This window comes from Saccopteryx leptura, chromosome 7 (genome assembly GCF_036850995.1).
Source record: "Saccopteryx leptura isolate mSacLep1 chromosome 7, mSacLep1_pri_phased_curated, whole genome shotgun sequence".
NCBI lineage: Eukaryota > Metazoa > Chordata > Mammalia > Chiroptera > Emballonuridae > Saccopteryx > Saccopteryx leptura.
In genome coordinates, this window is record NC_089509.1 from 11,715,405 (window position 1) to 11,787,493 (window position 72,089).

General features: G+C 36.4%; 1 long non-coding RNA gene across 1 annotated transcript; it reads left to right on the forward strand.

Annotated features, from left to right (window-relative positions):
* The first annotated feature begins 17,019 nt into the window (after window positions 1-17,019).
* LOC136378968 (uncharacterized) lies at window positions 17,020-45,653 on the forward strand. The gene is made up of 3 exons (XR_010746661.1): window positions 17,020-17,125; window positions 19,145-19,221; window positions 45,460-45,653. It is a non-coding gene; the product is annotated as an uncharacterized lncRNA (long non-coding RNA).
* The last annotated feature ends 26,436 nt before the right edge of the window (window positions 45,654-72,089 follow it).

Sequence of the window (72,089 nt, forward strand, 5' to 3'; positions counted from 1 at the left end):
GCACACAGGAGAAGCGCCCATTTGCTTCTCCACCCCTCCGCCGCGCTTTCCTCTCTGTCTCTCTCTTCCCCTCCCACAGCCAAGGCTCCATTGGAGCAAAGATGGCCCGGGCGCTGGGGATGGCTCTGTGGCCTCTGCCTCAGGCGCTAGAGTGGCTCTGGTCACAACATGGCGATGCCCAGGATGGGCAGAGCTTTGCCCCCTGGTGGGCAGAGCGTCGCCCCTGGTGGGCGTGCCGGGTGGATCCCGGTTGGGCGCATGCAGGAGTCTGTCTAACTGTCTCTCCCTGTTTCCAGCTTCAGAAAAATGAAAAAAAAAAAAAAAAAAAAAAAGAATAGCATAAAAATATTTGTTAGGCAAATCTATTTTTCATTGACTTTTATGGCAAAATCAAGAGTTGCTGAGAGTAGGAGAATTAACATAATTATATAGAGTATACTCTAAACATGGGACTTATTATTAAAATTATAGTTGAGAGGAACATCACATACAAAGAAAATGGTTACTGGAATACCAAGATGATATAGCATGGCACTCTTTCAGATATGGCAAAATTTTGACCCAGAGTGGGTTAATTAAGTACACTTAGAGTGAAAAACTCTGTCTCTCTGACTGCACCTTGTTCAAGCCTGCATTGTTTTCCATGGTCCTCAAGCTAACAGCTCCTGCTATAGACATAATAATCATTAGAGGAATTCTGATAGGAGCTTGAGTTTTATAAAAAACAGCCCCACCCATTCTTCCTTTCTTTGACATAAAAACCCCTGAAATCTGTACTCTCTTAAGATGGATTTGGTGACATCTCAATTGCCACATTTTGATCAGTAAACATTTTCTTACTCCAAGCTCTGATGTTTTAAGTTTTGACCTTTCAAAGTGTTGGGCAAATGGACTTTGGACCAATAACACAATCTGCAACTAAAGCTGAGACTTTATTGGAAGAATCAGCTCTTTGGAGTAAGGGATGAATGTAAGACAACTTCCGAGTTAGGGATGGCAGAGCTCAGCACTGTCAGGCTTTGGTTGACCTATTTCTACTCTTACATACCATGCTTTGAAACCAAACCTATGTATAAGGCCAAGGAGGCCATATATATGGTAAGAAAACTATAAACTGTAAAAACCCTACAAGGGGTTAGATCTTGTATCTGGAGTCATTAACACTATGTTCTTGTCAACTAATTTAGATAAACAATTATCCAGTTGCATATTTTTGTTTAATTTTTGCTATAATTTAATATATCAAAAATACATTTTAGGTCTTTGAAATTTCAATTATTTTCCATAAGTTTGTTGTAACTCAGTATGAAATAAATATGAAACAAATGCTCTGGAAGAAAAAATGCTCCTAAAATTGCTGCTGTGAATGAAAACTTTAAAAATAATACCCTTCAAAAAGGTTTTTATTTTATGTGTTTTTATGTATGCATATGAATATGAATATCTATATGCATACCTGCAAACTGCCTTTTTTAGCCTGAAAACCCCTCCCTGCTCTTTCTGCATTGTTTAAGCTTAATACAACTGTAATGACCTTGCATGACAGTGTTTCAGCCATGACCCTGAGGAGTTTTCATTTTGTGTATTATTTACAGCTAGCCCAAGTGATCCCATATATTCTGGACCTATTGTCTTTCATCACAGAAAGTTAAGTACAAAAATATATTTATCTATTGAAAAATCCAGACCAAACATGCATTGCTTCTTCTACTTAGCCCCATCCAATTGTTAGCTAACTGAAGAAGAAAGCTTAACCCTCTCCCCCAAGTTACAAAACAAATTTAAGGTTTCAGTACTGCCACTTGTTTATATGAAGGAATTTATCTCTCCTGCATTCTTATTTGCTGCCTCAATACTACCACTGAGAGAAAAAAAATTGGGGAGAGAAATATCAGACCATTTTCCAGTCAAACACTTCTGTGTCCACAGTCCCAGAGTCTAAGATAAATTCTTTTCTAAGGTCAACAACCTGGGACCATCATGACTGAAAGGTCTACCTTTTCTTGTATGACTGAGGAGCATTTAGTCTAAAAACTGGCTTGGGAATGGTGCGAAGTTGATACTCATTAGCAATTAGAAACTTGGAGCTCTTGATTCTCTAAGACAGATTAGTCACCCAAATGTGTACAATGGGTATTTATGTGTACAATGAAAAATGAAAACATTTGGCTTTTGACATGATATGGATGATTTAGTTAAGAAAAGGCACCATATTGCTATAGGCTGTTCCCAGGTTAGAAAACCTGGTAGAGTTCATTGAATATGGCAAAATTTATGAAACTTTTTCTCCATCTTCTTGCAGTCAATGACCACAAACTTATGCTTTTGATACAATATCTGAATGTACCTTAAAATATTTGCCTCAACTCCAACACTGAAAATCATTGTTTCTTCTGGGAATACCCCCCAACTGAGAAGATTTTGTTAAGTTATTTTACTATAGTTCATATTGTGAAATGTGTTTTTATCTCTTTTTTATATTTTCTATACTTTTATATTTTATACATAAATAATAATAATAGTTGACATTTATATAAAACTCACCATTAGCAGGTACTATTGTATATCACATATGTTGATTTATTTAATCCTCAGAAAACTGTCTGAGATTGGTACTCATAGAAACTCCATTAATCAAAAAGAAGACTGAAACTCAAAAAGATTATGTGATTGGCTCATATTCAATGACTTAAAAGTAGCAAAGACAGGATTTGAACTCAGGGAGTTTATCCCTAGAGGTTGTGTTTCCAGGTGTTATATAATGCTACTTATTGTAAAATTACATATATATTCTTACAATAGAGTCTGGTGATTATAGTTCCCATTCCTGAACATCTTCTACCCCCCTACACACACACACACACACACACACACATACACACCACACACACACTTTTATAGCATCTCTTATAATGATCAAACCCACAAGATTCTTTCTTTTCATGCTATGATTAGATTACTCCTCCTACTGTTTCTGTTAATGATCATATTGGAATTTATTGCTTATATGCTTTACCTTTTTTACCCAAAACTGTGAGATCTCTTAGGTCAAAGAAAATATTTTATTTATAATATATTATCAGTATATAGCAGACAGACTCAAATTAAGTAGGTCTTCAATTACTGTTTGAACCATGGAGTGGATAAAGTCCATTTTCCACATTTGACATTAAATATATTTCTTACATATAGTCACATACTAAGAGAAGAAATTACTATGAATCAAATCCTGACTTTGAGCAGTCATCAAAAAATTGCAAAGGAAAAACCTCTGAAAACTGTTTTCTCCATAAGAAAACTGGAAAATAGTGCCAAAATCAAGTTTTCAGAACTTTGGAAATTAACCAAAGGTTTCAAGAGAATGTTTCAAGAAAAAACAAGAAAATCAGTATTTCCTTAAGAAAACTGGCTGAATCATGTTTTAAAAAAGTGTTATTTGTAGCTTTTAAATTCTTTTTGTCTCTTCTGTGCCCACCTTTCAGCTCCATGATAGCCCTGAAAAACAACAGCTCACCATCACAGTAAAAACCAGGAACCTGGAAGTCATTGAGGAGGGTAGGGGAGAACAGGCTTGAAGTTATTTCAAAGCCTCATTCCCAGAGAATTGCTATTATCAATTATCTGCTGCTTCCTTTGAAGTTGCTACTTGCAAAGCTTTTTTTATTTGACTTGTGTTTGAGCTCACTAAGTATGGAAATCTTTACTCTAGGAGTAATCTTAAAAAACATTTACAGTAATTGTTTAATTTTTCAATAGTCTGAGACAGTGAATAACAGAGTGAACAATAAGCTTGCCAAAAAATTTTTTTAAAAAACAGCTAAACAGCCCTGGACGGTTGGCTCAGTGGTAGAGCGTCGGCCTGGCGTGCAGAAGTCCTGGGTTCAATTCCCGGCCAGGGCACACAGGAGAGGCACCCATCTGCTTCTCCACCCCTCCCCCTCTCCTTCCTCTCTGTCTCTCTCTTCCCCTCCCTCAGCGAGGCTTCATTGGAGCAAAGATGGCCCGGGCGCTGGGGATGGCTCCTTGGCCTCTGCCCCAGGCACTAGAGTGGCTCTGGTCGCGACAGAGCGATGCCCTGGAGGGGCAGAGCATCACCCCCTGGTGGGCAGAGCGTCGCCCCCTGGTGGGCGTGCCGGGTGGATCCCGGTTGGGCACATGCAGGAGTCTGTCTGACTGTCTATCCCCGTTTCCAGCTTCAGAAAAATACAAAAAAAAACCCAACAGCTAAACAATGAGATATTCATAAATATCTTAAAAACTCCAAGATATTCCTAAAAACCTGGAATACCACAAGTGTGTGTAAAGCTGTGTGCATACCAGGACTAGCACACAATCACAAAGGACCCGTGAAAGTCCTAAATTCTCAACTTTGCCTGTCCTTGAGGATCTGTGCAAGCTGAAAATTAAGACTAAGCAGAGATGTGACCTCCTGGTTTGAGTGTTGAAGATGTGTCCCCCAAATACAGAAAAAGTCCTTCAAAAAAGATTAGGAAATATATTGATTCCAGGAAATAAAAAAAATCTCTGCAACCAATTGACACTTGGGCCTGAAGAAATCCAGATGTTAGACTTACTAGACAAATATCTTCAATCAGTTATTTTAAATATATTCAAAGAACTAAAGAATCGATGTCTAAATCAGTAAAATAAAGATCAGTAAAATACCTTAACAAATGATGGTATCAATAAATTGAAAGAAGCCTGACTAGGCAGTGGTACAGTGGATAGAGTATGGGACTGGGATGCAGAGAACCCACGTTCAAAACCCCATGGTTGCCAGCTTGAGTGCAGGGTCGCCAGTTTGAGCATGGAATCATAGACATGAACCCATGTTCGCTGGCTTGAGCCCAAAGTCGCTGGCTTGAAGCCCAGGGCTGCTGATGTGAGCCCAAAGTTGCCGGCTTGAGCAAGGGGTCACTCGCTCTGCTATATTCCCCCAGTCAAAGCACATATGAGAAAGCAATCAATGAACAACTAAGGAGCTGCAACAAAGAGCCGCAGTGGAGAAGATTGATGTTTCTTATCTCTCCCTTCCTTTCTGTCTGTCCTTATCTGTACCTCTCTCTGTTTCTGTCACAACAAAAATAAATAAAATAAAGAATAAAATGAAAGAAAACAAATAATAACAAAAGAGAAATTTGAAATATTTGAAATAAAAAATATACTGGATTAATAAAGAACAGGTTTTTGCTGGCAGAAAAAAGCATCACTGAACTTGAAAATAGATCAGTTATAACTTTTCAGAATGAGAAACAAAAAGAAAAAAAGATGAAGAAAAATGAAGAGTGCCTCAGACACAAGTGGAACAATATCAAATGTATGAACCTACTCATAATGGAAATCTTAGGAGGGGAATGAGAGAATGTGGCACAAAAAATATTTTAAAAATAATAGCTGATGAGGCTCCATTGGAGCAAAAGATGGCCCAGGTGCTGGGGATGGCTCTATGGCCTCTGCCCCAGGCGCTAGAGTGGCTCTGGTCGCAGCAGAGCGACGCCCCGGATGGGCAGAGCATCGCCCCCTGGTGGGCATGCCGGGTGGATCCCGGTTGGGCGCATGCGGGAGTCTGTCTGACTGCCTCCCCGTTTCCAGCTTCAGAAAAATACAAAAAAAAAAAAAAAAAAAGGCTGAACCTTTACTATGTTGATAAAACTTTAATCTATCTAAACATGCAAGAATATCAATAAAATCTTGAGTAAGTAAACTCAGAGAGATCCACACCTAAAAACAACAATCAATCTGTTAAAATCTAAAGACCAGATTTTTTTTAAAACAGCAAGAATCATGTATAAGAGATACTTAATAAGGTAAACAGCTGATTTTTCATCAGAAATTTGGGAACACAAGAAGCAGTGTAATGGCATATTCAATGTTCAGAAAAAAATAAAATTGTCAACCAGTAATCCTATATCTAGTAAAACAACATTTTAAATAATTTATAGTTGTAAACACCTGTATTACAAAAGATTTATCTCAATCAATAACTTACCTTCTATCTTAAGAAACTAGAAAAACAAGATCACACTGAATTCAGAGCAGAGGGAAAAAAGGACATAATAAAGAAAGAGAAAAAAATCAAACAGAATACAGAAAAATAATAGAGAAAAACAATAAAAGTTGCTTTCTTTAAGAGATCAACAAAATTGACTAATTTTAAGCCGAACAGACCAAGAGAAAAAAGAGGGAGCACTCTACTAAATTTAGGAATGAAAGAGATGTCATCACTCCGTTTTTCCTTTCCTCTTTCCTTCCTTCCTTCCTTCCTTCCTTCCTTCCTTCCTTCCTTCCCTCCCTCCCTCCCCCTTTCCTTCCTTCCTTCCTTCCCTCCCTCCCTCCCCCTTTCCTTCCTTCCTTCCTTCCTTCCTTCCCTCCCTCCCTCCCCCTTTCCTTCCTTCCTTCCTTCCTTCCCTCCCTCCCTCCCTCCCCCTTTCCTTCCTTCCTTCCTTCCCTCCCTCCCTCCCCCTTTCCTTCCTTCCTTCCTTCCTTCCTTCCCTCCCTCCCTCCCCCTTTCCTTCCTTCCTTCCTTCCTTCCTTCCCTCCCTCCCTCCCCCTTTCCTTCCTTCCTTCCTTCCTTCCTTCCTTCCTTCCTTCCTTCCTTCCTTCCTTCCTTCCTTCCTTCCTTCCCTCCCTCCCTCCCCCTTTCCTTCCTTCCTTCCTTCCTTCCTTCCTTCCTTCCTTCCTTCCTTCCTTCCTTCCTTCCTTCCACCTAATTTAAAAAATCTCTCAGTAATTCATGGGTAGAGAATAAAAGGCAGCACTTATAGGCATTTAGCATTTCAGAAAAACCAGCCTCTCTTAGGCACCAAGCACTTTCCTCAGCTTCTGATCAAGCCAGCCAAAAAACAAAGATAAAGAAAATGGAATACTTTTGAAGGTCAGCAAGCCCTATCAGGAGGCACTAAGCCATCAGGAACCTCTTGAATTCATTCCTGAAAGCCAGGAGCTCCTTCCCTCATAGACAGCCGTAAAGCTTTTTGAATTCAATGGGGAAAAAAATCTCCTAAAAATAAACTTTTAAGTTGTTTGAAGATGAAAAAGGACTCTTACCTCTGACCTTTTGCCTAAGCAGTGGGGAGGGACTACCAGTATTTTAAAATATGGGGAGAACCTTATTAGAATTTAAAAGGACTGTGCAAACATCCCTAATGGCTCTGTCCCACTGGAATTATGTGATAGCGTTTTCAGAGCATATCCAAGGCTAGTAAGGCTGATTCTGACTACTATCAAAGTCTTGTTATTTGATTATACAAACTGATTTCTCATTCAACTAACAAGATTAAAATCAATTATTTCAGAAATTTATCTGTGATTTTTACTCAAATCTGACTAAATATTGAAGGATAAGAAGGACCCTACATTGCATCTAGCATAACCATGGGGCACCTGACACATTACAGTTTTTCCTTGGATAGTCCCTTGCTTTGACAGTTGGTATCAAATGGAACCAACGTATCTTATACAGTGAGAAATAGAAAATTATGCTTTTTATGACTAATGGCTTTCAGAATCATTTAGGAAAACCCTTCATAGAAACTCCCATTAATTGAGCACTTACTATATATTTATATATATGTGTGTGTGTATATAGATCAGCATAGACCAATATTCATACTATAATTTAGGCAAACACACACACACACATACACATATAATTATTCCCTCCTCATTTCAATCTTGAAAGGTGGCTGTTATTAACCCTCTTCCACAGATAAAAATTGAGACTCAACGAGATTAAACAATGCCCTCCAGGAAGGTCAGTGGTAAGAGTGGACCTGGGATTTTAATCCAGAATATAAAGTGCATGTAATTCCCATTCACTTTACAATAATGCTATAATGCTAGCAGATTAAAGATTAAAAACTGTCACTATACACCTTTATCCTTTATCAATGTGAGGAACTGTCAAAATGCTAAACCAGTCCAAGTATTAAGGGTTATCACATACAGAACTAAAATTTCAGCATTTTCCATCACTTCAGACACCATGACACCAATATGACTAACAAGAGCTCTCAGGCAGAAAATGGAGATTTGTGTGGTCTGTGCACTGGAATAAGAGATTAGGATCAACTGGGTATTTGGCATATTGTTAGCAAACATTTGAGTGAATAATTTTATTCCTTTTGCTTTGAACAAAACATAGAAACAACCTTACAATGAACAGTTTTAGAAGGAGTTTAATGATATTTAAGTTTATCTGTATAATGTGCCCCAAATTTTCAAAGTATTTTTCAACATATATTCTCTTCTCTGTAATTTGGACGTTAGCCCTGCAGTTTTGGGGCTGATATGAGGTCAGAATAGACAGACAGATGTGTTCCACAAGCTTTGTGCTCACATGGTACAGAAACTAACCACAGGCTGCTGACCAACAGGTAGAAGTGAAATGCCTTGAAGGAAGTACGGAGGGGCAGGCCCACAGGGAGCTTCTCAACTGCAACCCAGAATCCAGCCCAGACCATAGAGTTCTTGGACTCTGAGCATCAATCTTAGCTTAGAGCATCATTTTGCTGTTAAAGACCTTTGATGAGAAATGAAGGCATCAGGGGACATGGACCTGAGGGCTATAGGATGTGGCAGAGAACATTGACATCGGAGTTGTACGCAGCATCATTTGCAAATTCAGCAGAAGTCTCAAGATACACTACTTAGGGGATATCGCCCAGATTACACAGTGATCAAGTAATCAGATTTTAGAAGGTTCTTTATCCTCACACATGTTGGGAAGCAGAGTTTTAGAAAAAAGATGAACCAATTTCCTTAATAACCCCAACAACCTATTGGAAGAAAAGGATCTGGACTCTAAAATCTTCTTCAGAAGTTTCAAATTTAGGGAAACTAGGCAAAGTGGACTAGGAAAGCCCTCGATCAACACTGATCAGGAATGATGAAATCACTATGAGTAAAGAAAAAGGTTGCTATATTGGCAATATTAGCTACCACTTATTAGAAAATTCTGTGTGCCAGATATGCTTCTAAAGGGTTAAAAATATGTACTAACTTTAAACTTCATAAAGTCTTCTGCTATGCATTCTATTTGTATCTATTTCATAGATGAGAATATTGAGGCAGACAGAAAGTTAGATGACTCTTTCAAAGACACACAGCTGATAAGGAGGAACATATCCTAGGAGATGAGCAAGGATGGAAAGAACATCATGTAGATCAAAAGTATATGAGAACTGCTCCTCTTTGATATCAGAACTGATTATATTAATCTTCCTCCTACTTCCTACCCTACATTTTACTTATAATGTATTCATTCAATTTTTATTACATACATATATTTCCATACATATGAGCAGTGGAAGTGAAGGAATGTTAACATTTATGTAATAATATGCCATTTGTAAAATGATGTTATATCTGTAAATTAATTGAGGGACTTTAATTTTTTGTGTTGGGACTAATAGCCTCATTCCAGTAGTTAGTCAAACCCCCAAGCTTGCGCCCTCACATATCTCGATTGCCAAAGGTTAACCTTACCTTCTTCAATTATTTTGCTCCCATTCAAAATGCTTACGAATCTCTGTGTACCAATCAATGTCCCAGATGTCCATGGGCTACTCCTGCTCACTCCTACTTCATCGATTTATAAATGAGCTCAGGGTCTGCTTCATGAACTGAAGGACTGGCTTTCACACAGGAAAGCACTCTTATAAATAACATGGTACCTAGAACCCATGCCATTTTTCCTGTATTAGCGTATTATCTATAATTCATCCTTTTGTAGAACAAGGCTCACTTCATATTCTTTATCTGTCACTCTCTGGTATGATGTACCAGAGACAGATCTTCGGCATCATACCAGAGAGTAAGCTTTTGATAGTCTTTGGATTCAATTTATCTGGGTTCAAATGTTGTCTGTGCCAGTTATCAGCTGTGTGTCTTTGAAAGAGTCATCTAACTTTCTGTCTGCCTCAATATTCTCATCCATGAAATAGATACAAATAGAATGCATAGCAGAAGACTTTATGAAGTTTAAAGTTAGTACATATTTTCAACCCTTTAGAAGCATATCTGGCACACAGTATTTTCTAATAAGTGGTAGCTAATATTGCCAATATAGCAACCTTTTTCTTTACTCATAGTGATTTCATCATTCCTGATCAGTGTTGATCGAGGGCTTTCCTAGTCCACTTTGCCTAGTTTCCCTAAATTTGAAACTTCTGAAGAAGATTTTAGAGTCCAGATCCTTTTCTTCCAATAGGTTGTTGGGGTTATTAAGGAAATTGGTTCATCTTTTTTCTAAAACTCTGCTTCCCAACATGTGTGAGGATAAAGAACCTTCTAAAATCTCATCCACATAAATACCTAAACCCTCAGAACAGAAAGTTATTATTTATACACTTACTCTTTAGGAAAATGTGTGCCTGTTTTTCTTGCATGAACATTGCTGAGAAGTCACTCATATGATAAATGTTTCATAATGGAAAACATCATTTTGTTGCTATTTTTATAAAAGGAACAGCTGGAACAATTTTTTGTGTTTGTCACTACAAGGAACATGATTCTGCATATCCCATCACACTTGCACAGTTCTGTGAGTTGTGTTTTAATGTTTCCACTTCATAGATGAGAAATTAAAGTCCAGATGTATAAAGGGGAAGCTAACATTATTAAGTACAAGTAGTATGCTGGACACTTAACACATATAATTGCACTGAAATTCGAAAGGCAGATATCATTGTCACCATTTTTAATATATGAAAACAGATTAATAACTCAGAGTCACGTAAGATTTTAGAGAGCAAAGATGTAAGCCCAGGTCTTTCAGACATGAGAAATGCCATTCTTTGGTACCTCTCTAATGTAGTAGCCACAATGGTTTCCTTATTACAGTTTTTCATACTCAAGTATTGAATGGATATTTAAGTAATAATTATTATAGATAAACCATTTAGATTTAAATGACTTAATTATAGTGTTATTTAAATATGTATAAAAATGAACTATAAACTACTGATGCTTATGTCTTACCAAATTGTTAAAAACAAATTAATAATATAGTAAATATAAACAAGTAAAAACAATAAAGTTCAATTAACTACTTTAATTTAATTTAGTATCACTGTTGATGTTGTATATAATAAACCAAAGGTAGACTTGGAATATAAATATGGGCCCTGGCTAGTTGGCTCGCTGGTAGGCATGTGGATGTCCTGGGTTTGATTCCCAGCCAAGGCACATAGGAAAAATGCCCACCTGCTTCTCCATCCCTCCCCTTCTCACTCCTCTCTCTCTCTTTCTCTCTTTTCTCCTCCTGCAGCCATGGTTCAATTGGAGTGAGTTGGCCCTGGGTGTTGAAGATGGCTCCATGGCACTTCAGGTGCTAAGAAGGGCTCAGTTGCTGAGCAAGAGAATAACACCACAGATGAGCAGAGCATTGCCCCCTAATGAGTGGGCTTGCTGGGTGCATCCCAGTTGGGGCACATGCAGGAGTCTGTCTCTCACTGGAGTTAATTTAAAAAAATAAAGAATGTGAAACATAAATATGAAACTTGGCACTATGAGACAAGATCTTGCAATCCACCATGCCTCCTCTGGCCATCTGATGACTTCACTCCCCACCATGGTCTCCAGACCAACTACAGAGTTGCCTGTATTCTGGCTAGCCATCAGAATTAGTCATTATTGCCATTCTTTGTCCTTTGCCTGTGCAACAAATGATCTTGTCAGGTATCATTCAGCTTCTAGTTTTGTTTTGTCATGAGACTGCAGCAATTAAAGGATAGTATTCTAAAACATGTATTTTCAATATGCCAAATTAAAAAAATATCAACTTCTTAAATTTAGAAACTGAAGTCTTTTAAAAAATGTATTTATTTATTTGAGAGAGACAGAGAAAGAGAGTGAAACATCAATTTGTTGTTCCATTCATTTATGCATTCATAGGTTGACTCTTGTCTTTCCCATTAGGATATATTAAAGTGATAATAGTTAAATATCCTGACAATATATTAAATGTGGCCACTTCATGGTAAATTATTTCTATCTTGACTGCAAGTAACACTCTTATGCTCCCAAAGTGTAATGTCTTTACATGGTAGTACTTATATTGACCTCATACAGATGATTTAACATTTGCATGTGTACACATATATGATCATGAATTGTGTATGAAAAAAAGTAAAAATGTTCATATTGTTTTCTAAATTATTGTTAAAATATAAATACACATAATATGACAACATCTTAAACTGTTGTCTATGTAAAAGTTTAAGCTTCTTAGAATGATACATGAAGACTCTAAATTGGACTATATAAGATTTTCCACCATCTGGAATTCTTCAACTAGCTTTTTATTCTTTACTAACACCAAAGTGCTTGCATTTCTCCATACTTGTGAGTTATTGTTATCTTTGCTCGTGCTGCTTCTTCATCTGCAATGTTCTGTCTTTCTTCACATGCTTTGCTAACTCCATCAAGACCAACTAAAATGTGTGATTTATGAAAATCTTTTCTCACTCTCACCCAAACCAGAGAATATTTGAGAGCTTCCTGCTTTGTCACATTCAAATCCTTTGTACTTACCTACTTCGACAATCTCTCTCATCAGACAATTTAGTCTTTGAAAATAAAGATTATCTTATTCATGTTAGCTTATGTGGCTCTTAGTACAATATATTGCATACAATAGGTGCTCATTAAATACTCATGGAATAAATAGATGCATTTGATTTTGAACAGACAAATAAAAAAAGACACAGATTTTACCAATAAGAAACTCAAATCTAAATTATTTAATGATTGTGTCCTCCCTATTAACAGAAGGTAAATGCTTCAACTGAAACAAAGCAAAATTGCTATGAGAGATTTGGAGAAAAAAGTTAAGAATCATGAAATGCTCTATGTTGGAGAGATACTATAAAACAAAACAGAGTTCAGAGAAAATAATATTTTTCTATATTCACAGTCTCTATCACACTGTGGGCCAAAAAATATAATATAAAATGCAAAATAGAAAGAGGTTATGACAATGAATAAGAGACAAAAGAAGAAAAAAGACAAAGAATTGTGTGTGTGCATGTATTTGAATAATATGCAGAACTTTTAAGAGGTCTGCAGTGCATAAAATATCTATTATGATTCAACAATTCTCTCATTTAGCATGAAAAACACAATCTTTCTATGTTATGCTGCCAATATGGTGGCACTCAAGTGGGAATACACAGATTGTCAACACTGTTAGTTATTCATGTCTGCAAACCAACCAAAGATAAAACATGTGCAGAGCGGGTAAAGAATTGAGTTTGGGGACTCTAGAAAACTAATTTTGCTCACTCACTGAACAAAATTGTTGTGTGAAAACACATAAGCCACATAAGTCATGTCAGGAAAGCAACTCAGAGCAGATTTACAGACATTAAACAAGGGACCTTTGGAGGGAGAATATTTCAAAGCAATTTGCTTAGTGGATTTTACAGCCTGGGGGCCTGACATCTGCAGCCAGCCAAATGCCTGTAGAAAACTAATGCATAGAACATACAAACTATCAGTATGCAATTTAAATCTATAGAATTTCTTGAGAAGGAAAAACATTATCAAAAGGAAAACAGGGAATAAAGTAGATGAAAATTGTCTTAGCGTTTTTGATAGTCTTAGCATTTATTATACCTGGATACAAGTACTTTTTTTTAGAGAAGGTGACACTTTTTTTTCCTTCTGTAATAAAGATAATATAATAGAGAAAAGGCTCTGTAATTAGATAGACCTGGTATTAATCCCTTGGTCCTACCCACTTCAAATAGAGTGTCTTCATTGAGTTACTGACTGACATCTTCAAAACAAACAAAGCGACCCCTACTTTTCAGAACTGTTGTAAAGATTAGAAACAAAATTTTCACCATTTCAAACATAATTAATGGAACTTAGCACTCAAAAAAAGTAGCTAATAATATAACTATCTTCGTTACTCTAAGAGTTTAATACTCTTTCTTAACATTGTACCAAGAATTGCAAGTCCTTATTCTAATACATCTATTTTATCTACCTAAACTGGAAAGGACAATGCAATATTTTATTCTTTTTCAAACTTACTTATCTCACACCATCTACTTTTGAACTGATCAGGGAACATTTGATTTATCCTTCAATTGTATTCTTATTTTCTTTTTTTCTCCTAGCCAACATCTAAATCTTTTCTCTTTATTGTACTGTGTTGGTAGTCTTTCTTCAAGAACCCTATTCTATAATCTTTTATAATAAATAGCCACTAGACAACAGCAATTCAAAGCAATTTACTGGTATAGCAATTATGAATGGTTATTACTATTAATTAAAATTAAGTTAAATAGCCTTTAAAGAATAAGAAGAGATTTAATTATCATATAAAAACTGTCAGTCTTTCATCTTTAACAGCTGGTAGACTTGCGCGCCAGTAGCAATGGTCTGGAGTGTTTACTAGACACCTTGTCAACAAGCCCTATGAATCATCTGAGAACTGAGGTAATATGATTTCAAATAGTATCTTTTCCAAATCTGATGACTTCATCCAGATTATATACATTTAAGGACTTTCTGATTCTATTTTATTTTCCATTTTAAGTGAGGGAAAAAGTGTTTCCAGGTTGTTGTTTTTCTGTTCATTAGGCTGCACTTCATCTGGCATGTCACATCTGTGCTACAGCACAGAGCAGAATTCTGCAAAGAAGAGAAGCTTGTTTCCCTGAAAGGTGCCAACCGTGAAGTGTTTTGTTCCTCTGTGTGATGGTATTTTTAACTGGATATTTTAAAGTCAAAATCATTGGAACTCTTAGCTCTGGAAAATGTCTTTGTCCTAAACAGTTTTGGATCCATACTAACTGATTAGCATACAGGGAGGAGGAGCCCAGGCAGTAGCTGGTGATGTATTTCTGGTAAGTAGATGCTTCTTTCAGTTGATTCTCCTTTCAATTATTTCTTTAGTCATCTATATATGTATCAGTGTACTGGAATATGACTTTGTAAAAATAACAGCTTCCCTGAGCCTCTGTTTCTTCATATATAAAAAGAGGGTTTGGAGAAGAAAAGCATTCCTATCTTTAAAATGCAGTAATCTAGAAGAGTCTTTATCTCAAGATGGTAGAGTTTATAATGTCTTATTTTCTTCTTTTTAATTTTTTTCTTAACTTAAGGTCTCTTTTCTTCCTTTATTACTTTCTTTTTTACAAATCAATTTGAGTTGCTTTAAAAATAACCAATAGTACTATTCATTTCTTTTTTGTAAAAAATAAAAAAACAGTAGTTTTAATTTCTGAGTTTTATCTCTATCTACTTTGTTGTCAGATATACCTAAAAGACATCTGAGGTCCTATTCATCTGTGACTTTGTGCTGCACTCTATTCTATTTCCTGGCAGGTACTTATGCTGTAGAAGTAACTCGTGCCTTCTTGTGCCTCAAGACATCTATCTCTGTGTCATCATGGCAGTCACGGGAGCACAGCTTCAATCCTCTTCATCACTGGTGCACTTGAATCTTACCTCCTAGTTTTGCTCTCAAGACTTCTGGACTTAAAATAAAAAGTATTCCGGCTATTTGCTCCCTATTTTATTTAATAAGTATGTACTGAGCATCTTCTGTGTGCTAGACATTGTTCTAAAGCCTGTGTATAGAGCATGGTCTGCATCCTCATAGATATTATTCTAATTATGAAGTCACTTCGTGACTCCACAGTCATATCTTGTGTGCTCCCCTTTGATAAAAGCTGAGATAAACTAGAAGTTATGAGCTTCTATACATTTTTGCAAAAAGAACCAGCAATACTTATTTGTGAAATGATAATGGAGTCTGTCATTTATGGAGTTATTTGATTATGTGGAAATAAGACATAATTTTTTTTAATCCTCAAAAAACACAGTCAGATTTGTATCATTATTTTACAATTTATCACATTTTCACAGGCGAGGAAACTGAAACGAATAAAACTGTACCACTTGCCCAAATTTGCACAGCTTAGAAAGTCACTCTAACTTCAAAGCTTTGTTCTTAACTTTATACCATATTGCATTTGAACTAAAACAACTGGCTGCATCATGTAAATTGGAGAAAGTCAGAAATTTCTGCCATAAAATATTTTTCTCATTCATTTGATTAATCCTTCAGTTACCCATGGATTGTTTATTATTTGGATTAAGGTATTTTCCCTTATTAAAAACTACAAAGCCTGAAAGGGATAATGAGTTAAACTATTACCATTTATTAACACTGCTGACAATTTGTCATAACCTTTCCTACTAGATGTAACAAAAGTGAATACTAAATTTCGGGTTCAGTGATCTGTGTTGTCTCTTCCCCCTTTCCTTAATAATGGATGCCACATAAACACACTTCCCAAGACAAACAACTTTATTTTGGTATTTGTTGAAAATATGTTTGGAAGACCTCATTTTTAAAACTGTGAAAGGTTTGAAGTTTTTGCCTTCTTGCATGCTAACAAGCTACGCTACTGCAGTTTCATAGATCCTTATAGATGACATAAGACTCCTGGGTCAGAGACAAATGACTTTATTACTCACAGGACAGCAGGCACGCAAGCACCAAAATGTTTGGCACTGGTTCCCCTATCCTCAGTTCCTTAAGAGCCCTGTCAAGAGGAGCTGATGATTTCAGAAACAGAACTCAGATGATGTTACAGAAACAGAAACCTGAGTTTAAAGAAACTGAATATTTTTACTCCCTGTAAGCATGCCTTCCTTTGCTCCTCCAAAAGAATATTGCCTCTTTATTACGAAGCTCTTCACTATATTAACATTTTGGAAAATAGAACCCAGAATAAAGACAGTGCCCCTTTTTGTAGAACATGCAGAAATGTGAGAGCCCCATTGCAAATGGTTTTACAACCTTCATGAGGGGACAGTGTGCCTTCTTCATGGAATGACATCCCTCAGGTCTCTCTGATTTATCTGTTTAAATCATATGCCTACCTATGAGTTTATATTTTTCTCTACCTATACAAATCCTTTTAAAAAATAAATACCTCTACTGTGTTACTCGTGTTGATATGCTAAATTATTTTCTTTGCACTTTTCTAGGCCACCTGAAGTGTTCTTATCTTTGAAAATCAATTAACTACTATAGAACACACTATCCCAAAATGTAGTGACTTAAAAGAACAATGCTCTACCAACTCCCAAAATTCCAAAGGTGAGCTGATTGTTATTTTGGTTTTTCACCTGCATTCCTTTCATGCTGTTTTTTTCTAGACAATTAAATATAACGGGGTGATATTGGTCAACAATCAGAGTACACAGATTTAGAGAAAACATCTCCCCATCATCTGGGCAGTTGATTATGCTGTATACCCATTACCCGACGGCAAATCATCCTTCGTCACCTTATATTTGTTTCTCTTTATGCCCCTCCCTCCCCTCCCAGCCTCCTCCCTCTCCTCCCTTCCCCTCCCCCAGGTAACCACCACACTCTTGTCTATGCTCATGAGTCTCAATTTTATGTCCCACCTATGTATGGAATCATACAGCTCTTAGTTTTTTCTGTTTTACTTATTTCATTCAGTATAATGTTGTCAAGGTCCATCCATGTTGTTGTAAATGATCCTATGTCATCATTTCTTATGGCTGAGTAGTATTCCATTGTATATATGTACCACATTTTCTTTATCCAATCCTCTATTGAAGAACATTTTGGTTGTTTTCATGTCTTGGCCACTGTGAACAATGCTGTGATGAACATGGTAGTCCATGTGTCTTTACGTACTCATGTTTTTAAGTTTTGGAAGAATATACCAAGTAGAGGGATTGGTAGGTCTATTCTCAATTTCTGGAGGAACCACCATACTTTCTTCCATAATGGTTGTTCTAATTTACATATCCACCAACAGTGGATGAATGGTTTTTTTTTTCTCTGCAGCCTCTCCAGCACTTCTTACTATCTGTCTTATTGATAAAAGCTAATCTAACAGATGTGAGGTGGTACCTTTCATGCTGTTTTATTCAGCTTGAGGGTAAGCTGGTCTGTAGTGTCTCACATGATTCCACAGGTATGTCGGGTTGTTGGTGCTGGTCTGATTCTGCTTGATGTGGTCTCACATCCTCCAGTAGACTACACTGCCCTTCTTATCTGGTGTGCTCAGGACAACATTATATGAGGGAAAAGGCAGAAGCTGAAAAGCCTGGGAAGTCTAGTCTTTAGAACTTATGCAACACAAACTATCATATTCTACTGGTCAGATCAAATCACAAGACCTGTCCAGATTCAAGAGAATAAAGAAACAGAGCTCTTTTTTTTTTATATGAAAGGAGCTATAAAAAAATTATGACCATAAATATATTCTATCTAAAATGAAATTCTAATGAATAAACCTACTTCCCTGTGACTTTCAATAAATCACTTCACTTCTTTAGAATTTAGTTTCACTACCAATAAAATCCAATATAAATTTAAATGATATGCAAAGTTCATGTCAGACCTCAGTCTGTATATTTCTAAGATACCTTCTAATATGCAATCTTCTGAGACTAATTAGACTGAGGAGAAAGTAGAGTCTATGAACATTGAGCTGAGGGGTGTGTTTAAGCTTGCAAGGAGATGAAAGCATGTCCCGGCATTATAGAAAAGCGAGATGGCCACTGAGAGGGGATTTCCGGATAGAGATTAGGCACACTGTATGCAATAATTGTGTTCATAATGACTTCTTTCAGTTAAAGCATGACTAGATGGTTCAAAATGCAACTGAAAAATTAGAGAACTTAGATTCTATATTTTCTTAGCTCTTCTATCCCTAAAGGAAAGAATTACATTTAAAATAATTAGACATAAAAATTATTTGAGAAGAGGTCTTTAAAAATGGCTGAAAGTTCATATTAAGACCTCAACGGTGAAACTTACTATTATTCATAGTCTCTGTGTTTTAAGATCTTTAGGTACAAAGCACATAAAGACAATAAGAATAAATTCAATTAAAGCCAATTTACTGAAAAATCAATTTTCCTGTTCATTAAAATTGTAAATGAATAAAATGCCAAATTGATTAGGATTTCTTTTCAGAGTTTAATTATTCATTGCCATTCAGCATTTTAGCTACATTGTTCCTAGTATGGTTTGATTCAATGTCAGGACCATGCATGTTGCATATTCCAGGCAGCACATTGTATATTCAAATGGATTTCCCATATGTCAAGTGCCTGTCTTTTTTATATTTTTCAGCTTTATTTCCCTGACCCTGCATTTGCCTGCCTCTAAAAGCACATTGGCTGCAGAAATTGTCTGAGTTACTCTTTAAGGTATTTGATATGTTTTGTAAGTAAAGTCACTTGGGAGTTGATCATATGGCACCTTTTTGCAACTTAGCTTCTGGAAAATAGGCTTTTAACAAATTTGTCATCTTGTGAATTGGTTATTTAACATATTTATTACTTGATGAGTTGGTCATTTGCTGAGTTTGTTTTTTATTGAATTGGTCATTCCAATAATTGGCTACCATTTAATTGCCCCAAAACCAATGTGAGCCAGTTCTTGACACACTACTGTGCATATCTTGCACATTTCTGATTCAGTGGCATGAAATTGACCATGATGGGAGTGTATAGACCACAGAAATATGACAAAACTACAAATAAGTGCTCTTTTTTTTCTGGAGTAACAATTCAATAACCCACCATTACCTAGACTCCATCAATACTTAATAGCAAACCAGCTAAAAATTTAACTTCCTGCAAAACTTTCTAAAAATAATCAAAAATATTCATGCCATGGAGGGAATTTAAAAAGAAAAAGTTAATTTGGTATATTTCTACCAGAAGTGGTAATGATTATAATTTAATGATCAAAATACTGGCTACCAATATCACGTTTTTTCTGTATCAACTAGAGGGGTTACTTTACATGTCATCTTCCATTCCAATCATAGAATGCAAGTAAGTAATTGGTATTATTATTCCCATTTTATAGATGAGTAAATTGCAGTTCAAAAAGAACCAAGATCTAATTTCAAAACTATTTTCTATTGTGTTTCATAAGATTCTGTGGCTGAAATTTAGAATTTTCACCTCAAAAAACAAAGAAAACCCCCAAAACTATCTCATTTTTAAGGTAAGGAAATTAGGAAACTGGGAGAAGGTTAAATGCCATTATGAATGTATTGATTATAACTTACAACATTACGGATACAACCTGTATAAATTTACATACAGACTGAGAGTTGCTGTGCTTCACAAAAAAATGTACAGAGAAACTGACTTTTGGAGTATTTGCTGTAGTCTACCAGGATGCATCTTGATTTCGGTCATTATTTACATTATTTGCAATTTTCTAAACACGTCACAAAACTCTCCATCTCTCCTGTGATATTTCAGTATCAGAGAGGAAATTTTGAAAACGAATTCTGCTCAAGAAAGCACATTTGAGAGTTAAAAAGGTACTCTTGTATTTTGAGATATGTTTGGTAATGAGATAAATGCTAATTCCTCTCCATTGATTTATAAAAGTATATTTCCAATCACTTCAGTAAATTACTGGCCATTTTCTACAGGGAAAGATTACTTAAAGTTACCGGTATCTCAGGACAAAGGATATTTGTAGTGAACTTTGGAATATGACCGCCAATTATTTAACAATTATATAGCATGCCTGAAAGTAAGGAAGTTCTTGTAACCACCGTCACAGAATGCCACTTCACACACAGGCGTGTTAAACCAGAATATTTGCTAGTAGCCTATATGCTTTGCGTTAGTTTCTAAGGAATGGGTTAAGAGTTGGGCACAATAGAGCAGACTAATTGGAATAATTAAGATTCTAAAAGGCAAACTGTTTCAGTCTTCCCTTTCATTCTCAATAGTCGATCTTTAAAATTTGTGATAAACTTGTTTGATATCACTGTTTTTGTTTGATTCTGTTATTTCTTATACAGATTTAAATATTCAGAGAAAACCAGGACTTCACTCTTTACAACTTAAAACTTCATGATCACTTTCTAAAACAATTAACAAGCAAATTTAAGCAACTGATGCAGACTTTTATTTTTTTGTCCATATCTAAGATTAACAGTGAATTGTTGAGTAAAGTATATAAAACTAGCTTGGGGTATAGTAAAAGAGAGCTACTATAGAAAATATAACCTTATATTATTTTCATCTTTTTGTTTTGTTTCTTAGAAGATAAAAAAATTCAGAAAAAGGTTACCTAAAGAAATTAGCATGTTACTAAAAATGAACATTAGTTGCCAATTTTAGGGAAATCTGAATATTAATAATCTGGCATTATGCTTGATATTTGAAGAAAACCTTACATTTTAATAGAAAATGTACTTTTTAAGTAAATAGTGTCATATCTTGTTTATTCAATTTGCTAATTAAGAAAGCATAGCTTAATATTCAAAGACAACACATATTTGGTAGCATATAATGGCATCGCTGATGTAACGCTTATGAAAAACTGACATAGAATAGGCTCGCAATCTATAGTCAATAAAAATCTAAGATAGCTACTGAAATTCTTAAAAAATTGATTTGGTTTATATGGAATTTCCTATTAATTAACATGCATATGCATTTTTATTTCCAGTAAAGAGAAATAGGATATGATCCTAAATAATTTTATAAATATCATGAGTACTGAGGATATTTTTTTTTTTATATTTTCAAAGGTCTAATATAATGCCTTGAATTTAGCAGGAGATTAGTATACCTTTATTGGAAATTTTCTTAATTTTTTTCCTCACATTTCTATATTGCATTTGCTTATTTTAATATTTATATTAGCAATTTCTAGATTTTCACATGTAAATTTAATGAGTTGTATAAGTGGAAATGGAATTGTCTCAAAACATAGAAGTAATGGGGGGAAATGTTGAAAAAGAATGAAGATTAATAGATTTGGTAGCCTGGCCTGTGGTTATGAGTGCATAGAGTGTTGGCCTGAAATGCTGAGGTCACCAGTTTGAACCCACAGGCTTGCCCAGTTAAGGCACATACAAGAAGCAACGACTATGAGTTGATGTTTCCTGCTCCTCCCCACTTCCCTTTCTCTCTCTTTCCTCTTTCTAAAACCAATAAATAGTTTTGGTAATAAACACACAAATAAAACTTCTGTGCATCAAAATAAAATCTCTATATGCATATGATGCACATTTTTTATAAAACAACTAAAATACTTTAACAAATATAAAATGCAATGTTTAATAATTGAGGAATAGCTAATCATATGTACTGTATTCATCAAATGCAAAGGTTCTGAAGTCTAGATAAGTAAGAAATTTATATGACAAGTGTTATGAATTCACATACATAAATTCTGATAAAGAATAGCAAAAATAATTTTGTGAGGAATTTTGTGAAAATTTTTTATTTTTAACATTTTTATTTTTCTTGAATTTCCAGTTTAATGCATTATTTAATGAATAAGAATAATGTATTCTAAAAATTAATATGCCAATCTAGGGTGGGAGACAGAGAGTAGAGATATAACAAAATTGGCTATTATTTGATTATTTTAAAAACTAGGTGTTGTATACATGGGGATATATTTTACTCTTCTCTGAGCTTTAGTTATGTATAATATTTTCTAAAAGAAATATGTAAATAAATAAATAAGTGAATAAATAAAATTGGATGACTTAAGTTGTAGCTTTTATAATTAAACACAACTGGAGGAGTTATGCTTCTTAAGTTAAACATCTTTTTGTCTTTTTTTTTTAAAGATTTTATTTATTGATTTTACAGAGAGGAGAGAGAGAGAGAGAGAGATGGAGAGAAGGTATAGAGAAGGAGCAGGAAGCATCAACTCATAGTAGTTGTTTCTCATACATGCCTTGACTTAAGAAGCCCAGGGTTTTGAACCGGATACCTCAGCATTCTAGGTCAACACTCTGTCCACTGTGTTACCATAGGTCAGGCCACACCGTTTTATCATAATTTTCCAGTTACTAGCTTAGCTATATGGCCTAGCTATATGATATTTGTCAAGCTATTTCCTGTCATAATTTTTATTTCAAAATGGAGCTAATATATGACAAAGACAATAATACATACAAACACATGCACACACACATATGTACAAAATGTACTTAACACCAATCATAAGACATATTAGATGTCAACTAATGTTAACTCGTTTCTTTTTCCTGTTTAGCTCTTTCTCTTTTATATATTTCCTTTTCTTCTTCATGGCAGCTGTCTTAAATCAGTCAAAATAATTGAAATACAATTCATCATGGCCCTGATCAGGTAGCTCAGTTAGTTAGATTTTAGTATACGCCAAGGTTGGGGGTTTGATCCTAGGTCATGGCACATACAAGAATCAACCAATGAATGTCTCTATTCTCTCTCTAAAATAAATAAATAAAAATTTAAAAAATATACAATTCATCAATTATTTTCAAATGTCCAGACAAGCTTGTATCATTTCATTTGAAGTCAGTTATAATGGAATTTTTATCATAAATTACTAATAAAGACAGCTGAATGAAGTACACAGATATAAATTACTGTGTAACTTTAGCAATAATAACAGGTAGCATTTATTGAACATTTGCTATATGGAAGGTAATATTTAGTACTTCGGAGGTATTAACATCTTGAATCCTCAAAACAACACAAGAGCTAGCTAGGGTCAATAAAACAATTGCTAGTCTTTTATAGATGAGGGAAATTGAAAGGTTATGCAGCTTGACTAAGGTTACAGAAGTGGCAGGTGATGGGATAGAAGTTACCAGTGAGACAGAAAGAGCCATACCTGTCAGCCACATCTGGTCTTCCAGGTGTTTTTGTATGAGCTATGAGTTACGAATTGTTTATACATTTTTAAGTGAGTGAGAAAGATCAACAGAAGAATAATAGTTTGCAAGGTGAAAAAATTATGTGAAATGTAATTTTTAGGGTCCATAAATAAAGATTTATTGGAACACAGCCACACCTTTTCATTTACATTATATCTGTGACCCAAAGTCAGAGTTGAGTAATTACAACAGAGTTTTTAAGGCCTGAATAGTCTAAAATATTTACAATCTGAAAAAGTGTGCCAGTCGTGTTTTAGGCAGTCTAACTCCAGAGCCAATTAACTAAATCCTTTATGCCAAACTGACCCAGTAATTCCTAACACAAATTATTTTTTTTAATTTATGGGTCCTGACTGGTTGGCTGTCGACCTGGTGTGTGGAAGTCCCGGGTTCCATTCCCCGCCAGGGCACACAAGAGTAGTGACCATCTGCTTCTCCACCCCTCCCCCCTCCCCTTTCTCTCTCTAAAATTAATTGATTTAAGGGTGTTGGCCTAGGGCACTGAGTATGGCTCTGTAGAGTATCAGGCCTTAGGCATTAAAAATAGCTTAATTGCGAGCATGGCCCCAGATGGGCAAATCATAGCCCAGTAGGGGACTGACCTGCTGGATTCTGGTTGGGACACATGTGGGAGTCTATTTCCCTTCCTCTCACTTAAAAAAAATAGATAAATAAATAAATTAAAATTTGAAAAGAAATTTATGCACCAAATGAACAAAGAGGAGGAAGAGGAGCCTAAACAACTCAAGTGACTTAAGCCTTCAATTAAAATTGTATGGTTACTCCACTTACATTGCTAGTATTTGTGACCAGCATTCTGTAAGGCTTGTATCTTACTATATAGGGTGGAGCAAATGTAGTTATACAGTTATTTGTATGAAAAATGATCTAATAATTAATATATATTACCTGAATAAACTATTTCATGTTCTTACAACTATAAACCTACATTTGCTCCAAACTGGATATTCTCTTTCCCAGGGGAGTAAAGACTCTGAACTAATAGCCTAACTACCATCTCTATTATTAGATTACACTATTTTTTACTGGGAAAGTTACAATGCTTTTATTTCAAAAAAATGTCTTTCTTGTTTGTATTTGATTTTTAATTCAGAAACTTTAAATATGTTTATTAAATTATATATCAATATGTATGTATCTATATGTATATATATGTGTACATATATAATTTGTGTGTGTGTGTGTTTATGTGTATGTATGTGTTTCCAAGTGGTGATTGAGAAATTTACATAATTAGTTAGATTTACCTTGAGGACAAGAACATTATATGTAGAAAGATTGCTTCATGTGCAAATTGTCACATCTTTTCCTTCTTTCTTTCTTTCTTTCTTTCTTTCTTTCTTTCTTTCTTTCTTTCTTTCTTTCTTTCTTTCTTTCTTCTTTCTTTCTTTCTTTCTTCTTTCTTTCCTTCCTCCCTCCCTCCCTCCCTCCCTCCCTCCCTCCCTCCCTTCCTTCCTTCCTTCCTTCTTCCCTTCCTCCCTTCCTTTCTTTTGTATGTGTTGCAAATGCAATTACTCTAGTGAAATGTGATTTTCATTTGCCTGTCCTGAGGCAAAGCTTATAAAAATATTCTCCTTCTGTTCAATCACATAAGCCTTATGGTATGGATGTTACCCTTGGGTAAATCCAAGATCCCTTGAGTTAGTTTCTGTTGATTAGCCAGCTCTGGAATATTAAACAGCCTTTGATCTCATGACAACTTCATTCTTAGGAAATTAGGGAAAAAACAACAAACAACAGCAACAAAAAATTTTAGTTGCTTTCAAATTAAGTATATTGGTCGTTATATTCTTCCCTATGGCTCATATATTACTGTTAGGGACTCTGTTTCCTCTCAGTGACTTTCACTGATTTCAGCTGAGAGGCTTAAGGTTCTGATTCATGTTTTTGAGATGTTAATGCTTGTTTTATTTACATTTCTATTTTGACTTAGTCATTTTGCAAATTACCTGGAAACTATTCTCTCCACTCTGAAGTAAGTCTGGTAAGTAAGGCTGGGTAATTACCACGTTCTTTAAAGTCTAATGAACGCACCTTTCCACTTCCAGATCCTGCTTCAGTATCCAAGTGTAAAAACAGTCTTCTGATAGACTGTCCTTAAAAATGAGAGGCAAAAGCTGTCTGGTACTTAAGTAAAAAGGCTTTTGTTCATATTGTCTTAATTTGCTAGTATATTTCTGCTTGGGTGATTTATTTTGCACAGTCCACAGGCTGACCTGGCTGGAGTTTTTTATTTCACTCATACCTGGAATCTTCAAGGGATTTTTACAATGTACTGCTTATTCTTAGATCAGAGATGGGAAAGTCGTTTCATTGAGAATGTCTGCTTTGATCAGTTGATAATGACTTCTTAGTTTATTATATTGTGGAATCTTTTGCTATCACAACTGTATTCTGTAGAACATGATTAATTTTTAATGTCTGCCATCAAGCAAGTCTTTTGAAATAGCAGAAGTTTGTTTAGGTATTTGTCAGTCTTTCCCAGTTAAACATTTTTAATTTTTAAGTTCTGGTTTTATTCATTCTTTTGTTTTCAGCTGGAAAAAAGAAAACTCTCATACCTTTTAAGTTTAAAACTTTTAGGGTGAATTTTTCTATTTCTTTCATGTCTTTCTCTCACCTGTTCTAATTCTTAGCATTGAGGACATACATGGCTCTGCATGGAGCAGAAACTTAATGAAAACTGAGTGAATCAGGACACTCTGTTCAGAGGCAATGAGTGTGCAGCTCAAAAAAGAAATACTAATAACTTAAGGATTTCTAGGGACGTTTATTCACCACTTTTCATGTTTCCATATGAAATGTATTATTCATCGATCCATGAGGCAACAGAAAGCAAACTCACAAGTGGGGTTTGAGACATAACAACTAAATCCAATACATTATTCTGCCATAGAACCAGTACTCAAATAAAGAACTACTATAAAGACATTAGTGGAACAAGTGAAAAATAAAATTAATATAACTATAGATCATTGTTGCAAAGCTAAATTTCCTTAGGGTGGTTATGTAAGAGACTATATTTATTACAAAAAAGACATATTAAAGGTTGGCCCCTTAGGATGGAGGCCTGTGCTTCCAGGACTTCTTGTGTCAAGGTGAATAGACTTGCTTAATCTTGGAGCCAAGTAGCAACCCCTCACTTACCTGCAGATGCAAACCACATTCTGTATTTGATTTTGGTCAATCTTATTCTGATTCTTTTCTTTTTTTCTTTTCTTTCATCTTTTTTTTTTTCTTTTTTATTAGCAAGAGAGAGAGAGGAAAGATAGGGACAGAGAGACAGGAAGGAAGAGAGATGAAAAGCATTAATTCTTCATTGATGTACCTTAGTTGTTCATCGATTGCTTTCTAATATGTGCCTTGACCTGGGGGGGGGGGAGACTCCAGCTGAACTGTGACCCCTTGCTCAAGCCAGCAACATTGGGCTCAAGCCTGTGAACTTGGGCTTCAAGCCAGTGACCTTGGGCACAAGTCAGCTACCATGGGGTCATGTCTATGATCCCACCCTTAAGTCAATACCTTGCGCTAGAGTTGGTGAGCACACACTCAAGCCAGATGAACCCAAGCTCAAGCTGGAGACCTTAGGGTTTCAAACCTGGGTTCTCTGTGTCTTTGGTTGATGCTCTATCCACTGCAACACTGCCTTGTCTGGCTTCTTTTTTGTTGTTGTTCTCTTAACTGCTTCAGAATTCAGGTATAGAGAAGTTCTTAATTATTATCAACTAAATTTGTTGTTACTAAATCCTTTATAGCAGTGTTTGTCAATAGATGTAATTTTGCTCCCTCAGACACATTTAGCAACACCTGGAGAGATTTTTGGTGGTCACCAGTGGAGAGTGAATGTACTAGCATCTGGTGGGAAGAGGCCAGGGTGCTGCCAGACATTCTGCCAGTCCAGAACTGCCTTTCACAATGCAGAAACCTCCAGCCCCAAATGTTGATAGTGCTGAAATTGAGAAACCTGCAGCATTTAAGAATGAAGAGTTGTTTCAAAAGACATTTTCAAAGTTCAGCTTTTTGTACATTTGGGCTGTGAAAATAAAGGTGGGAATCAGTAAAATCCAAATCTAGAAAAGGCTACACATTTTAGTAAAAGCAGCTAGAAAGCCAAAATAAACCAAGAGATATAAGATAAAAAATTAAAAGTGCTATGGAATTTATATGTATATGTATATATGGAGTGTGGTAGGTAAGAGAGTGGCAGGGAGAAATGAGGTGCAATATTTTATGCAGTGTGGTTAAGACAGCCTCACTGAAAAGGTGAGATTTTACTTTTCTATTTTTACTAGGTCTGATTGTTTTCAAGTTAGTAATTCCATATGCAAGTGCCTTCTGTTCTACTGAGACAAATAAAGGCGCCTTAGATACACGTGAAGGAGGAGCAATGAGTTCGCCTCAGTTTACTTCATAATTCTCAAGCTTTTGGTGTTCTTTCATTGATTATGTATTGTATTCATGGGTTTGTTTGTTTCACTTTTTAGATTTTGTTGGATATTGATTGTTTTTCTTTTGTCTTGATTTTAAACATTAGAATCTCTAAAATTCTATCTTTATATCTTTTGACATTCTTTCCTATAAATTTCTAAAGATTACACAGATCCTCAAAGTTAAACTAATTTTATGTCTGGTTTGTATTTTTTCAACTAGGTTTCAGATATCCAGTTTTCTTAAAATGAGATTGAGTATAAACTAGACTGTTACCAAATATGGAATAGTCATCCTGTTGGACAATTTATAATATAAAGTGCTATTATATCAGAAATGTTAATACATGTAACTTTTTTCTGAAGAACTAATGATATTTTATATGGTTACTTACTGGCACTGTAATATGAAAGAGGTGAAAGTTTTTATCATCAGAGTGAGAGCATAAAAACAGAAGGAATAAAAAAATTATAACAGAAAGCTTTGTAAAAACTTAATTTATGAAGTGAATATTCTAGATTTGACTACAAATATTGCTTACATAAATAGAAAATTTTTAACATCTTATGTTAAAGTTTTAAAAGATTCAATAAGTGTATATATGTGTAAATAAGGCAGGACCTGTACCAAGTTGAAATTCTTATAAATATAAAGAGTGGTTGAAGTTGTATTTCAATTTTTAAATTTAGCAGCTGAAAATGTTTCACTTTTTAGAATGCATTTATCCTCTATTCTATTGCTTGAAGTTCTTTTTTACTGATTTCCTTAAAGATTCATATAACTAACTATGCACTCTTTTCCAGGATATCTAAAGAGTAGCTATAAATCAATAAGAGAAAACAAAACAACACACTGGTCAAATACCTTGAACAAGCATTTTATAAAAATGGATATTCAACTGGACAATAAGAATTTGAAAAAATGGCAGTTTCAAAAAATTTAAATTATAACTACAATGATGTATTACAACATATCCACCAAATTCAATACAATTAATAAGATTGACAACATCAAGTGTTAACAAATTTATGGAACAACTGGAATATTTATAAATAGTTGGTGAGGGTGTAAATTGATCAACCATTTTTAAAAACTGTTTAATAATATTTACCAAAGTTCATGTTTGTTTGATAACTAATTTATGAAAACAAGAACATACATTTGCCTTTATTTTAATGTTGCCTTAAACATTTTTAAAATAAAAGCTTTTGTATGATTGTACTCTGGATGGTCATGAGGTATAAGGATGTGTACATGAACATTCATAGTACTCAAAGGGTTAGCAAATATGTTCATAACAACTTTTAGTAAGAATAATAAGAATAACCTAAATGTGATAAAAACAACTCAAGTATTCACAATGGAGCATAGCTACATTAATTGTGGCTTATTTTTATAATAGGACAACACTATAAGCAACAAAAAATAATATATTACTTATACTTGCATTTACATGGATGGGTTCACAGTAATCGTATTAGTCAAATGTCAAAAGAATAAATATTATAAGATTTCATGATACAAAGTTTAAGAATAAACAAAGCTATCATATTTTTCCATGTATAAGATGCACATTTTGGCCCTGGCCGTTTGGCTCCTGGCGTGCAGGAGGCCCAGGTTCGATTCCCGGCCAGGGCACACAGGAGAATTGCCCATCTGCTTCTCCACCCCTACCCCTCTCCTTCCTCTCTGTCTCTCTCTTCCCCTCCTGCAGCCAAGGCTCCATTGGAGCAAAGTTGGCCCCGGGCACTGGGGATGGCTCTATGGCCTCTGTCTCAGGCGCTAGAATGGCTCTGGTTGCAACAGAGCAACACCCCAGATGGGCAGAGCATCACCCCCTGGTGGTCATGCCGGTGGATCCCGGTCGGGCGGATGCGGGAGTCTGTCTGACTGCCTCCCCATTTCCAACTTCAGAAAAATACCAAAAAAAAAGAAAGAAAGAAAAGAAAAGATGTACATTTTTCCAAAAACCTGGGGTTTAAAAATGGGGTGCGTCTTATACAGTGGTTGTAGAAGTGTGGCATTTCAAATGCCATGGATGGAACTGAAGACGAGGCAATATATGAAGATAGTGATTTGTCATCTAACACAGATGAAGACAAGCTAATGGATGGGAGTTTTGACAGTGATGAGGAGTTGTATAAATTTTATGATGAATAAAACTTGAGTTCAATAACTTTATGTAATATATTTTTTTTTCAAATTGCAGGCCCCAAAATTAAGGTGCATTTTTTACATTAGATCATCTTATACTTGGAAAAATACAGTAATTAATGATGCCAAAAGAAAGAAGAATGGTTACCTCTCAAGTATTTATGAACTGGTACGATATTTTAGAGAGATTTTTGATATAATGCATATGCTATATATCTGGATCTTGGACATGGTTAAGTAAATATATACTTGTAAAAAAATTTATTGAGCTATTCATCTAAGATTTGCTGACATGATGCATTGTGTTAAATGTATTTTAAAACATAATTTTAAACAATAAAAAATTCAATACACAAATTAGAGTAAACACAGACATTACAAATGAATTTCTAATAATTACATTTAAAGTACCAGAACAAAAAAAGGCTTCAGAAATCATCTATTTTAGTGTCTCACAATTACTATTCTGATTTAGCTTTGAATTTGGCACCAGTGCCTCAAAACCTGGCTGATTTGTGTCCTGGAACATCAAACATAAAGACCTCTTCCTTATTTTCTGTCTTTCATTATTTCATTTTACCTACTTTAAATGTTGAGATTCTTTATAAGATTTGATTTGACAAATTGTTAAAAAGAAGACTAAAAATCACAAACATTTAAATATCCTGGAGGTCTTTGGATATAAATTTAAATATGTTAAAACATTTTCAACAAAACATGTTTCTATAACTTTTGTTTGGTCCACTACCTCCTCTTGCAAGAAATCCACATGGGAGGTACCCAAAGCAACCAAATAATGTGAGGTTGGGATGGAATGAGGATTCTTTAACGAATTAGAAATACATGTGGAAGGAGCTTAATTATCAAAATTGTCTCTGAAAGAAAATTTTTTATTCATCCAAGAAAGGGAAGTAGAGGAAACAGCAGAATCAGAAACTTGACATACGTATAAATATTTAACAGGTACATTTCTTATAAAAACCAGGAGATTGGTGTTATTAAAGTAAGGTGTTTATGTGACTTTAATCAACCTTTTGTATTAATGGAACTTATGTCTTCATCTCCAAGTGAATAATTATAAAATTTTATTAGATGGATAAATTATTTTGTTGAGGTAGTGATTGAATTATGTAAAACTAATACCTAAGAAAAAATTACTTAGCCCTTGAATAAATCAAGCTCAAGCTACCTTCTACCAACACCAACTATATGTAAGATTTCCATTTTTCACTTAATGTATAATCTTATTTAAACTTATGGAGAACTATTTTATTGACTCAGATCATTTAAAAATTGTACACCATTGTGCTTGTTTTAAATATTCTTGAAGGTCTGAAAACATATTTCTTAGAAATTTTGAAGAGATCTTGTAATGGAAACAACATGCTTATGCCAAAGATTTGAACTATTATGAATTATAAAGTGTGTTTTTGTGCATATATTTAGGTGATGGGGATTGAATCAAGCATAAGATAAATATTTGATGACTGAGCCATTCAGCTTGCTATTTTATAGTGATGGCAACCAGGAATAGATACAACTCACAGACAATTCTAAAACTGTTAGCTGTAACTATTTGGAGATTATTTTCTTTAGCTATAAATCTAAATAATCATAGATTAGATCACCATCTCTATGTGTTCTTACAAGTGGTTACCCTTACCAATCAATAACCATGCATTTCTGAAGTAGATATGACAAATCAAAATATATATATTTTAATGATATGGTAGCATAACAGAGTTAATTAAGTTGATGTAAATAGGACAAAATATCATACATAACTTTGTCAAATCTTGTAATCACAATAATGCATTATTGGAGAATTATGAAAAGAACTTCATGGTTTTATATCCTGCTCTTCATAGACAAATAATAATAATTCCTCTAATCAACTAAAAAAACTTCAAGTAAAATATTTAATATGCATGTGACCAGTATTAAGTTGAAAGATTTTTGTTACTTATGTGTTTTGTCCACAAGTTGCATACTCATTTCTACTGATAGTCTCTGGTTCAGACACAACGCTTAAAAGCATCTTTTTGTGTTGCTTGTCCTTCAGTATGCTGATTCAGCATGTCTGGAAATATTGCTTTGGGGATGCATAGTTCTGGAAATACAGTTGGTATGGTCCAGAAAGCTGATTCAGCAAACTGATGATAAGCTGTGTGTGGAAATGTGAGAATTTATTGCAGCTTTTAACATGAGGGCAAAATCTTTGGGATGAAGTAAGTAAGGGTGGTAGTTGGCTTGCTTTTAGTCCCTCTGTGCAGTGCACTGAAGATGTAGGGATTGATAGTCTAGACAAATGTGCTTACAGGTTCTAACGGAAACTACCTGGGAAACAGATTTCTTATTTTAACTATTAAATACATTTTATGGGTTAGCTCTTTATGTTTTGCAGCTCCATTTTTAAGTAAATCAGAAATCATATTATATTTTTTGGAAATGAGCATTTTTTTACATCTGACAACCATTTATATTATTAAGTAACCAAAACATACATTTTATGTTTCTGATAAAAGCACATAATGTTAATTTTATCAAAGCCAGACTTCCTTAGCATAAGTGTAGCTATAATTTTGAACCATAAAACATAAAAAGTATTTTAGAAAATATGATTTTATGTGAAGAACAGCCTGTGGGAATTAAGAGAAGAAAAAAGTCAGTGTGTTCACAGAGATTGGGAAAGTCATGAAGGATTTAGGTGGGATTTTATGCTGTGTCTTCTACACAATATGAAATTAATAAAGTTTTTTAAATTTAATTTCAAAAATGAAAATAAAAAACATGTTGCTGCAAAAGTACAATTTAGATTTTTGATCATTATTTAAAGCAAGTCAAAGTAAATTGATATTAACACTACAAAGAAATAAACATTCAAAAGACAGATGATATAGCTTAAGATATTGTAACTTAGATACCACCAATTTTAAAACAGGTTTAAGAGTCAAATTTAGAGACTAGTTTTCCTTTATAAAAACTGAGACTAGCCTGAGCAGGTGGTGATGCAGTGGATAGAATGTTGGACTGGGACGCGAGGGACCCAGGTTCAAAACCCCGAGGTTGCCAGCTTGAGCGCGGGCTCTTCTGGCTTGAGCATGGGCTCACCAGCTTGAGTGTGGGGTGGCTGGCTTGAGCATTGGATCATATACATGACCCTATAGTCACTGGCTTGAGCCTAAAGATCACTGGCTTAAAGCCCTAGGTCGCTGGCTTGAGCCCAAGGTTGCTGGTTTGAGCCCAAAGTTACTGGCTTGAGCAAGGGATCACTCACTCTGCTGTAGCCCCATGGTCAAGGCACATATGAGAAAGCAATCAATGAACAACTAAGGAGACTAAGGAGCTGCAACGAAGAACTGATGCTTCTCATCTCTCTCCCTTCCTGTCTGTCTGTCCCTATCTGTCCCTCTCTCTGACTTTCTCTCTGCCTCTGTCAAAAAAAAAAAAAAAAAAAAAAAAAAAAAAGAACAAAAAACTGAGACTAATGAAGAGTTGCTAAAAGACCACAGACACCCAAAACTCACTGGATAGTTCTGCTTGAAAATTAGAAAATCTGTTAGAGATCTTAGCTCTGTAAAGTGACATGGGTTACAGAAAACAACCCAAGATATATTTTCAAAAACTATCTTGTAGAAAATTGTAAATTAACCCTAATAAGAAGAGCCTAGAGACCTCTTTTAATTTTTTGAGTTAAAAAGCTAAATGGTAAGTGGAGAGTTAGGAAGCCAATTTGAAGACAAGATATAAATATTAATGCTGAAGAAAAGAGAATTTAAAACAGTAGGCAGGAAGATTATTTAGAATCTAATTTAGAGATGACCATCAGTGTTTTTGAGAAATGGGAAGGGTAGTAGAATATGTCACCCCAGAATATGCCTCTAATTTAGTGTAAGGATTATTTTTAGAAATTGCAGATATAAGAGAAACTTGTTGGCCATTTGTATTTCTTCCTGGAAGAAGTGTCTGTTCATGTCCTCTTCCCATTTTTTTATTGGATTGTTTGTTTGTTTGTTGTTGAGTTTTATGAGTTCTTTGTATATTTTGGATATTAGGCCCTTATCTGAGCTGTTGTTTGAAAATATCATTTCCTATTTAGTTGGCTGTCTGTTTATTTTGTTATCAGTTTCTCTTGCTGAGCAAAAACTTCTTAGTCTGATGTAGTCCCATTCATTTATCTTTGCCTTCACTTCTCTTGCCATTGGAGTCAAGTTCATAAAATGTTCTTTAAAACCCAGGTCCATGAGTTTAGTACCTATGTCTTCTTCTATGTACTTAATTGTTTCAGGTCTTATGTTTAGATCTTTGATCCATTTTGAGTTAATTTTAGTTCAGGGGGACAAACTGTAGTCCAGTTTCATTCTTTTGCATGTGGCTTTCCAGTTTTCCCAGCACCATTTATTGAAGAGGCTTTCTTTTCTCCATTGTGTGTTGTTGGCCCCTTTATCAAAAATTATTTGACTATATATATGTGGTTTTATTTTTGGGTTTTCTATTCTGTTCCATTGGTCTGAGTGTCTATTTTTCTGCCAATACCATGCTGTTTTGATTGTCGTGGCCCTATAATATAGTTTGAAGTCAGGGATTGTAATGCCCCCAGCTTCTTTCTTTTTCTTTAGGATTGCTTTGGCTATTCGGGGTTTTTTATAGTTCCATATAAATCTGATGATTTTTTGCTCCATTTCTTTAAAAAATGTCATTGGAATTTTGATGGGAATTGCATTAAATTTGTATATTGCTTTGGGTAATATGGCCATCTTGATTATATTTATTCTTCCTAACCAAGAACAAGGAATATTCTTCCATCTCGTTATATGTTTTTCGATTTCCCTTAACAATGGTTTATAGTTTTCATTATATAAGTCCTTTACATTCTTTGTTATGTTTATTCCTAGGTATTTTATTTTATTGATAAGAGTGTGGTGGTTACGGGGGGAGGGGGTAGAAGAAGAGGGAAAGGGGGAGGGGGAGGGGCACAAAGAAAACTAGATAGAAGGTGACAGAGGACAATCTGACTTTGGGTGATGGGTATACAACATAACTGAACGACAAGATAACCTGGACTTGTTATCTTTGAATATATGTATCCTGATTTATTGATGTCGCCCCATTAAAAAAATAAAATTATAAAAAAAAGAGAAACTTGTAAAGCAATAGAGGTTACCCTTTGTAAGAAACTTTATATTGATAAAAAAAAATTCTATTTGTAAGGGTCTCTCCTTCTGAACCAAAAAGGAAAAGATAACTAAATCTAAGAAAGTCTTATCAATAGAGAGAGCACTGATTTAAATCTGCATAACAAACTTTATCCCTGTTTACCAGTCTTTTTCTAATAACCTCTCATGCCCAAACATCTTTCCATTGTCTTAACTAAAGATGATATTTGGCTCTGGTTGGTTGGCTCAGTGGTAGAGTGTAGGCCTGGCACGTGGAAGTCCAGGTTCAAGTCTGAGGTGCGATTCCCAGTCAGGGCACACAGGAGAAGCAACTATCTGCTTCTCCACCCCTCCCTCCTTCTCTTCTCCTCCCACAGCCATGGCTCAAATGATCAAGGTCGCCGCGGGCACTAAGGATGGCTCCATGGCCTCACCTCAGGTGCTAAATTAGTTCCATTGCTAAGTGCTGGAGCAGTGTCCCCAGATGGGCAGAATATCAGCCACAGAGGGGGTTTTCCAGGTGGATCCCAGTTGGGGCACAATCGGAAGTCTGTCTCTCCACCTCCCTGCTTTTCCCTTGATTTAAAAAAAAAGACGATATTTAAGGTGGTAGTGTGGGCATTGAGGGAGTTACTCAGTTTCCTTGGGTATCTCCCATGTTCACCTAAGGTATACATGTTAATAAACTTCTGTTTGCTTTTCTCTTGTTAACCTGTGTTTTATTAGAGAAGTTCTCTGCTAAAAACTCAAAAAAGTAGAAGGAAAGTTAATTTTTCTTCCCTCTAAAAAGAAACAATATATATAAAATACAGACAATGTGATTCATTGAACTATGCTTCAGGGAAGGACAATTGCTATAGTAGCTTTTTTTAGCTAAAGCACAGGATCAATAACTTTATATTCCCTCTGTTATCATAAAATTAACAAAGGAAGAAACATTTTCAATGCTTTTGAGGGAAATGCAGATATAAAAGCCACTATTTCTTTCTGATGTTCAACTACTTAAAATCATCTAATACAAGTTTTTTGTTTTCTTTTGTTTTTCTGTAATTGTTGCCCAATCCAGCACTGAACCTATAATCAAGTTGATACAGTCACATCAGTTTCTTTTTAAGGACAAGCTCAAATTCTGAAATTTCTAGATGATTTCAGGACATCCACCTTGCATTTCAATTCCCAAATTGTTTACACTGTGTCTAAACTCTTTTTGTTCTTACGCTAATTTTTACTCCTATCTTTGAAATCTCTAGGATTTTGTGCTTTTCTGAATCTTGCACCTTATAACTCAGTGGAAAGAGTCCCCAGGCTTTGGAGTTAATAAAACATGCATAAAATCCTGTAATTATGTGTGTTTGTGTGTGTGTGTGTGTGTCATTGGAAGACTGACCTAACTTCTCTCTCAAATTGTGATTAAACAGACAAATGAGATAACCTCAGTTTTATTCAGAGAAGTGCAGTGTTCATGGTAATTGTTATTTTTTAATGCAATGTACATTTTGAATTCAGTAACAGTTTTTATTGTTCCCCTTTTCTTATGTATGTGGTTCTTTCATGAACAATGCCCATGTTAGTCCTCAGTCAGATGAAATCTTTCCTAAGCTTCCCTGAGTCACTGTTATTGGAGACAGTAAAATCAAGCTCTGTATCATGGTGAAGATAATTCCTTAAAAATATTTAACTTTTATCACCTGTCATCTATCTGTCTATCTATCTATCTATCTATCTATCTATCTATCTATCTATCTATCTATCTATCAATCTATCTCTCTATTATCTATCATTTTTCTTATCTAACTACCTACTGTCTTTAATACTGTACTTTTAAACCGTATAAAAAATCCGTTGTCAGAATCCAAATAAAAAGTGTAAATTGAGAAGGATTAGCTGATGTTAGAAGTTCAGTGATGGATTTTTTTCCTTGAGGTTGCCATTTATCATCAGGCAAAAAGCTATCTTATTCAAGGCACCAGATAAGATCAATTTGACCCACCACTTAGCTGAATAAGGTGTAAAGCAGTCATTATTTTGAGTTATGGATATCAAATTCTTCGCCTTTTAAAATTTTATGGTTGTCAAATGAGAAGTAATTTTAAGTGGACATAAATAAGTGTAGTTATGTGTTTACTGAGTAAGAAAGCACTTTGTCAATTTCAATGTGTTTGTTTAACCTGTGTTTGTAAAGAAAGGTTTTTTTAAACTGACAATCTTGAAATATTTATACATTTTTAATGTCTTTAAAACATATTATGTATGTTTCCTATAGATAACAATAAAATGCTTCATTCTAGTCAAAGGGGTAGAAATATTTACACAAATTTTAATTTCAAAATAACCATCTTCTGTGCCCTAGGCTGAAAAATTAACCTTAACAGAGAACAAAAGTAATTATGATTATTGTCTCCTTTAGTCACAATAGCTTCTTTGTCAAGTTTCTGGTCAGAAATTATTCTTCTAAAATGTTTATATTTTGGGCATTCTTTGAATATTAAATCAAGCTTTATTTTGGTTTAAATATTTGAACAAATGCTAACATTTGACAGGTAAATGTGGTAGATGGAATTCTGCTATACAAGAAAACAGAATTAGGGGAGGTTCCAGTTCCTCCAGAATAGGAAATGCTGAGGAAGACAAAACTGGTGAATTCACTCAGCCTCTCCACTCCCCCACAAAGATTGAATATCTACCCTCAAATAAAAGCAGCTCTCGGAAACATCCAGAATCTACACAGGAAATTTTAGAAACACATTAGAACAACAAAATATCTGAGAATGATTGCACAAGGAAAGTAGAATAAAAAGATGGCAACATTTTTGCCTGCATCAACCCATCCTCCAAGCTGGCATCAGTCAACACCAAAGGAACTTCTCAGTTAGAGTGTGTCCTTCACAGGAAAGGAAGGGCAGGGTGAATTACTAGCTTCACCAGCCATTTTGGGGCTCTGGATGACAGTCTATTTTTAAATTCACTCCACCCAGGCTAATAAAGGTGAAATGTATAAGATAAGGAACAAGAAAGAAAAGCAGAAACTATTATTAGCACACATGCAGCGGGAGTGATTGTGTTCATAGAGGCTTGCTCTGCAGACAACCTCAGCAGATTTCAGACAATCTCAGCAGATTTCACCCATGATTGAGCCAACAGTCCATGCAGTCACAGCCAATGTGGCTACTGTGAACCCCTTGCAGATTTCGCCAGCTTTTACCCCACAGGTATTTGCAGCCACAGAAGCTAGATGCTTGAGTTTCTGTCCAATCCCTCCTCTTCACCTTGCGGCTCCAGGAGCCCAGAAACCACACCAGCAGCCATTCTACACCTCTGAGGCTATCTTCGTGTAAGAATTTGCCACTTTAGTCCCTCCCTATTTCTACAAGAATGTAGCAGAATTTGCCCAGGCTTCTGTGGCTATGCACATGTAAGACTCCAACAGAGACACTGGTGGCTGATCCTGACTGCCGTGCCAGTACTCTGGGTTAGCCCCTCCAGTTGTGCAGCTGTATCCCACCAGCATAATGCTCATCAACAATCTCCACTAGAGTGCACATGCTCAGAGAGAAAGTGCAGGGAAGGGAGAGGGGAGAGCACATCAATGACCAGGGCCCCTGCAGTTGCTGGGAGCTCAGATCAGTCCCTGCTTTCTGATATTGGCCAGTGCCACCATGCCCACTGTGCCAAGCTCCTCTTACTATGTGCCTAAACACCCTCAGCAAACACCCACAAATACTCTATGGAGAAAAGATAGTCTCTTTAATAAATGGTGCTGCGAAAATTGGATATTAACATGTAAAATAATGAAACTAGACTCCTGTCTTTCACCACTCACAAAAATTAACTCAAAATGAAGTAAAGATTTAAATAAATGTGATACCTGAGACCATGAAACTCCTAGAACCAAACAAGAAAAACTGTTTTTTACATTGGTCTTTGCAATAATTTTCTGGACATGACACCAAAACCATAAGCAACAAAAACAAAAATAATAAGTGGAAAAATGGGCAGAAACTCTGAATAACCTTTTTTTTCCCCCAAAAGAGACACACAAATGGCCAACAGGTATTTGAAAACATGTCAGACAATCCTAATCATCAGGGCAATGCAAATCAAAATCACAATGAGATATCACTTCACACTTGTTAGAGCAGTTATATAAGTATATAGATACAAATATAAATATAAAAAACATTACTGTTGGTAAAGATGTAGATAAAAGGGACCCTTTTGTGCTGTGGTGTGGGAATATAAATTGGTGCAGCCACTATAGAAAATAGTATGTATTTTTTTCAAAAATTAAAAATAAAATTTCTATATAATTCATTAACTTCATTTATAAGTAAAAGCAGCAAAAGGAATAAAATGTCATTAAAGAGATATATGCACCCCCATGTTTATTAGAGTTTTGTTCACAATAGCCAAGATATAGAAACAACTTAGCGTTCGTCTATGGATGCATGGATAAAGAATCTGATACACACACAAACACAAACATACACCCAGTGAAACTTCATTCAGCCATGAGAAAAAAATCCTGCCATTTGCTACAACTTGCATGAAAATTAAAGACATTATGCTAAGTGATAAGTCAGAGAAAGACAAATTCTGTATAATATTACTTATATGTGGAACTAAACAAGTCAAACTCAGAAACAAATGGTCGAATAGTAGTTATCGGGACTGGGGCATGTGGAATGAGAAGATAGTAGTCAAAGTGTGCAAATTTTATTATAACTTGAATATGTTCTGGGCAACTAATGCAGACCATGATGACTATAGTTAATAATACCATATTATATAGTCTCAAGTTACTAAAAGAGTAGATTTTAAATGCCTTAACATTAAATAAAATAGGTAGTTATGTGATGTGTTGGAGATGTTAGCTAACATTATGATGGTAACCATTTTGTAATATATAATGATACCAAATCAAGACATATTCCTTAAATTTAAACAGTGTGGTGTGTCAATTATATCTCAATAAAACTGTAAAAATAAAATTTAAATATAGAGATTGAAAAAAGAAGTGTTGAACTTGAGCAAAAGAATGTCGTCACCTAGGGAAGTAAGCTGATTACTTGGGTTTCAGAAGGAAAACTATAAGTTTAGTGAATTAGTGAATTATATATTCTAGTGTTAAATCTTTTATTCTAGACCTTTCTAATAATTATATCAGAGTTTGGTTCGGGGTGGATGTTCCTACACTAGCAAAGCTAACTTAATACCTGTGCAAAGCATATTTGCATGAGGGACTCTTTAACAGTATGAATTACGTGATGCTAAATTACTTGTTTGTTTGTTGTGTTTCCCCCCTCCTACTTCTCCCAGTCTGGCATCAAAGGCAGAATAAATCCATCAGTGTGCACCAGTTGTGGATAGGAAGATGTCTAAGAAAAGCTCTCTTCCTAAATCCAATGAATTGGCAGGTTAGTCTCTACTGGGCAATCTCATTCCTGATACAGCAATTTGGTGCCAGCAGCAACCATACATGCACCCAAAATACTGTGATACAGGAATCCTTCTCTCTGACCAGAGGAACTGCGGCCTACAATGTTTTGTAGGGGTATCTATCTCTGTTTGGTTTTTTTTCCCTCTCTCTATCCTCCGGCCAGTTGGACACAGCCCAATCTAATCTGAAGAGCTATACAACAACAGAACTGTGAGCATAAATCTTTGGTTTACTAGCCAGAGAACCTTGGAACCTGGAGGATGAAGAACTGATCAAAGAAAGAAGGGAGTTCAAGAATAAAATTCATTTTTGGGCTCAGGGGGGAATATCCAGAACAGAAATAAGATCCAACAAAGCAGCAAAGAAATCTTGCCATATAATTCACCAAAAAATCAGGAAAATTGGCTTAAAGTGAGTTTTTCAAAGGTTTGGGCTACAAGATGCATTCTAAAATATAAATACTCTAAAGCAGAAATTAAATTTTTTTACCAGCCTTCCACTAAATATAAAACCCATCCTTTTATACAAGGCAGTGTGGAGTAGGGAAAAGACATAAAATTGTGAAGTACAGATTCTGAATTTTAACCCAATTATTATTGCCAACTAATTATATGGCTTAAGATAGTCAACTATCCCCACTGTTTTCTCTTTTTAAAATTATTTATTACTTTTCAATCAAAGGTGGCACACAATATTATATTAGTCTCAAGTGTACACCCAGTGCTAAAACATTATATAACTTATTAAGTGATCATCCTAATAAATCTTATATCCATCTGACACTATGCATAGTTATTACAATATTATTGACTATATTCCTTATGCTGGAATTTACATCCTTATGACCACTCTGTAACAACAAATTTGTACTTCCTAATTCCTTCACCTTTTTCACTCAGTCCTCTCAAACCCTCCCCTATCTGGCAACTGTCAAAATATTCTCTGAATCTATGAATCTGTTTATGTTCTGCTTCTTCATTTACTTTGTTTTTGATTCAATTTTTGATAAATGTATATTTATCAACATTTTTTTGTTCATACTTATTACCTTTTTTCTTCTTCTTTTTCTTCTTCTTCAAAAAGATCCTTTAATATTTCTTGAAATACTGGTTTGGCGGTGATGAACTCTTAGCTTTTTCTTGTCTGGGAAGCTCTTTATATGTCCTTCGATTTTAAATAGTAACTTTGTCTTGTAGAGTAATCTTGGTTGTAGGTCTTTGCTTTTCATCACTTCAAACATTTCTTGCCAATCTTGTTTGAGACTCTCTGTTCTGCCTGGACTTCTTTGTCTATTTTTTTCACCAGGTTAGGGACATTTTTTGTCACATATGTTTTACCACATAGGTTTTCAATTTCTTTCTCTCTTACTCTTTCAGCACCTTCATGATGCGAATGTTGGTACACTTGAAGTTATCCCACAGGCTCCTTATGTTATCTTCAATTTTATTTCATTCTTTTTTCTTTTTGTTGTTCTGATTGGGTATTTTTTGCTTCTTTATATTGAAAATCACCAATTTGATTCTCAGATTCATCTAGCCTACTGTTAATTCTTTATAAATTATTTTTCATCGGTTAGTATATCTTTCATTTCTTAATGGTCCTTTTTATAGTTTCTATGTCCTTCTTGATGCGTTGAAGTTTTTACTAAGTTCCTTAAAGATTTTACAAAGTTCCTTGAGCATCTTTATAATCATTATTTTGAACCTTGTATCTGATAGCTTTATTTAATTCTTTTTCTGGAGATTTCTTCTGTTGTTTCATTTAGCACCTGTTTTATGTCTCCACATTTTGTCTGCTTCCTTATGTCTATATGTATCAGGTAGAGCTATTACCTCCCAGATGTGGTAGAGTGTCCTTTGGTAGTAGTTGTCCTGTAGGGTTCATTAGCATGCCCTCCCCAGTTATATGATCTGGGTGTTTCATATATGCCCCTGTATGGGCTGTGTGCACTGTCTTCTTATAGTTGAATCTTCATTATTGCTAGTATCACAGGAAGAGGTTTACCACCTAAGATGGTTGGCTGCAAGGGCAAGCTGCAATTAGCAGAGGAGCTGCTGTGCAAGAGTCAACCCAATAGAGTAGGATGTGCTTCAGAGAGGCATTGGTGCCTGCTTGAGGAGGTGATTGGGTGGTGGTGTTTTAATGTGGTCTGGAGCTGTCCACAGACTGTGCCGATTCTGAAGCCTTTTAAAGTGCCATATGTGGATGTGGGACTAGGTTTTTCTGCATCGATGCCCCTCCCACCAGTCTCTATGTCTCTTCTTCAAATCCTTACTTATAGGATTTCATTTAGCCAGATTTCAGGCAATTATGAGTATTGGTAGTTCTATAATTTACCATAGTTATATATTTTTTTAATTTTTTTAATTATTTATTCATTTTAGAGAGGAAGATGGAGAGAGAGAGAGAAGGGGGGAGGAGCAGGAAGCATCAACTCCCATATGTGCCTTGACCAGGCAAGCCCAGGGTTTCGAACCGGCAACCTCAGCATTTCCAGGTCGACACTTTATCCACTGCACCACCACAGGTCAGGCCGTAGTTATATTTTTGATGTAATTGTGGGAGAATATGAGCACTGCATTTACCTATGCCATCATCTTTACCCAGAAACCCCCTCATTGTTATTCTTATGTTAAAAATACAGGGTTTGGCCTGGCCTGTGGTGGCACAGTGGATAAAGTGTCGACCTGGAACACTGAGGTTGCCAGTTCAAAATCCTGGACTTGCCCAGTCAAGGCAAATATGGAAGTTGATGCTTCCTGCTCCTCCCTTCCTTCTCTCTCTTCTCTCTCTCTCTCTTCTCTCTAAAGTGAATACAGTCTTAAAATTTTTTTAACATATAGGGTTTATTATAAATATATATATATTTTTTAATTCTTGGTTCATTTAATAATGAGAACAGAAAGCACAATCAGCTCTCTGCAGGTATTCAGACACCCACGTATCTCACAGGGGTGGTCAGACTCATCCTTAATGAGTCTTGATTTTTCATTATAATTGGATATCATTTTCATATGTATTAACTCATTTTATTCAAATGTAGCTCCAGGGAGATAGGCAAAAATAATGTCACATTTGCATATTATCTTTGAATTTATGTAGTGCCAATTCATGATTTCATTACAGTCTTATTACTGCTCAGTGAGAGACATGGGAAATATTGTTCCCATATTTTACAATTGATGATACTGAGGGTCAAATAGTTTAATTAGATGATATGTCTTTGGCTGCATTTTATAACACGGGGCAGAATTACAGACAAGGAACCCTATGTCAGTGTCAAGTGCTCTGTCTTCACCTCAGACTGCTATGTATTAAAAGATACGTAGACCACTGAAGGTTTTACCAAGTCTCAGTTTTGAGTAGAATTTACTTGCCCTGACCCTACCCAAGCACCCCTTTTATTTTCTAAAATCTGTTATTTTTTTTTTACCACTTTTAATCACAGGACCTTGGGAAAATTATAGTATCTTTCAGAACCTTACATTATAGTTTTATAAACTAGGAATACTAACATCAGTCTGGCAGGGTTTTTATAAAAATTAAAGTTAGTATGAGGAAGGCACCTTTTACAGTGCCTGCCATAGAAGCACAGATCTATAATAAGTATATTACTTAATTATTATTACAGTGCTTAGCTATTTTGTATTGCTTTTATGATGTTGACACAGACTAAGAGTCACTGGCACTCTGCTTCTTGGGCTTATTCTGTCAATACCAATTTTTGATTTCTCTACTCAGATATCCATGGTCATTCATACACATGCTTCTAAAAACAGAGACCCTGACATTCATGAGAAGTTTCCAAGGATTTCCTGTTGTGGAAGACAGTTTCTACTGGAGAACCATAGACATACTGATGCTCCCAAATGTTATCTATTTGCAAATGGGAGTAAATATGTTATATAACTAAATTACTGATCTTAGTCTGACTAGCCATAAAATAGAACTAAATAAGGATGTATTAACAAAGTAAGATAATAAAAGAATTCCTATAAAATAACAAACCAGCTTATTGCTCTTATAACCATGATTCAGTATCACTAGTTTAGTAATCACTTATATATTCTGTAACAAATCAATAGTATATAATTAATCCTGTACTATTAACTCTGGCTAAGCTCTCATTACAGTTAAAAGATCTATTTTCCTCTGGCTGGTGCACATCAAAGGTTAACACTCAAGCAAGGAGAATAAGCATAAGTAGGAGCTACTTCTCAGCCCTGCCCCTTTCCCTCATTCCCACCACTCTGAGGTTTGCAGTTCTGATTCTTGCTCAAGGTCAAGAGGACACTTAGACTATGGAAATCTGTGAAACTTGTTGCATGAAACAAAAACCCTAGTTTATTAGTTACTTGCTAGCTTCACTTCTTGTAACAACCAAGGAAACAAATGTTAACTTTCAGATATGTCAGCTCCAGATGATGTATTGGCCTTTAATCTGTTATGTGAGCACTCTGAGCTAGCTTGCATATAGTCCTCTCCACCTTAGCAAAGAATTCTCAAACCCCTCTTTTTGATTAATTTGTTGTATTTTTTTGTTTATTCCCAGCTCCTTCTCCCTCCTTATAGAAATTCCAGCTTGCACCAGAAGAACAAGATGAGTTTTTGAGGACAGGAGTCCTCCCATCCTTTCAGGTGGCTGGCACTTGAACAAACCTCTTACCTTCTCATCAACACTTGTGTTGTGTAATTGGTTTTCATGGCAATAGGCAGCTGGAAATGTGGGTCATTTCTTTGATAACATAGTCTCTGAGATGATTCAATATGCTTTGCTCTTTACCTTGAGTATATATTACTTGTGACTTCCTACTTTGAGCATGCCTTATATTTAATGTTGGCTTGTGTGAAAAGACTTTAAATCAGACAGACACAGGATCAAATTCTAATTCTACAACTCAATAGAGTGTAGTCCTGGGTATATTATTTAATGTATCTGTTTCTCAGTGTATTTTTTTCTTTTTGGTTAAAAATAGGTTATATAAAAATATTTTTCTTTAAAAGCTTTGTTAAAATTCAATTCAATGAGACAATGTGTGTTACCTTTATTTCTCCTTTTGATAATTAAATGGCTTCATTTCTTTTTGTTTTGTTTTGTTTTTCTGGGTTTCTGCACACACTTGTGTTTTCCCAGATCTGATCTTTGTTGTCCTTAGGTCACGGAGCCTGCCAAAATACTTCTAATCTTGACTGTGGTAAACAACAATTTATACTTATTAAAGGATTACTAAATATCAGTTGTAAAACTTTCATTACATGCCTTAATTTTTTAAATACTCATTATAACCACTTAAGGTATGGACTGACATTATTTAATTATATAATTGAGGAAACTAAAGCTTAGAAAGTAAATAAATAATATTTATATAGTAAATAAATGTCAGAGGCAGGACAAAAACCTATTTGCGCCTGAATAAAATTGTGTTTTAAACTACCAAACTAAATTACTTCCTCTAGCAAATATGAACATTCTTGCTCACTCCTCAAATTTTGGAGCCTGCTCAGAGGTCCGTAGGACACTTAAGGTCATATCTTCATCACAGGACTTCACTTTAAGATAACAACTAGATAATACAATGTTAAAAATGCAGCAGAAGAACTTCCTACTTTTGAAAAGAGAATCACAGGTGAGCTTGGCATCTCCAATTCCATATGAAAATAATCAATGAGGAAAGATGCCTAATGGTTCTTACCTGGCGCTCATCATACTATGTATTTTGAGAAGTCATTTCTTAGCCATTTAGAAACATCAATAGAATAGCATTAGCTAAAAAGACAGAGATGATTTTACAGCAAATGTGTCATGATGGTTTTGTGAGTTGAAACTCCTAAATTGCCTGATTTCCCACATTTGTTATAGGCACTAGAGATGTTTCCTCTTCTGATGTGCAAACATCTAATTGTTCTCTAACAACCAAAACAATGATAATTCGCTGTCTTTCTGTCATTGTGCGGTTTAATTCCAGAATAAGCCAAACAATGAAACATCATTCCAATTCCTATCATTTGAACAAGCAAAAACAGTTGCATATTAAAATAAAAGCAAGATCAGAAAAAAGCTTTGTACTGTATACTGAAAGTTAATAGAAAAAAAGTACACATGGGGGAGGTTATGTGAAAGGCTGAGGGTGGAGTTTGTACGAATCATGTACAACAGTCCCCCCTTATCCACAGGAGATATGTCTTAAGACCCCTACTGGATGTCTGAAAACACAGATAGTGCCGAACCCTATCTATACTGTGTTTTGTTTCTATACGTGCATGCAATAAGGTTTATAAATTTGGCATGGTAAGAAATTAACAGCAATAGCTAATAATAAAATAAAGCAATTTTAATAATATAAAGCACTAAAAGTTATGTGAATGTTGTCTCTCTCCCTAAAATATTATAAAAATATTTACCCCCAAATAAAAAAAAAACATGTACAGGTGGATACTCTGGATGAAGGGATGATTTGTTTCTCTGGCAGGCAGAGAAAGTTGTTGCAAGATTTCATCACGCTACTACTCAGCAGAGCAAGCAATTTATGAATTGTTTATTTCTAAAATTTTCTATTTAATAGTTTTGGATCACAAGCGACTACAAATAAAGTAAACTGTGGAAAGAGAAATCACAGGTGAAGAGGACTACTGTACCTGATTCTCCTTTTGGTCACATTTGATCTGTTCAATATGTTTGTTTTATATTAAGATTATTTTGAAACTCTGGAGTTAAATATCAGGAATAAACTATATATTAGTCAGGGATTTATTAATTAAGCTACATAGTATGTATATTGTTTTGAATTTTACAAACTTCTGTTTTATTTTATTATCTGTATATCCTTAGTAAACTGGTGCATAGCCTAGTCTCAGTAAATGCTTTTGAATACATACAAGAATATTTACAAACATTATTCTACTCATTTTTTACAATACTGTGTAATGTGTATTTTTACCATTTCCTAGCTTTTTGGATGAGTTAAGTAGTCTGGTTAAGATAACAGGAGTTCAGGTCACACACCGGCAGGTAAGAGCTTGAACACAGTAAGTTCCCAACTTCAAAACAAAAACCAGGTTCAAAGAAAGACAAACACCATATGTGATTTCATTCATATGTGAAGTCTGATGAACAGAATGAACTAACAAAATAGAAACAGACTCAAATAGAAAACAGACTGACAGTTGTCAGAGGGGATGGGGGTTAGGGGGCTGAGTGAAAAAAGTGAAGGGATTAAGAAAAGAAAACAAACCCAAAACCTCACAAACACAGAAAACGGTATGGTAATTATCACAGGGAAAGGGTAAGTGGAGGCAGAAGAAGGTAAAGGGGGAGAGATGGTGATGAAAGGAGACTGACTTGGGGTGGTGAGCACATGATACAGTGACATATTATATAATTGCCCACTTGAAATATAAATAATTTTATTAACCCCAATAAATTCAATTAAAAAAATAGGTTGTTTCCATCACACTTTACAGCTTCTCTCTGGAGAAAATATGACCTGATCTGTAAAATACTAAACTGCATAACCAAAATTCATGCAAACATAGCCTTACTTTTTCATTCTAGAATTTTAATGTAAAATACAATTTTCAGATACCTTTCATTATCTTGTTTCCAAGTTTTAAGAACTTTGCAAAGGAACGGGTATGCTATAAAACAAGATAAAAAATTCTTTCAATTATAACTTGGATAAGAAAATTTTTCTCTGGAAACTCACTTAAGAAGAAAGGATTAAGTTAAGTATTTACATATAATTGTTTGCTGTGATGTGTGACCAAAAGAAAATGTAAAAGTTGGTATATATTGTTTTAGGGTATGCCAAAATCCTTGAAATGATATTTAATTGGATGCTTATTAAAATTCAGGTGCAACAAATTCACTGTTTCATGAAGTCATATTTTCTGATCCAAGAAATTATTGCAGGGTTTAAACACTAGTAAGTTTTTAAATAAACACAAGGTATTTGTTCAAAGATACAAGTACCATAAAATAATCAAATTGTGAAGCTTAGAAAATCACCAACGTAGAAGACCAGGGTCCCTAGTTGTGCTAATGTAAGATGCTTAAGCAATTTGAGTAGAAAACTAATTTCTGTGATGATATTTGTAATTATAATAAAATTTTGATCACAGTAAAAAGTAGTTGGTAAAAATAATCATTGTGCCTTTATACTAACTTGAATTTCTACTTATTCAAAATTTCTTCAGTCAAGGCTTTCTGTGCCATGTTTTCTTATTTAGTAAGGAAGAATCAAATGCCCAACCAGCTCCCTTTGTTTGTTTAGGTTTATCTTGTCTAAGGTGTTTTATCATAACACAAGATACTTTAAAATAACACAGATACCACTTTTTAAACTCCCAACACATTCTGAAATTCACTTCACAGGACCCTAGAGAGCAGATGCACAGCCTTTGCTGAATATATCCTGGTGGAAAATATCATTAGAATAAGAAGTGATTTATACTGAGCTTTGCTTTTATTGAATCTATTGAATATACTGTCTCTAAAATTTCTTACCCATTTATCCTGAAAAAGTTCAGGACATGCCACCCTAAACTACGCCACTTTGGCCTATTGATTATTTTGCACTGAGGGAATTTGAAAAGCAACTAATGCACATGGAGGTTTTCTCTGAATGCTACTTATCTCCCTAAAGTTGGAACCTCAGAAAACAATAACAACAACAAAAACCCCTCAATTGTTATCAATACCCTTCTCAAGAATTTCATCAACCAGGAAAGACTGATTTTTATCACAGAAGAGGAGACTAGCAGGTAGCACAGCACTGAGACAAACTTTGTCACAAATTATCACATCTCCCATTCATTCTTCTGATGGCTCATGTATCTTTCCTAAAATTTATTTCTTTTTCCTTAAGTTACCTACATTCCTCCTCTTCTTCACCTATTAAGATGACTAATAAGTTCCCAAATCTCGCTGCTGTTTTGGGAATTCACTTTTTTTTTCTATAATGTTCTTGTATAACATTAAAAAATAATAAATTTATATACCTTTACTTCTATTAACTGCCTGTTGTCAATTTATTTCACAGACTCAGCTATTAATCCTAGAGAGATAAAGGAAAAGATTTTTTCTTCCCTACAGTCTTAATTCCATTCTTTTAAGAACACAGAAGCATTTGTTTTTGCTTTATTTTTTTCTTTTTCCCTTCATGAGATGATAAGAAACAAACAAAACAAAGGACACAAAATGACCAGTAGTTGTAAAAGCACATGGAATACTTCCTGGCACCTACTAAGCTTCTGAGAAATGTTAACTATTATTATTACTAGTTGCCTAATTTGAGGCAAGTTACCAAGTGTTCCCAAGCCCCAGGTTCTTCTATTGTAAAATAAAGATTCATTCATCTTTTATTCTAGAAATATTTAGAAGTTTAATAAGGATCAACCCTTATGTAGGGCATTGGGTGGTATTAATAGTTACTTCACATTAATTTTAGAAAGAGTAAGTGAGGTAATAAATATCAGTTGCTTAACCGCATGCCTATTAGTTGGAAAGTAGTTAGTAAATGTTAGCTGGTGATGAAGAATGGTGGTAGTGGTCATGGGAAAATTATGTATTGCTTAGATATAAATGCAAGGGAAAGAATTACCAGAAAACCAAGGTCAGGCAGAGATCCAGGAAAGGGCAAAGAACAACTATGGAACTACTGAAGAAGAAGACTTGTCGTTTGTGGAGGATTAAATATCATAACCCAACTTCCCAAATTTTGGTAGCAATTTGGAGCAGAAATCCAGAGTAAAATTGAAGGGGGTGATGAATGTGACAGAAATGAGACATTCTTAAAGGAAAGAGCAAAACTGGAGATAGAATGTAGTTGTATACATACAAGTACACAAGCAAAATGAAGAAACAAACAAATCAAAATTCCACATAAATGATGTGAAAATACTGATTAAAACCATGTAGTGGGTGTTGATGGGCACTGAGATCCCATATTCAAATAGGGCAGAAGAAAGAAAATGTTAATTCAGCATCACCTATGAGATACTCGGGCTTTATTCACCTGCCTTGTCCTGGTATCTGCTTTTGATGTGGTCACTGTACCCGTAAATCCTGGACCGTGTTAAGGCTTCTGTCTCCTCCATAATGCTTAAGAAAAAAGCTCATTTGAACAACAGACCAATGGGTATATGACATGAGATGAAAAGGGTTAGAAAGGTTTAGCTTCCTGTCAAATAAATTATGTTAAATGAATACATCTGTTGAATGAATGACTGAACCAAGTAGAAAAAGTGGAAAAATACTGAGATACCCTTGTCTAATGGCAAGAGCCCAGGATTAGGAAACAACCACCATATGCTTATTTGAATTGCAGTAGCAGTAGTTATTAAACATTTTTTTCATTAGAGGGTTATATTGAATTAAATGTTAATTGCCAAATAAACATATGTCATATATATGTGGTTTTAAAATCTCTCATTCATACAAAGAGTGTCTTCATAAGTAATACCTCAGATGATTTGAATTGCTTAATTAAAAAGATAAAAGCAAATAGGAGAGAACATAAATGACTTTCCGATCATAGGAGAACTACTATAATCTCTTTTTTATAATGCTAGCTAGCATCCAGGGACAGATGTAACATCTGTGATGTAGATTAATTGTGTGATATACTTTAGCCTCCAAAAGATGGTGATAGATATTCACAGACACACTTAGAAAATGTGAGATCCTATCTACCTTATAAATCTTTTATTAAAATGTCTATTATTACTTCTAAATATTAACTATTCAACAAATCTATCGGAAGAAAGTTCTCTCTCTCTTCCTCCCCAACCCTTCATTTTCTAGCAACACTACCAACCTTATAAACATGCAGTGGTGCCTGAGGCTTTGGCCATCATTGTCTCTCACATGCTAGAAATATATGTGTGCATCTTTTTGGAACCCTTCAATGGTACTAACCTGGGCCACTGTGTTAGGGAATTATTATAATTTTTTTTGAGGGAGAAATAGAAATGAATCAGAAATATTAGCAAATACTGCTGTATGCCTTGATTTTTTTATTACTGTTCTCCCTCCAGTTCTGAACATTTTGAGGCCCTGTGAGTCACGACCAAAGCAGAAGAGAATGTTTTGTCCTACATGTGCTCAACCTGGCATCAAAACTGTTGACCTTATACAAATAGATAGCCATAGATTTCTCCAGCTAAATCAGTATATTCAAGAAACACAGGGAGTCTAGCGGTGAACATTTGCATGTCCAGAGAAGCAAAAGAGAGGAACACTCCTTTATGGAGTTGCAGAAGCTGTTGTAAATGAAGAGTCCTTAGGAGGAAACTACAATTTTAAAGTGATTTTCACTGGCTGAGTTGTTACTGGGCAAAGAGGAATCTTTCCTTCTTCTGCAGAGATGGAAAAGCAGTGTCACTTCCTGTCAGAGAGGCAACATGTCTTCCTGTTGGGATCAGGAGTGTGCTGACGTGTACATGAGAGTTCTCTATTCTGATTTGCTACACCATTTTAAGTGAGGTTTCTGTTTATTAATTTTTACAAATCATAAAATTTTAAGTGTTCAGGACCAAATATCAGATAAACTCTATTGTGATATGCTATGAGAAATATGTATTTCTATGAAAATTGTGTCAGAGAATTTAGGGATGCAGAAAGAATTGTCAATATTTTGTACTCCTATTTTTAAATATTTTTGTTTGTTTGTTTGAGACTCAACATAAAAGTCACTCCTGGCTAACCTTGACCCTGCAGTCATTGCTTGAGACAACTTTTTACAAAGGGTACCTAACTGTCAGGACATTACTCTGTCCAGAAGTTTCATCGCACAATGTAATGGTTCAATAGGTTTCAGGGGTCGAGAGAAAATCAGACACATATAGAAATTCCTTTTAAAATACAATTTTAACTTCATTTGATCATAAAGGAGAATATTACTGCCACTAGAGTAAGAAATAAAGCAATAGTATGAAAACTCTTATATTTGTTTATATTCAAGTAAAAGAATCAGGACAGGAGAACACTCCTCTGGCAGTGGCACTGTGATCTGGCTTCACACAGACTCACTTCATGCTGAGTTTCTGACAGTTTGACAGATTTTGTGTCTGGCTTAAAACTCTGAGCCTGTAGAGAACCTTTTGATGACATGGTTAGATTCCTCCTCTGAGAACATCATTTCTTTCAAGGCAGTTCCTGCGGGTGACCTAACATAGGTTTTTGTTTCTGTAGGGTGACCTATCAAAACTAGTGGCACATAGATGAACATTATAGAGGGCTCCCAAGGGCAGTAGAATACCCTGCATTCTGGAAACATGAGGTGAGTTACCTGACATTCAAAAGCAAGGGACAAAATACCCAGGAAGGCAGTTCACAGTAGAGGGCATAGCCCCATTATTTCAACCAGTAACATAACAAGCATTGTGTGCTCCACTGCCTGGTGGTCTGATACATACCCATTTTCTGAAATAATCTAAACAACAGAATGTGTGAAAATCATTTTAACATGTAACCCCAAAAGTGATTCCTTTACCAGTCTATTCACATCTTACTGAAATAAACTATTTTCCTATTTCCAAAATAAACTGTTAATTTCTTTTGGATAGGATGTTTGTTTCTTCACTCCATTTGTAGCACTTCTGGTACATAATAGACATCCACAATATTGTGATTTTACTAACTAAAAAACACAAAATAACACATAAAATGATTCGGGATAAATGGGAAAATAAATTATTTGACAAATGATATTGAGATAAATAGTTCATCATAAAAAATACTGGGTTGGATATGTTCTTTATGTGAAAACAGATTTCAGCTAAGTTAAAGATTTAAATGAAATACTGTGACATCAAAATGCAACCAGAAAAAAATGTCAGTATTTGATTTGGGGACAGAGGACTTTAAGCATTTTCTATGCATTAACATACCAAAGACTCCACACACACAAAATTAATGACTGTGCACAAAAATATTTTTTTTTATTATTAAGTGATAGGCAGGGAGGCAGACCGACAGACTCATGCGTGCTCTCCGACCAGAATCCACCAGGCAAACCCACTACCAGGAGATGCCCTGCCCATATGGGGCTGCTGCTTCAACTGAGCTATTCTAGCGCCTGAGGCAAGGCCATGGAGCCATCCTCAGCGCCTGGGGCCAACTTGCTCAAAACATTTGAGCCATGGCTGGAAGAGAAGAAGAGAGACAGAGAGAGAGAGAAAGAGAGAGAGAAGAGGGAGAGGGAGGGGTGGAGAAGCAAACGGTTGCTTTTCCTGTGTGCCCTGACAGGAAATTGAACCCAGGACTTCCACATGCCAGGCTGACCCTCTACTTCTGAGCCAACTGGCCAGAGCAAAAATAAAAATTACAAAATAAAAATTGCAATAATTAATAAGTAATAACTAAGAAAATAGAAAATAAAGCACACATGGAAGATCAAAATTTTATACTCTTAATTTACAAAGAACTATTGTAAATTAAGTGCAGTATCCCAGTAGAAAAATAGGCTAAAGGCCACTTAATTTTCAAAAGGAAAAATAAAAAAAGTCAATAATTCTATTTTTAAAATGTAAGCTCTGGTTCCATCAGCTGCCTGAGGGGTGCTCAGTCCTTCTGAGTATGCCACTGTTGAGGTGGGGTGAGGCCCTCACTCACCTGGAGACTAGTGTGTGCCCAACAGTACCCAGACGCACTTGCCCAACATTTGCCCGCATCATGGCCTCAGAGCTTGCCTGCGTCTACTGGACCCTCATCCTGCAGGACGATGAGGTGATGTGATGGAGGATAAGATCAACACCTTCATTAAAGCAGCTGGTACAAATGTTGAACCTTTTGGGCCAGGCTTGTTTGCGAAAGCTCTGGCAGGAGCCTCATCTACAGAGCAGGGGCTATAGGACCTGCCCAGCGGGCGGTTCCGCCCCCGTAAGTGCGCTCCGCTCAGCAGAAGAAAGTGGAAGCAAAGAATGAAGAATCTGAGGAGTCTGATGACACCGGCTCTGGTCTTTCTGACTAAACTTCTTTTAGAACACATTCAGTACAAAGCTGAACTCTGAAAAAACAAACAGAAAACATAATTGCTGTAGTAATCAAAGAAAAAAAATTTTAATAAAAATTTATCATTACTGTTACCTATGAAATTAGAAAAAGAAGTTGAAACACAAGATATCCAGTGGTAATAAGAACCCAGTGAAACACACTACTTAATATGCAGCTGGTGGGAGCGTACCTTTCATGAAGGCAGTTGCTATTATACCAATTAGGAATTAAGTTGTTCTAGCAAAGCTAAAGTGGTAGTGATGTAAACAATGTAGGTGTTTTCTTTTCTCACTCAATGAGAAAATGGAGATGGAAATTCCAGGGATAGTAGGAGGGCCACGTAACAATACATTCTCTTTCTCTCACTCCCTGCCCCTGTCTCTGTCTCTCCCACATTTCCTGTATGCACACACTTCCAGCCATAGCTAAGTTGCTGTTTATTTTCTATATGCAGGTGTTAAAACTCTTGCCCGGTGACAACATTTTGTCATATCCCAATGCTAAAGGCAAGATGAAACAATGGCAGGAGGGTCAGCCTTCTTTTAACAGAACTTTTCCATGGTCCATCCTTAGTAGGTTTTCCTGCCAGCTAAGTCGATGACAGTCTGCAGGCATGAGAAAGAGTCACATTGGGCAGACAATTAGCACTCTCTATTGTACTTTCAAAAGTTTATACATATACAACAACCCATCATTATCTCAGTTATATAATCAGTTATATAATCAGATATATATTTTTAAAGGTTTTTACTGATGTTACAGTAATATAATGTTATGGTAAATAAATATATAGAAATGTAGAAAAATATAGAAGATATATAGAAATAAGTTAAAAGCCATTAAGGCAAGTGAATAAGGCTATGCCCTTCAGGTAAGAGGTAATCTGTTGTGTAGAGATATGATAGGCAAGACGTTTGCTCTGCACAGGGCCCAATTAGCGTGTGTGTGTGAAATCATACATAGATAAAAAGAACTCCCTGTGAGAAATTCCCCAAAAGTGGCTTGATGTGATAATCCTGTGGATTAACACCTGTTAGAAGGCATATGCCAGAAAGGGTACTTAAGCCAAGGGGACTCCAGCTGCAGTCAGTTGTCCAGACTCTAACATTGAATGTGGACTGTCTCCAAGCCATTCTGTCCAAGGACAGCCTAGAGGAGCAGGGCCACGGGGATCCATTAAGCTGTGCCCAGGCATGCCATAGGATTTGTGAGTAATAAACTGCCTGTGTGATTGCTGCAACTAACTTGTGTGTCATTCGTGTCTTTCCTCTGATGGCAATTGGTCTCAGTACCAATAAGTAGAATCCTCATAGCCGCCTCAAGAGTAGTCTCAAAGAAGCTGCTAGCACTTCTGTTAAGCAAGAGTCCCACTGCATGGGGAAGTCGAATCAGGGATGCCTGACCCATGTAGAGCTCGAGCTCCACCGGGACAATTGATATGTCATTCAAAATAATAAGATACCTGGGAAACAATACATAGTTCTGGGTGCCTGCTGCCATGGAAACCAAACTTGTGATATTAGTGACTGTGAGAAGGAAAGAAGTTTATTCAAGTGTTGGCAACCTGAGAAGGTGGGGACTCTTGTCCTCCAAGCACATCCTAACATCTCAGGGCAGGCAGGGGGTTTTATAATGGGGGAGAGGAAAAGCAGAACAAAGAAATAAATCAAGGGAAAGGAGTTGAAGAAGTTCTCTACGTGCAGACCAGCACATTCTTTGCAGATAACTATTTGAAGGTCAGCAAATATCCCAGAGCCGAATGTCTGAAGGTTGGATTCTACTACTTAGGTTTACTCAGGAGCTGAAACTTCTGATTCCTGCAAAGTGTACTTAAACAATAAACTTTTAACCTTGCAAGATTTGAGAGAATCTCTAGATTTGAGAGAAAAGATCAGGTTAGAGTAATAAGCAGGGTTTAACATTTACAAAGATTAATATGCATAGCTTTATATATTTTCTTTTATAAGCTTACTGGATTAGTACATTCTTATTCTAGTTCTATTCTATAGCTAGTCAGACTAATATAAGTAGTATACTGTACTCATACCCAATTACAGTTACAACAGTGAAAAACTAGACACAATATGATTGTTCAATAATAGTGGAATGATTAATTTAATTAAGTTATTTCCACACTGAATATTATAAATATATATTAAAATATGGTTCACAAATATTTCAGCAGACAAAGCTAGAAAACATAATATTGTGGAGGAAAAAATTTAAATCTCTACTTATGGATATATACACAGATACATAAAATGCCTCATAAAATGTTAATAGTGCTTATAGTGATTTGTTAGGGTGTATCAATTTTTATTTTATTTTTGCTTAATTATTTTTCCAATTATTATACAACAATTATATTACAAGGTGGGTCCAAAGTAGGTTTATAGTTGTTAGTATAAAAATAATATAATAATTAATTAATAATAATACAAGAATAAAGTGTATTTTGTGTATTTATAACTATAAACCTACTTTTGCCACACCTTGTATTTTGTGATCAAACATGTATAATAAATATATTTTTAATGAAAAAAAGTCAATGTTTATAAAAGGTACAGTTCACTGGGAATTTTCAAACATGTGTGAGAATGTATATTGGCCATTTTTGTACAGGCATTTTTGAGAAGATTTATCTTTATTTTTAAAGTGATCCCTCTCACCTTCTTGAGAAACTATTATTCTGTTCCCTAGTTACGTAGCACCTTCCAGTGATGGGACAAGTTATGCCTTCTCACAAGTGGCCTTTAGTTTAACCTTGTGACTTCCAAATCTTAAACATTTTATGTATGATTTGCTCTTCAACTGTCAAATAGTTTTACTTAGCACAACATGATTTGTCTATATTTTAGTTATCTGTGATAGAAAAAAATACAATTGTTTGAAAAGCCCAGGAATAAAAGATATATACTTTAAAGTGAAATTTTACTTTATCAATTAAAAAACTAAATATGTTTGTAAATACTACAAATATATGGGAAACTGATTAGGTGGGAATATGTATCAAATACATTAGTGAATTTTTTAATAAAAATAACTGATGAGTCTCACCTGTGGTGGGGCAGTGGATAAAGCATCAACCTCGAACACTGAGGTCACTGGTTTGAAACCCTGGGCTTGCTGGTCAAGGCACATATGGAAGTTGATGCTTCCTGCTCCTCTCCCTCTCTGTCCTCTCTAAGAATGAATAAATATTTTTTTTAAATAACTGATGAGAGATTGATAATGATAACTAAGCAAAAATTTTATTTTATTTAAATAAGAAAATATTTTAAAAATTAATAAATATTAATTTTATATAACATAGTTTATAAGAGTTTTAAATTACATTTTTAAATAGTATATGTATTTTTTGAAAAATATAAATATAAAATATTATAATTAAAAAATCATATCTGGTTTTTGGTTTTTGGTTTTTGGTTTTTGTTTTGTTTTTTTTTATTAAGAGGACGGGAGATACTGAGACAAACTCTCATATGTGCTCCAACCAGGATCCACCCAGCAACCCTTGTCTAGGGCTGATGCTTGAATTAACCAAGCTATTTTTAGCACCTGAGGCTGATATTCAGACAAACTGAGCTATCCTCAGCACCCAGGGCCAACACTTGAACCAACTGAGCCACTTGCTGAGGGAGAGGAAGAGGAAGATAAGGTGGGGGGAGGGGGACAAATAGTCACTTCTCTGGTGTGCCCTAACCAGGAATCAAACCTGAGATGTCTATACGCTGGGTGACACTCTATCCACTGAGCTAGCTGGCCAAGGCCAGAGAAAACTGAGGTCATGTCTTATTCAACAAGAAAAATATATTATTGAAATATAACCTGAGATGCAGTAATAATATTAACAAAGATGGCATGTGCCTGACCGGGCGGTGGCACAGTGGATAGAGCGTCAGACTAGGATGCGGAAGACCCAGGTTCGAGACCCCGAGGTTGCCAGCTTGAGTGAGGGCTCACCTGGTTTAAGCAAAAAAAACTCACCAGTTTGAGCCCAAGGTCGCTGGCTCGAGCAAGGGGTTACTCGCTCTGCTGAAGGCCCGCGGTCAAGGCATGTATGAGAAAGCAATCAATGAACAATTAAGGTGTTGCAATGCGCAACGAAAAACTAATGATTGATGCTTCTCATCTCTCTATTTCTGTCTATCTGTCCCTATCTATCCCTCTCTCTGACTCTCTCTCTGTCTCTGTAAAAAAATTAAATAAATAAATAAATAAACAAAGATGGCATGTATTTAACATTTCTGAGATGCATTTGGAAAGTAATTTCCAAAGAGTAATTATTGATATTCATAAAAAAATATAATGAGGATAAAATAAAATCGGTTAAACTTATTTTTTTAAAAGATTAATGTATAGAATGCCTGCCTATATTTTCTCTCACTGGCAGACTTAACCAGAGTACTTGAATCACATGTGCAATACAAATTGCCTCCCATGTCTTCCTATTTCCATCTGTAATTTTAAAAACCTAGGGTTCAAAAGTTTCCACCTCATAAATGTACTGAGATGTATTAATTATTCAACTAAGAGATGATTCATTATAGACCTGTGAAAACTCAAACTGCTCAGACTTTCAGGGAACCTGAGGTCTATAGAAGCCTGTTGCAAACTATGCCTAAGCTACTTTCTCTGTCTTTTATATATTCACTTATCACCCTCAGGTATCAGCCTCTGGGCCTTTTATTATCTAACAAATTTTGTAATTCACAAAATGAATTTGGGTTGAGCTGTTAATAGCAAAGGCAATTTAAAGGTTGTGGGAGTTAGTAGTAATTTGGTGTAAGTCCAAACACAGATCTCTTTCTTCTTCCAAACCCTTGAAATAATCTGAGGAATAAATGAGACCCCCAAAGCTTACACCTTTACCAATACTGGGTGGAGAGAAATTACAGAAGTCACAGAAATCAAATGATATATGTTTTGGGGAAAATTTCTTCCAGAACAGTAAAATTAGAGCAGGAAATCACAACAATACAGTGAGTTAGTGGTGAAGCAGCAAATTCTATACAGTGAGGCAATCTAGAAGTGATGAGGAAACTTGAAGAAGGCAGCCCAGTAGAGATCTCTGCACCAACCACTCAGAATCTTAAGAGTTTATCTACAGGCCTTAACTGGGTTCAGATATTACACCAACCATATGTTCTCAGTAAGACATTGCTCTCACAAAGTGGTGTCCTTGAAAGGACTGCCAGTATAGGAATAGTAGGCAGGAAGTGTATTCCAAGGACTGGGAAAGGTAAGGAGTCTCCGAGTTTGATTGCTTGGGTCCACCTGATGACACATCTTTTTATCTTATTGTTTTTTAGTTTAACAAGTGAATATATATATATATATATATATATATATATATATATATATATATTTAATATGAGAGGAGGGAAGATAGTGAGGCAAGATTCCTGCATAAATCCCTACTGGGATCCACCTGGCAACCCCGTTTGGGGCTGATGTTGGAATACTGAGCCATTTTAAGCACCTGAGACTGAAGTGCTCTGATGGAGCTATACTCAGCCTCTGAGGCCATGCTTGAACTAATTGAAACAATGGCTGTGGGAGGAGAAGAGGGAGAGAAGGGGCAGAGGGATGGAGTAGAAGTAGATGGTCGCTTTTTCTGTGTGCCCTGACCAGAAATTGAACCCGGGACATTCACATGCCAGGCTGATGTTCTATCCACTGAGCCACAGGCCATGGCCTAAGTGACCATATTTTTTAAAAATAAGGTAAGACTGTATGGCATCTAATGTAATCCATAAAAAAAAAGTAGTCCTTTTCCTCATTCCTCACTTTTCCCATCTCTATGCTCCAACTCTGGAAACAACCATCTTTAACTTGTTTAGCTATATATTTCTATTGTACTCATTTCCATATTAGTTTTATGAACTTTCTGCTATAGAGTTAAGCTCCATTCACCCATCTGTAAATAGTAAATACCTGTCTCTTAGACTACCAATGTAGCTACACTAGTTATAATTAAGACAATAGTATTGTCTTTATCATACAAATGTATTAATGTTATAAATTGTAAAGCCAGTAGGCACGGCCATAATCACAGCCACCTGGCCCATGCAGGTTCGCATTGGATTCGGACAGACGGTAATGAAACAATGGAGCCAAGAACTGGTGGGCCATCATCTTTAATCCTAGCTTGCATCCGGTGGGCAAGTAAAAACACACACTGGGCTCCAAAACCCACTCATTCAGTGCTCACAAAGCCACTGACTTATCTGAGTTTCCTAGAATCAAATGTTCCTAGCTTATCAGACTTATTCACCTCTGTTCCCCATTTCCTTCCTTCTCCCTGCACAAACTGCACAAACTGGTTTTTCACTCAGCACTCCACCATCTTGGCTGCTTCTCCTGGCCTCCTCCATGTGGCCTTCTCTATTCTCCTCTGTGCTCTCTCTTCTAATGCTAATCTCAGGAACCGAGAGAGCAAGCTCCTGGTCTGCCCCACTTTATAGTGCAGAAATCTAAACCTTTAATCCAATATACAAAATAGGGAAGTCTCTAATACAAAGTCACTTATCTGGGCATGATGGGATTGCACCACCCCACATCAAAAAGGGTGGGAAAGGCTTAGTCCTAAAACCAAGCCCCAGGCTACAAGGATCCTGCCTGCCCACAGCTCACCCCCAACACACACTAATATCACCTAGGGGACAGGCTTTCATGTGGGCAGCGCCATCTTTAACAAAGTGAGCATAATATATTTCATCTGCGCAACACAAATAAAACTTACTTTTACTAACTTTGTGTTTTGTCTCAAGTTAATAATTAAGTAATTACATTGTTGGTTTTTTTCCTTTTTAATTATCACTTATTTATCTCTATTCTCAACTCACATGTTCATTCTGCTATCTCTAAGTACTATATTTTTCCATGTATAAGATGCACCATTTTCCAAAAAATTTGGGTTCTAAAAACTGGATGCGTCTTATACAGTGATTATAGTTTTTTCACTTGCATTTCCCGCTTTAGGATTTGTATGAATTTTATGATGAATGAAACTTGAGTTCAATAACTTTATGTAATACATTCTTTTACAAATTTCTGGCCATCAAATTAAGGTGCATCTTATACATGAGAGCGTCTTATACATAAGGAAATACGGTACCTTAGGTAAATTATTTGCATCCTTTCTTTCTTTCTTTCTTTCTTTCTTTCTTTCTTTCTTTCTTTCTTTCTTTCTTTCTTTCTTTCTTTCTCTTTCTCCTTCCTCCCTTCCTTTTTTCCTTCCCCCTTCCTTCCTTCCTTCCTTCCTTCCTTCCTTCCTTCCTTCCTTCCTTCCTTCCTTCCTTCCTTCCTTCCTTCCTTCCTTCTTTCTTCCTTCCTTTCCTCCCTCCCTCCCTCCCTCCCTCCCTCCCTCCCTCCCTCCCTCCCTCCATTCCTCTCTTCCTCCCTCCCTCCCTTTCTTCCTTCCATCTTTCTTTGTTTCTTTCTTCTTTTTCAGCATCCAAAGTCTATTTAATAAAAAGGTACGATCTGGGATTAGTTTTTGTATTCACGACTGGTCCCTTGGCCTATCATGCACTTGAACTTTGACCCCTGGATCACAGGTAGAGTTTGGTGTGGCTGGGAGGGCTTCCTAGGATCTTGCTGAAATGTCTGTATACCTTCGGCCTTTGGGAGGAACAGAAAGAATGATGGTGCCACAGTCTTCGGGGAACTCAGGGTCAGCTGATTGAGGGTAGGTATCTTGTTTCCAGCCTAGAGGATGCAGCTCTACACACAATTGCAAAGATAAAATGCACAGCCTTCTTCAATTTAGGCACTTCCTGGGTATGCATGTCATTGCTGTCATCCCTATAGTCACAGCGGTTTTGCCTTCTGGGCCAGGGAACCTCATCTTCTGGATCAATTAAGAAAGAAGCAGAGGTGTCCATTGGTGCAACTCATGAACGACCTCTTCAGCAGTACTTGGTTGAAGGTGGAGTTTGTTTCTCTGGCCAGAAACCTATGCAGCTTGAACAACATGTTGCTCTAGGTGGATGACCAGTCTTTTGGGCTCCTCGCACTAAAACTTTTCAGTCTTTGTTGTGTGTAAAGCCAGTATCCAAGGCCACCATCACAGCCGCCTGGCCTGTGCAGGTTCGCATTGGATTCGTACAGTTGGTAAAAAACAACGGAGCCAAAAACTGGTGGGCCATCATCTTTAATCCTAGCTTGTACCCGGCGGGCAAGTAAAAACACACACTGGGCTCCAAACCCCACTCATTCAGTGCTCACAAAGCCACTGACTTATCTGAGTTTCCTAGAATCAAATGTTCCTAGCTTACCAGACTTACTCACCTCTGTTCCCCATCTCCTTCCTTCTCCCTGCACAAAGTTTGCACAAACTGGCTTCTCTCTCAGCACTCTACCATCTTGGCTGCTTCTCCTGGCCTCCTCCACATGGCCTTTCTCTGCTCTCTCCTCTATGATAATCTCAGGAACCAAGAATGCAAGCTCCGTTCTGCCCCCATTTTATAGTGCAGAAATCTAAACCTTTAATCCAATATACAAAACAGGGAAGTCTCTAATACAAAGTCACTTATCTGAGGCATGATGGGATTGGACCACCCCACATCATTTTATCTGCCCAACATTGTGGCAGATGTGACTCTCATGATGGCAATTTCTGCTGCACCAGGACCAGAATGAGGCATTTTTTCTCTTGAAATCTTTTTTTCCTTAGGTCCTTTTTTTCCTTCTTCTGTGGGTATCACTTGTTCCCTGTGGCAGACACAGAGCATTTATCTCAGCATTTCTCTCTCATCAACCTGAAGATTTTCTTCCTCTCTCTCCTTTGATGGTGCCCACCCTGTTCTACCGTGAGAGTTACTAGAAACTCTGTATGCATGGGCAGGTCCTACAGAGTGAGATATTCTCAAGATATGTATCTGTTTTGTTGGGAGAAACTCCAGATATCACTAAATATATATAAACACCTTATCTCTCCTTCAATCTCCAGTGCCTAGTAAGGAGAAGTCAGGTCCCCCTCTGCTCTCCCCTGAGGAGGAAGAAACAAGAAGAATGTAACGGAGAGGAGCCTATAGGGGTAACTGAGTCAACCAGTTATAGATTAACTAGTTAGTTCCTATAGTTCTCTGAAAGGGTGCCTGGGGCCACTTGCTCCACAAAGCAAGGAAGATAGAATTTACCTTAAAACCCCTCTCCTTTTCTAAAAAGTTTTTAAAAAACATTGTTTATGTACCTTAATTTAAAAATTCCAACACTTATACTCTGACCCCACCTAAGCTCACCTCCCATCCTGGAGTCATGAGAGTGATGTATACCTCTAGACCAGTGGTTCTCCTAGAAGATTTCCAGGTGCGTCCTATGGTATTCCAGAGAAATATGTGCCTGTTGGGGACCAAAAAATCAACAGGGTTTTATAGAGTTTAGATTTTGGGGGGACAGAGGTGTGGGGAATTGGCTGTAAGCATACAGTCTGCCCAACCCCCACCTCACTTGCCTGATTAGGTTGCAAAAGGCTGTTAAACTGTGGTGCTAAATTGTTCACACTACCCCCCATGTTCCTCAGAAAGACTGGAGGTAAGTTTCTTCTATTCTTTGTTTGATGTAAAGTGATTTATATGGTGGGGGTTTTCAGCACTCACAATTAAGAGTAAAAAGAAAGGAATTCAATGTGTTGAAAATGAGAGTTTGCCTTTTTTTCTTTTTATCTTTTTTAATTTAAAAGCTACAGAATTAATATTAATATTCTAGGAAGCTTAAAGAACATTTTATTAATTTGTGCTAGGCCTGCAGAGAGATTTTTTTTTTTTTTGCAGAGACAGAGAGAGAGTCAGAGACAGGGATAGATAAGGACAGACAGACAGGAATGGAGAGAGATGAGAAGCATCAATCATTAGTTTTTCGTTGCAACACCTTAGTTGTTCATTGATTGCTTTCTCATATGTGCCTTGACCGTGGGCCTTCAGCAGACCAAGTAACCCTTTGCTTAAGCCAGCAACCTTGGGTCCAAGCTGGTGAGCTTTAGCTCAAACCAGATGAGCCCACGCTCAAGCTGGCAACCTCTGGGTCTCGAACCTGGGTCTTCCGCATCCCAGTCTGACACTCTATCCACTGTGCCACCAACTGGTCAGGCAGAGTTTACCTTTCAAATATATGCCCAAACATTGAAGAAATCGTTAGGACCCATCAGGCTCACGTTTCTCATAAACACAAGAATGAAAAAACTTAACACATTCGTGCTGTGACCTGCTGAATTTACAAAATCTTACTAAGAACGTATCTATTTATATAAAAAGATAACTTTTTGTCATTTTTTTATTTTTTTAGCCCCTTTTTTACAAATTCTAAAAATAACTCAAAAACTGTAACATAAAAATGTTTTTTAATGTCAGAATAAATTTAATTTTGTTGTATTTATTTTGTTTAATTATCATAAAAGCATGCTTGGACTTTATATTTTTTTCTTTAATATTTTACTTAATTATTATAACATATTTCTCAGAAATTTATATATAGTGCGCCTACAGTTATCTGTAGGATTTTAAATGCGCCCCAACTTCAAAAAGTTTGAGAACCATTGAACTAGACAAAGGGATCATGAGCCTCTTGCATAAAAACCTGTAAGCTGTAGAAGGTATATAACCTATAAGAAAATCAACTTCAGGGAGCACGTTTCTTTGAAGATACCAGCCCCATGTGCTCCATCGGCTTTTAAGTAAATTTTCTTTTCCTCTAATAAACTAATCTGACTATCTTTCATTGGGTTGCTTCCTGCTATAGTGTTATCTTGAAACCTACATTTCAAGAAGAAGAAATAATTAGAACACACTGTTGAGTGCAGGTTTTACACAAACTCTTTGTCTGCACTGTGGTATGTCATTTTTTCCTCCATTTTCCTAGGGTCCTAGTGTCCAAGGCCTCTAGGTTTTCCATCATAGATTTGTTTGTTTTTTTCCGATACTCCTGGGTAGAGACACTGTTTTCATATAAGCAGAATGCATTGTCTCCAGAAAGTAAAACTGTAGGCCTTTTCTGGGGCTAAGGAAAGGATAGTTGGCCTGCAAAACAGTAATGTCATTAAGAATATGGATACAGGCCCTGGCCGGTTGGCTCAGCGGTAGAGCGTCGGCCTGGCGTGTGGGGAACCCGTGTTCGATTCCCGGCCAGGGCACATAGGAGAAGCACCCATTTGCTTCTCCACCCCACCCTTCCTCTCTGTCTCTCTCTTCCCCTCCTGCAGCCAAGGCTCGGGCGCTGGGGATGGCTCCTTGGCCTCTGCCCCAGGCGCTAGAGTGGCTCTGGTCGTGGCAGAGCGACGCCCCGGAGGGGAAGAGCATTGCCCCCTGGTGGGCAGAGCGTAGCACCTGGTGGGCATGCTGGGTGGATCCCGGTCGGGCGCATGTGGGAGTCTGTCTGACTGTCTCTCCCCATTTCCAGCTTCAGAAAAATACAAAAAAAAAAAAAAAAAGAATATGGATACATGTAATAAAAGTTTTGCAGGCAAACATCCCTTTCTACTACTCACAAAAGTAGGTTTCCAATTTTTTGTACTTTCTGGTGGTCTGTGACACAAATAGCCTCCCTGCTTCCCTTTCCTTCTTTTTGCTGTTAATGTGAACTTTGCTTGATAAGTCACAATGGTTTTAGGTTGAGATTAACAATCAAGTTCAGAAGACACAAGTTCATCTAATACCAAGTGTACTGAGTTTTAAAAAGAGTATCAAACATGGAGAATATGCACATCACAACAGCTAGCAGATGTCTCCTGATTCCCAGGGCAGATTGCAAATATTCTAGGTATTCCCTGTTGCATGCAAGTAGTCAACTGAGATGAGGCTGAGGAAAGCTGTACTGGACTGGGAGTGTCTTTATTATACCTTATTACTCATGTATCACTCTCAAGGGTGCTTGACGAGCTCTTGTTCCCTGGTGAAACTACATCTCATTAGTTGCACATTACTCCTCAGATACAGCTTGTCAATTTCAGGTTACTCATCAATAATAGGTTACTGAACGAATAATCTTAATAACCTGGTTCAGGATCTTAGTCTAGTGTAAAGCAAACTCAGCAAAACTTTCATTTATGTTGGACACAGAATATCCCTATATTTGTCTTACTTGGTCTTTCCAGAGGGGTTTATCTAAGCATCAGCTCCTCAGGCATCCTTAAGGCTAGAAGACAGACACAAATTAGCTATTTATCCTGCCAGAAGCATTTAGTTGATTGCTAAAGCTAAAGCATGGATTTGCTGTTACTTATTTACCTAACTTTTATCTTCTAGAACTTGTTTTGATATTTTTCATCTGCTTTCCATCCTCTCCTCTTTAAGTCTCGTGCTCTTGCTAATTTAATCCTTCTGCTGTCCTTTTGTGGGGGATTAATGGAGACAGTTCAGAAACATGTGCATATTTAATCTGTCACATTTAAATATAATTACTATATGTTGTCAAATAAGTTTGTAAATAGGATATATATGTTTGCTTGCTTATAGTTTGCACTGGGTGTGAGAGACAGGCTGTAAGCTGGCAAGGTCCTCATAGCCAAAGGCTTAGTTTTAAGATAGCCTTTCCCACCCTTTTAATACTAATTATCTTTTCAACATCCTTCTAATACTAAGATTTTTCTCAAAACTAAGCTTTTCCCCACACCCTTGACTGTTGCATGATGTGGGGTGGTGCACTCTTATGAGGAATCCCATTTATGCCTCAGATAAGTGGCTTTGTATCAGAGACTTCCTTATTTGTATATTGGCTTACAGGTTTTAATTTCTACACTATAAGATAAGGCAGACCTGGGGCTCTCTCACTCAGATCCTGCTATCAGCATTGCAGATGAGAGGCCAGTTTATGCAGAGTTTGTACAGAGAGAAGGAGATGGGGAACAGAGGTGAATAAGGCTGGTGGGGCCTTTGATTCTAGGAAACTCGGATGAATCAGTGGCTTGGGAGCCCTGAATAGAAAGGGAAGTGTTTTCCCACTGTGTGTATTTCTTGCCCACCGGGTGCAAGCTAAGATTAAAGCTAACGGCACACTAGTTCTTGGCTCCATTGTTTCATTACTGTCTGTCAGAATCAAATGCGAACCTGCATGGGCCAGGCGGTTGTGATGGTGAATGCGCCTACTGGCCATACACTATATTAATGCTTCAGCTACATATATTTTAAATGCACAGAAAATAGACTGAAAGAAAATATTATGCAGGGCTGTAAATCAACTTTACATAAAAATTTTTAAAAATTTTATATTGTTTAACCAGTTCCCCAATATTTACTTTAAAGTAGTTTTAGGAGAAAGACATTTGGTTGATATAAAAACTATGTATTTAAATAAGAACAACATAGGATATATAAGTTCTGCATATCAACTGATTCCATATAATTTGTGCAATCATAAAATGAACAATGGCACTAACCAGTTTGCTCAGTGGCTAGAGCACTGGCCCAGCTTATAGATGTCCTGGGTTTGATCCTGGTCAGGGCACACAAGAAAAGCAACTATGTGCTTCCTTTTCCACCCTCTTTCCCTTCTCTTCCTCTTCTGCTTCCACAGCCAGTGCCTTGATTGGTTCAAGCACTGGCTTTGGGTTCTGAGGATGGCTTTGTGGAACCTCTGCCTTAGGCAGTAAAAATAGCTCGGTTGCGGCCCTGGCTGGTTGGCTCAGTGGTAGAGCGTCGGCCTGGTGTGCAGGAGTCCTGGGTTCGATTCTCGGCCAGGGCACACAGGAGAAGCACCCATCTGCTTCTCCACCCCTCCCCCTCTCCTTCCTCTCTGTCTCTCTCTTCCCCTCCTGCAGCCAATGCTCCATTGGAGCAAAGATGGCCCAGGCGCTGGGGATGGCTCCGTGGCCTCTGCCTCAGGCACTAGAATGGCTCTGGTCACAACAGAGTGATGCCCCGGATGGGCAGAGCATCGCCCCCTGGTGGGTGTGCTAGGTGGATCCTGGTCGGGTGCATGCGGGAGTCTGTCTGACTGCCTCCCCATTTCCAGCTTCAGAAAAATACAAAAAAAAAAAATAGCTCGGTTGCAAACATGTCCTCAGATGACCAGAGCATCAGCCCCAGACAAGGGGTGCCAGGTGGATCCGGTAGGGGCGCATGTGAGAGTCTGTCTCTCTTACTCCCCTCCTCTCACTTAAAAAAATACATTAGCAGTAGTTAATGTTGAAATTTTTTTTTATTTATTCATTTTTTTAGAAAGGAGAAGGAGAGAAGGTGGGGAGGAGCTGGAAGCATCAACTCCCATACGTGCCTTGACCAGGCAAGCCCAAGGTTTCAAACTGGCAACCTCAGCATTTCCAGGTCGACGCTTTATCCACTGCGCCACCAGAGGTCAGGCCTATGTTGAAATATTTTTAAGTAATTTTGTACAATATGATCTAAATTGTATGGTACTTATAAAACCATTGGAAGCATATTTCAATTATTTGTTTCATATTTGTTCTATATCTGAACTTTATGAAACTTATACAATTCATAGAGGAAAAAATACTTATGACCCATATTCTCAATACAATGTTTTAAGAGAATAAAAAACTTGAGAAAATTTTCCCTGGCCGGTTGGCTCAGTGGTAGAGTGTCGGCCTGGCGTGCAGGAGTCCTGGGTTTGATTCCCAGCCAGGGTACACAGGAGAAGCACCCATCTGCTTCTCCACCCCTCCCCTTCTCCTTCCTCTCTGTCTCTCTCTTCCCCTCCCGCAGCCAGGGCTCCACTGAAGCAGGGTTGGCCCCGGGTGCTGAGTATGGCTCTATGGCCTCTGCCTCAGGCACTAGAGTGGCTCTGGTTGCAACAGAACAATGGCCCAGATGGGCAGAGTGTCGCACTCCTGGTGGGCATGCCGGGTGGATCCCTGTCGGGGGCATTTGGGAATCTGTCTGACTGCCTCCCCGTTTCCAACTTCAGAAAAATACAAACAAAATTTGAGAAAATTTTAATTAATATTCCCAATATTATAAGAATAGACATTTTCTCCTGTTGGGCAGATAAAATATATCATGCTCACTTTGTTAAAGATGGTGCTGCTCACATGGAAGCCTGTTGCCCGGGTGATATTAATGTGTGTTGGGGGCAGGCTGAGGGCAGGCAGGATCCTTGTAGCCTGGGGCTTGGTTTTAGGACTAAGCTTTTCCCACCCTTTTTGATGTGGGGTGGTACAATCCCATCATGCCTCAGAAAAGTGACTTTTTATTAGAGACTTCCCTATTTTGCATATTGGATTAAAGGTTTTGATTTCTACAGTATAAAATGGGGACAGAACAGGAGCTTGCACTCTTGGTTCCTGAGATTATCATTAGAGAGGAGAGAGCAGAGAGCAGAGAAAGGCCATGTGGAGGAGGCCAGCAGAAGCAGCCAAGATGGCGGAGTGCTGAGAGAGAAGCCAGTTTGTGCAGAGTTTGTGCAGAGAGAAGGAACGAGATGGGGATCAGAGGTGAATAAATCTGGTGAGCTAGAAACCTTTGATTCTAGGAAACTCGGGTAATTCAGAAGCTTTGTGAGCACTGAATGAGTGGGTTTTGGAGCCCAGTGTGTGTTTTTACTTGCCCACCGGGTGCAAGCTAGGATTAAAGATGATGGCCCACCAGTTTTTGTCTTTGTTGTTTCTTTACTGACTGTCCAAATCCAATGCAAACATGTATGGGCCGGGCTGCTGTGATGGTGGCCGTAGACACTTGCTTTACATCTCCTAAAAGACAAACAAATGGGCAACACATATATGAAAAAATGCTCATCTTCACTAGCTATTAGAGAAATGCAAATCAAAACCACAATGAGATATCACTTCACAGGTGTTAGAATGGCCATTGTTGGTCAAATAAGTTTGTAAATACAATATATATGTTTGTTTGCTTATAGTTTGCATTGGGTGTGGGGACAGGCTGTAAGCAGGCAGGATCCTTATAGCCCAAAGCTTAGTTTTAAGACTAAGCTTTTCCTCACACCCTTGACTGTTGCATGATAGGGAGTGGTGCACTCTCATGAGGAATCCTATTATGCCTCAGATAAGTGACTTTGTATCAGAGACTTCCTTGTTTGTATATTGGATGAAAGGTTTTGATTTCTACACTATAAAATGGGACTGACTAGAAACTTGCTCTCTCTTGGTTCCTGAGATTAGCATTAGAGGAGAGAGCAGAGAAAGGGAACATGGAATAGAGGAGAAGCATAAAGATGGCAGAATGCTGAAGGAGAAGCCAGAGTGAACGAGATAGGGAACAGAGGTGAATAAGGCTGGTGAGGTACAAACCTTTGATTCTAGGAAACTCAGATAAGTCAGTGGCTTTGGGAGCCCTGAATGGAAAGGGAAGTGTTTTCCCACTGTGTGTATTTTTTGCCCGCCGGGTGCAAGCTAAGATTAAAGCTAATGACCCACCAGTTCTTGGCTCTGTTGTTTCATTACCATCTGTCTGAATCAAATGTGAACCTGCATGGGCCAGGCGGCTGTGATGGTGGCCATGGCTACTGGCTTTACAGCCATTAACAATAAGACAAGAAAAGAAAAGTGTTGAAAAGGATGTGGAGAAAAGGGAGCCCTCATTCACTGCTGGTGGGATTAAAAACTAGTACAGCCAATATGGAAAACAATATGGAGGCTCCTCAAAAAAGTAACACAGCTATCATATGACCCAGCAATCACTCTTTTGGGTATCAAACCAAAATATTAGAAAATATTTATTCATAAAGATATATGTACACTATGTTTATTGTGGCATTATTTATTGCCATAATGCATTTCCAAGACAGGGAAATTACCTAAATGTCCTTTGATGAATAATTGGATTAACAAGTGTAGTACATATATACAATGGAATACTAATTAGCCATAGAAAAGCTGAAATTCTGCCATTTGATAACTTGAATGAATCTTGAGAGCATCATGCACACTTATATAAACATGGTTTCTGTGTTCTAGTGTTATTTTAAAAATTGGAAGTTGGGATTTGAGAGTTTGGAGGGTTAACTTCTAATTCAATATTAATTTTGTCACTTAAAATATGGGAAATAAGTTCTTGGTTAGTATTTTATCTAGAACAGATTGCTCATGCTAAGTGGGAAATACCTATGCTATATATCAGTGAATTGCAGTGTCTAGAAGATAAAACAAACTATAAAATAAAGTGGAATTAATTCCCAAAGTGTACATGCATTCAAAAAAGATACAGAGAAATAGTGCAAAGCAAAATATGTCCATTATATTTGAGGGAATTCCTTTATATCAGAAAATACTTATC